The sequence below is a fragment of the Lissotriton helveticus genome, chromosome 3_1 (genome assembly GCF_964261635.1).
Source record: "Lissotriton helveticus chromosome 3_1, aLisHel1.1, whole genome shotgun sequence".
Classification (NCBI taxonomy): domain Eukaryota; kingdom Metazoa; phylum Chordata; class Amphibia; order Caudata; family Salamandridae; genus Lissotriton; species Lissotriton helveticus.
In genome coordinates, this window is record NC_136061.1 from 634,669,767 (window position 1) to 634,741,855 (window position 72,089).

Here is a 72,089-nt window from a genome sequence, read left to right on the forward strand (position 1 = left end):
CGCAAATTGAGAGAAAATTCCCATTCTTTCCTATGGGCCTCCTGGCCCATAGAAATGAATGGGAAAGTATTCCTTAATTGTGAATTCGCAATTTGCGAATTCGCAATTAAGGAATATCAAGAAATCGCTAAACAATTGCATTTTTCTTGATACATACCATTTTGCAATTCTGAAATAGCAATTTATTAAAAATCGCTATTACAGAATCGCGAAATGGTTCCTTGATACATATGGCCCTAGGTCTCATTTTTACGTTATGTTGGTAGAAGGAAATACATGGCAAACGCATTCATTGTGTCGGCAATTGACTCTTAGAGCCAAGCTAGACCACTGGCACAGCTCTGGCTTTGCTCGCCCTGTTAATTTGCTGCTCTAATTTCAGCTCAGGCTTAGTACATGAGGCTGTCAGTAACTTGATAAAAAGTTTTATTATACGTGAGGATGGAAACATTGAGCCCTGCCTACATGCATCACTTTGACAACTATCATGGCTTTTCACAGCAGAGAAAAAGATGAGTGTGTACTATGAAAATACATTTGAAATAAGTGATCATAGGACAAGGACTCCAGACAACTGAGTTGTGCAGGGAGAGCTACATGGCCCATCTGGGACATGTAGGGGCATAACTTTGGGGGGAAAGTTTTTGGCATTCTTCGCTTGGTCGTTGGGTCTGTGGACCCCAAGTCAGGTCTGCTATGTGCCTGTCGATTTTTCTCATCGTTCTCTTTTCACTAAAAGCTTTAAAGTTATTCATTGTTGGAGCAAACACTTAAATATATGTAGTGACGGGTATACCAAAAATAGAAACTTTGCACTCATAGAAGTACTCCTTGAATGGATTCAAGTTTGCTATTTTTTTTTTTTTAAATTAACAAACATTGGAAAGTTGCACCAGTCTCAGGTTTCTAGGCATACTACTGGCAATCAAATACCCTAATGTGAGGGATGAGATCTTACAAACAGTCGAACTAATGCAATCCCCCAGAGTAACATTCCGACCCACAGTTTTTAAGCACTGTGGGCCTGTAGACAAAGGCCCACCTAACGTTTCTGATGGAAACAGTCTATTCCGAACCTTGATCATCTCAGTTCTTCACCCTGCAACCCACTGTTTTTTTATTTGAGAAATTTGAGTGCCACAACCCCCGAATTTCACTGACTAAGCTATCCCCCTGGTCGTGTCTCTTTTGCCTGCCTAGTGCTAAAGCACAAGAAATAGCATTAAGGTAATCTCTTCTGTAAACTCTTCAGTGGAAACACATAACCATCAAGTTCCCTCCTTGACTTTAGCATTCACTTCTCCCGCTCGCCACTTTTTATTACTTTCCTCTACACTTTTACTTACCTCCCTCCTCTTCTCACTCTGTACACACACCGTGCTCCCTTCACTCTCTCTTTCTGACACAATCTCTTTTTCTCCTCCTCCTCTACACTTAATTTTCTTCCTCTCTTTCATCATGTACCTCTTCTTTCTTCCTCTGCTCCTCTTTCTCTTCTTCCTCTGTCCAACTTTCATCCTTCTCTTCTTCTCTACCTCCTTTCCTTCTTTAAGACCTTTCCTTTCCTCTCCTCTCACTTGTTGTCTCTCAATCCTCTCACCCTTTCCCCCTCATTGTGTGTCCTTCTCACCCCATATCCTTTCTCGTCTCATTTCCCCATCTCCTTTGAAATAATTCCTTTTTTCCTTTACCTTTTTCTCACGTTACCTCTCCCTCTGCTCTCTCCCACCAACTATACTTCAATGTCATCCCTGACCTAGTGGCTTTGAATCTCCTTCCTTCCTACCTTTGCCTCTCCCCATCTTTGTGCCTCTCTGTAGTATTGAAGAAAGGACGCTTCTAGCCAGGTAGTTTACCACGTAGATTTATTGAGGTGGTAAATTAGATACAGACAGGTAAAGTATGGAGTCTGAGTAGGAGCCCCACCAGGAGCAGCTTCCCAGCTGCTCAGCCCTTCATCCAACTGATTCACGCATGCACACATTCCAAACACTAACATTCCATCAGGCAGCCATTCCGGCAGAGCAGCAGGATACCACATATCTCCCCCCTTTATAAAGCAAAGGGAGAAAGTTTTAAAAGGCATAAAAAAGAAATGTAGTGAATAGTACACTGAAAGAAGGCGTGAAAATGAAATTTGGAAAGAGCATGCAGAGGAAGTAACGTGGATAGGAAGTGAGAGAAGAGACAAGTACAAGCTACTATTACACCATCTTCCTTTCCACAGAAACATAAAAGTAAATACAACCCCGATCAACATACTAAAGAGGAAACCAAGTACTAAGATCATGTATGCTGGCCAGGCAAACAGTCTAAGTATGAGCCCCACCAGGAGCTGCTTCCCTGCTGCTCAGCCCTTCATCCAACTGATTCACGCACGCACACATTCCAAACACTAACATTCCATCAGGCAGTCATTCTGGCTGAGCAGCAGGATACCACACTCTCTTTCACTCTTCCCTCCATCTTAACTATTCATCAATTTTCCATTGCCTCTCTCCTCCTTTCCCCTTTTGCTTCCTTTTTTCTTCGTCATAACCCTCCCTTGTCAAACCCTCTCCCGCCTCCATTTGTCCTCCATTCTTTCCTCCTGCCACTTTCCACCCTCTTCTTTTTTGCTGTCCTCCACTCTCCCTACTCCTGGTGAATCCGATTATTGCAGGTGAAAAAACACCACACTGAGGACTGGATTAGGTGACAAACACACCACAGCGACTATGATAAAGTTTTTCATGTGCAAAAAGCAGCCAGCAGATCAACCTACCCTAAACTGGAGTCTTGGGCGCTTTCAATCTTGCATAGAATGGTGTGCTCCAGGCATTTTGGGGGTGGGTAAAAAAGATGCCCGTGTTGCTGCCGTTGAACCTCGTATTTCTGCCTTGAGTATAGTTGTGCAGAGGTCCCATTTTGACTGCTGGTTTGCACACGGTGATTTGTGCTGGGGCCTAGCTGTAATTGTGCACAGCAGAGAGTGCTCGGTTGAGGGAGATTGTAATTGCTTCCTGCAAACGTGGGCTTTGTGAACTTGATATTTTGCATATCATTGTAAACGGTTGTATGGGCTACGGAGTAGGTCTACACTTTAACAACTGACATTCAACTTGTGCATATACATGTTAACCAGGGCATGAGTCCTATAAAAAGAAGTGAAGGGACTGACCAAGTAAGACAGTATGCAAATGACATCATGACCTCACAACGTAGCGCTATAACAGAAATAAAATAGTGCTATTTAAATTATTTGTGTAAATACTGGGACAGACCAACCCATCTGACAATCTTACAGTGTCTGCATTTATATACAGGGACAGAACAAAGGCAAAAGCATGCCTCTCTTAAGTACTTGTGAAGAGCAAGAAAGCTATGTGCCTTTGTTTTCCTCTGTGACATTGTGTGAGGTTCCAGGCTGCCTCCAATACAGATATTCAAACAAAAGGAGGCCGGATGGCCCCTTAACTTAGTCCCAGCTGAGGTGAAAAAAGGCTCCCCCGCTGCCTGCACCTTGCTGCTGGGAATGGAAGGCAGGCAACACGCAGGCGTTGCTGAACGTATCCTGGTGTCTTACTCTAGGACAAGTTCAACATATTTCTGTTGAGCCTTACTTCTTGGCAGGGGGGAAAGTGTCCACCCTGTGAACATAAAGAAAAGGGGGGGCCAATCGGCCCCCACACAGGCATGGCGGGGCCCGGCCCCTCCCATACCCCGGTTCCTTCGTGGTCGCTTGCCCCCGCCCTCGCCCCGGAAGTAGTTGTGCACTTCCGGGGCGAGGGGGCGGGGCCGCGACGGCAAAGGGGTTAAGAGCCTGAGGAGCGCGGGAAGCGGCCTCTTTGTGCCCGCGCTCCCAGGCTCGCTCCTCGCCCCACCGTGGGGCTGTGTAATTTTCTTTGTTTTTTCTTCCAGGTCACCTTTTCCAGTGTGGGAGCAGCTCTGGGAAGAGAATCGCGACTTTGTGGCGGAGTGGATCAGTCGGGCGTAGCGGAGGAGCCGACGAGTTCGTGGTGGGGCATTAAAAGCGTCAAGCGGCCGGAGATCGGATTTGTCGGAGGGACCCTGCGTGCTCAGCGAGGTCGGGGAGAGCGCATCGCCGGCAAGGACTCCTACGAGAGCGCTTCCGCATTGGAGAGTTAAGGTATTTTGCGGGGCGGGCGGGGGCTCGGCAGCGGCACGAAAAACGGGCCACAACGAGCGGGGAGAGGCGGCGGTGATCAGGGGAAAGTGAGTCTGGTACGCTGTCCGTCCTCGGGGTCGAAATTGTGGCTCCTCGTTTTGGGCCCAGTCGAGAGACGTTGAATTTCACGAAGAAGTCGGGAAATCAGCGATGGTCATTGTCATTGCGCAGCCTCTCTTAGCGCGGTAGGCAGCGCGTCAGTCTCATAATTTGAGGGTTCTGAGTTCGATCTTCAGAGAGGGCAGTTTACGTTTCCTCCTTTTTTAGAAAATGAACTTGGGACGGGCCCGGCTCTTGCTTTCGCTTTACTCGGCATGTTCTGCAAAGGTTAAGCAGGGACAGCTAGGGCAGAGAGCGGAGGGGAGACCAGAGAAAGTTTTCTTCGTGCACAATTGTTTTAGAACTAACAAGGTATTGGAGGGCAGTTAAGTAGGTGACTGTGTCTTCACGTAAGTCAACTGGTGCTATGTAAAGTGCTCTGATACCATTACAATGAATATATGATCGACGGGTGTGGCACAATCAGCGAATTTATTGTCTCAAATAATTTTATTGTTGTTTTAATTTTATAACGCATTGGGCTATGCGGCTGGGAGTGTTAGTTATACATTGAGGCATTTTATGATGTTATAACAGACTACAGTGGAGAGCGTTATTTCCTTATGAATTTCAACAGTGATTGGACAGTCAAGTAAATAAGTCATTTATAGCTGGGAAGAGTCCCCTGGCATTAATAAGTCATAATTGGAATTTAACGTATTTTTCTGTTTCAGGGGGATAAAGTCAAGGATCTCTGTCTTATGGAGCTCAGCGTGGGCGCCCTGCAACTGGGTCAGGTACGGAGCACGGTGTGCTCATAAGTAAAATTTTGTGCAGCCCTAAGGGAAGAGCATTATGTCGGCAAGACGGGAGCATGGGAATGCAAATGTGGGTTTAATGTTCCAAAAAATGATGCGCAGAATGTCTGCAATGGATAAACGGCTGGGCAAGGTGGACAAACTAGGTAAGACCATGGCGGAATTGGGAGCGAAAGTAGATGCTCAGGCCGGTCCATCTGGTAGACCTAAGTGGACAATAGTACCGCCCAAACCGAGGGGTGTGTTTGAGACTCCACGCAAGCGGGCAAGAACTAGGAGGGTGGGGGGTCGTTCACGGAGCCCAACTCCCAATGTACCTCCAGCTGCACCTATCCCGATACCTCAGCTGCCAGCGGCAGTGCCAGTAGTGCCGGCCATTCCAGTGGCGGCACCGGTAGTGCCAGTGGTCCCACCGTCCGCTCCGGTTCCGGTGGGTGTCCCGGTACCAATTACGGTCCCTAATCCTCTGCCCGCGTCGGGTTCAGTGCCGACAGAACTGGCAGCCCAGATAGCAGCTGTCTTGCCCTGGTTAGGGGGGGGGCGCTGCCAGCCAACACGAACCTCACGCCAGAACAGCAAACATTGGTCACCCAGATATTGTTGGCTAGTGGTCGGGGCAGCGCGCCACTTGCACCTGCTTCTCCCCATACAGGTCCAGCGAACGATGGAGGTGCAGCCAAGACCGTGGAAGCAACGTCTCTCAGCGGCACTGGTAAGGAAATTGCATTGCCACTGCTGGGCGAGGGCGCGATGCCCTCCAGGGGAGAGTGCTTAGCGCAACATGTGTCACAAAGTGTGAAAGAAATTATTTGGGCTGACAAATATGTTAATATTTTTTCTTTACTGATAGATAACAGGGAATGGGAATATGCAAAATCACAAAAAGATATGATGTTGCCTAGTGAATGGAGAACAAAATTGAACAAATTTAGGGTGGAAGAAACCATCATTAATTGGGTAAGGGCTTTTGCGGTGTACAGTGCAATCGTTGGTGAACGTTTTCCAGGAATGCAGTCAGTTATGAGCTGCTATCAGAGTAGAATCACAATGTACCATGAGAATCATGTGGGGGATGTGTGGAAAGAGTATGATATTGCCTTCAGAAAGTCTAGGGAGTTCGATAAGTCTTTAGCATGGGACAAAGTGGACTCTATTACCTGGCACTCGCAATTCGAAAAGGGTCAGGGCGCAAGCACAAGCACTGCCTGGAACAAAAGTTATTCTCCCAGGCCACAACAGCCATTCCAGCAGCCCTTTCGATCAGCGCAGGGGGGGGAAACAGGCCAAAAACCGAGAAGCAATGGAGGTACGAAAGGGGTGTGCTGGGATTTCAACAGACGGACATGCAACAGGGCACCGGGCACTTGTAAGTTCAGGCACGCGTGCAACCTATGCGGCCACCCTTCCCACCCAGAGGCGACATGCCGGAATAAAGGCAACGGGTCCGGTAATAGGGGAAGGAAGAAACCTGAATAGTAAAATCCATCCCATTATAGCACATTCACCCATTCTGTTGTCGGCTATGATCCCCTGGCTTAATAGGTATCCCAATCACACTTCTGCTAGACGGTTGCAAGAGGGTTTCACCCATGGTTTCCGAATTCCAGCTGGGGGTTATGTCGGGACACCACAGTGCAGAAATCAGCTGTCAGTTCTTTCCAATCCCACGCTGGTGGCGACCAAAATAGGAAAGGAGGTGCGTTTAGGTAGGGTAGCGGGACCTTTTCATGTCATTCCTACTCAGAATTTTGTATGCTCTCCTTTGGGGGTGGTACCAAAGAAGGAGAAGGGAGAGTATAGGCTCATCCACAACTTGTCTGCACCTAGGGGCCTATCCTTGAATGATGCTATTGATGAATCAGTTTGCAGCGTTAAATATGCGTCTTTTGATCAAGCAGCGGACATGCTGAGGGGCTTGGGCGCGGGAACACTGATGGCTAAATCAGATATCGAGTCAGCCTTTAGATTGCTCCCTGTTCACCCGGAGGACCAGCACCTCTTATGTTTCTCTTTTGAAGGGAAGTACTACATGGATAAGTGTATGCCCATGGGTTGTTCAATTTCATGTGCATATTTCGAACAGTTCAGCTCTTTCCTGGAATGGGCCCTAAGGCAATGTACGGGTCACCAGTGGGTCATGCACTACCTGGACGATTTTATTTTTCTGGGTCCGGCGGGTTCACGGGAGTGTGCGTCAGCATTGCAGGAATTTTGCGTGCTCATGCGCTCTTTCGGGGTCCCGCTGGCGCAGGGGAAGACAGTCGGGCCAGTAACATGCCTGGAATTTTTAGGCATTGAACTGGATTCAGTGGAGGGCTGTTTTAGACTACCAATGGAGAAGATACAAAGATTCAAGAATACCCTAGGACTATGCCTACAAGCTAAGAAAGTGACTTTACAAATGTTGCAGCAGACAGTGGGGCAGTTAAACTTTGCATTACGAGTAATACCCATGGCACTCCCTTTTTCACGCTCAATTGCACAGGCCATGAGGGGTCTTCGGGAGAAACATCACCGGACACGGCTATCTGCTGAGGTTCGCCAGGATATGCGGATATGGATCGCATTTCTGGAGGACTTCAATGGCAGCGTGCTGTGGGGTGCACCCACACTGTCCTCGGAGGACCTGGGTTTGTGGACCGATGCGGCAGGTAGTGTAGGGTTTGGTGCAATCCTTGGTAGGAAATGGGTGGCACAGAAGTGGCCCGCCTGGTGGGAGGAGAGCGGGCTGACGGTGAACATTGGCTTCCTCGAGCTCTTCCCAATCTGGGTGGCACTGAAAGTGTGGCCTGAGGAGTTGGCCAACCGATCTGTAGTCTTCTGGTCAGATAATATGACAGTGGTGGAATGCATCAACCAAAAAGCGGCAAGGTGTCCATTCATACTACGCCTGATCAAGGAGATTGTGCTGTGTTGCATGACATTGAATATATTTTTCAGGGCGAAACATGTCCCGGGGGTGTTAAACAATGCAGCTGATGCCCTTTCTCGCTTTAAGATGCAGGTTTTCAGGGATCACTTGCCGGAGGCGGAGGCAACCCCGGCCCATTTCCCGTCGAATCTCTGGCAGATTGGTGCCCCCAACTACATGACCTCGTGGCAGCCAGCCTAGCACCCAAGACAAGGACAGCTTACGAAGGGGCGTTCAGGTCTTACTGTCAATTTCTGGGACAGGGCTGGGAGAGTGGGTGGACCCTGGAAGCTAGTTTCAATAGGTACATGAGCACCTTACACAAAGAAGGGCGCACGGCGGCGACAGCCAGTAGGCACAAGGCGGCAATCTCCTTTTTCGCACGTGCAAAAGGGGTGAGGGATCCTACAAACAGCTTCCTAGCTCAGAAGGCATTGAAGGGATGGCGGCGCATGCAAGCACCGTCCACAGATTCTAGGAAACCTATAGGTTTGGAACGCTTGTCGACAGTTCTCCTCGCGCTGCCTGACACATGTAGCTCTGCGTCCGAGGTGGGCCTCTTAAAAGCGGCATTTTCTTTAGCCTTTTATGGTGCCTTCAGGGTAGGCGAACTGGTGGCGGCCAACAAATGTGATAGGGTAGGCGGCCTTCAGCTGCATGATGTCAACATAAGGAGTGACACAATGTGGATTATAATCAGGAAATCAAAAACTGATCAGGAAGCTAGGGGTCAAACTTTGGTGTTTCACCGGGCACGGAACAATCTCTGCTGCCCGGTGACACACATGGAGGAACTGATAAGACAGCGGCCGCAAGAGTGTAGGGGACCACTGCTGATGCATAGGGATGGGACACCGTTGACCAGATTTCAGTTCCAGAGGGTACTGGCCATGAGTATGGCCAGGGCTGGTTATAACCACAAAGAGTTTGGGACGCACTGCTTCCGGATAGGGGCAGCCACGGAGGCGACGGCCAGGGGTTTGAACACAGATAGTGTGCAAAGGATTGGGAGATGGTCCTCGAATGCATATAAACGTTATGTGCGGTTGCACATGTTGTGAGAGCCGTTGCGATTTGGAGTTTTCTAACACCTGCTGTTTTCTGGTTATTTACAGTTTCTACTACCCAAGGATCATCACATCAACTCATCGACATCAAGGAAGTACCAGGAGGACAAACAGAAGACAGTGGTAGTTTGGGTTGTGGGACATTCGTATGTCAAGCGTGCTAATCCTATTTTTCTTGCAGGATCGGGTAGACGGAGGGTGGAGAGCGGGGGGTGCACGGTCGCCTTCCATGGCAGGGGGGGGCTTCGCCTCAGTCAGTTTAGGGACTATATGTCGGACTTATTGAGAAGACATACTGCACCTCCTTCGGCGGTGATTCTTCATCTGGGGGGGAATGATCTAACATGTCTGGGTAGAAGGGTCCTCCTGGAAGAGATTATATCAGCAGCAGGGTGGCTAGCGAAGCGGTTACCGGGGAGCGTGTATGGTCACAGTTGATACCGAGAATGCAATGGAGAGGGGGGGACTCAGTCAGCGCGTTGAATAACTCGGTAAAGAGGGTCAACAACAAGCTGGACAAGTTGTTTAGAACTCCGGTCTTACAGACCATACCGCACGGTTGCATCTGGGGAGAGCACTTCTACCTGCGAGACGGGGTCCACTTAACAGAGGCGGGGAATGCCCTTTTTATAAGGAATATCTTGGCATGGGTTGAAGTCTTTGCAGGGAGAGTATGACCTGTCTACAGGATTGTTGTTGGGGGGGGCCAGATAGTCGGTCAACTACCTGGCCTGTGGCGGTAAGGTCATAATCGGTGAGCAGCATTTTAAGGTCCTTAGGGGGGGGCGGGTCCATTCACGAAAGGGGCCGCCCGTCGGGAGGGGCCATTGGTCTCTCTCAGAACTTCAGGGGCAGGATATGATATCCATTATTTAAAAGGGTGCGGGGAGGGAGTCTACGCTTTCCTCAGGCTGGTAGCCACCCCTCACAGACACTATGACGTCATCAAGGTGCGCGAGTGTCAGGGCCCTCCTGTTATGGTTAAATGGAGTTCAGGGAGCGCAGTGTCAGTCAGTGTGTTTAGGAGGGGGGTGGCCGGTAGTCCCAGACCATGAGAAAAGGGGGGGCCAATCGGCCCCCACGCAGGCATGGCGGGGCCCGGCCCCTCCTATACCCCGGTTCCTTCGTGGTCGCTTGCCCCCGCCCTCGCCCCGGAAGTAGTTGTGCACTTCCGGGGCGAGGGGGCGGGGCCGCGAAGGGGTTAAGAGCCTGAGGAGCGCAGGAAGCGGCCTCTTTGTGCCCGCGCTCCCAGGCTCGCTCCTCGCCCCACCGTGGGGCTGTGTAATTTTCCCCACCCTCCATCCCCTTTATTAGCGGAACTTGGGAACGGCCAATGGTAGGTATACTGTCTAGCGATGTGCAGGATTATAGGAATAATATGCTTGATTCATTAGGCCTTTTTTCTTTTCCCGTTTACTGGAGGAATGAACAGATGTAGAGGTTTTGTGCTTTGCTGTGGTTTGTAACTAATTTTCTCCTTAGGCCTTTTTTCCCGTTTACAGGAATATGTAGATATGTATATATTTGTGCTTTGCTGTGTATTAACTAATTTTCTCCTTAGGCCTTTTTTCCCTCTTAGTATAGCAATGTCGTATTTATTATGTGGGTCTGGCGGTAAGGTCGTAATCGGTGAGCAGCATTTTAAGGTCCTTAGGGGGGGCGGGCCCATTCACGAAAGGGGCCGCCCGTCGGGAGGGGCCATTGGTCTCTCTCAGAACTTCAGGGGCAGGATATGATATCCATTATTTAAAAGGGTGCGGGGGAGGGAGTCTACGCTTTCCTCAGGCTGGTAGCCACCCCTCACAGACACTATGACGTCATCAAGGTGCGCGAGTGTCAGGGCCCTCCTGTTATGGTTAAATGGAGTTCAGGGAGCGCACCTGGGTGAAACGTGCCCTGGGTTGCGCATGCGCATCTCGAACATGAGAGCGCAGCTGTAAAAGGATCTGACACCGGTTAGCGACCTTGCCGTACGACTTAATTATTAGAATGCAATTTTTAATTTTCAGGATGTTAGATTCGGTTAGGAAACACGCTGTACTAGATATTTGTTAAGGTTAGCCCATCATACCATGTCAAAATGGATGTCAATCTAATGTTCTGAAATGTGCATTTAATAATTGTCTAAATGTTTATTTTATTAAAATTTTAATTTTGTTTTTATATTTTAATAAATACGGCCAGGGGGGGCCCTGACCCCCTGACTTCCAAAGACCCCATGTGTTGACTGAGTGAATTAGGTAATCCAGTCAGTGTGTTTAGGAGGGGGGTGGCCGGTAGTCCCAGACCATGTGGGTAAACGCCGTGTACCTGCGTATACCCGCGACTCATGCCCTGATGTTAACACAGGTGGCCCTGAGTGCAGGCACGTTTACCTCGGGTGCAAGAACAAGGACACGCAGAGCGCTGAGTCGCAGACCACCCTTGGCAGACCACTGGTAGAGGCTCGGCTCACAGCTGGGAGGCCTCGGAAGAGACGAGCAGTCTGTAGCATCTCCTTCCGCAGTCTGGTAACTCTTCGCTGCTCAGATCCTGGGGAACACTTTTTCAGGCTTGTACTGGGAGAAGAGTAGTGCCGGTGCTGTGACTGTGAACTCCATATCTACAAAGAGTGGGACAGCCAGTTGCAGGGCTGAGGGAGGTTTGATTGTTCACCGCAGAGTTAATCATGCTGTTTCCCAAAGCCCGCCCCTCTCCTCCAATTGACTCCTGCTGTGCACCACAAACAAGTGTGAAACGAGGCAGAGCGGAGCCGGGCAATGTTGTGTCGATATAATGTAGGACACCGTGTCCAGCTTCAGTTGATCAGCTGTACCAGCTCTTTCAAGTGCCATGAGTTTTGTGACAATCTCTGGAATAGTAGTGATGAGGAAACAACACCAAAACAAGCATTTGCAATGCAATAGGTCTCGCATTTACGCGACTTTGAGCTATTTGCATTGTAAATGACAATGCCTTTTATTTATGTTTTGGTTTTTAAAACATAAATAAAAGTAATTGTCATTTACAATGCTAATAGCTTAAACTCACACAAATAAAAGACCTATTCCATTGCAAATGCTTGTGTTATTAAAGCTGCATTTCTTTTTCAAACTTAGACAATGGCCTGATGGAGTAAAACCAAACGCTGCTCTTGGGTGCTGTGGACCTGTAATGTGTATATTAATGGGATGCAGTCATGGCTGGCATAAATCGCGGGTGGGGTGGGTTTGCGAAGGGAGTGGGGGGTAAATCAATCAAATATAAAAATTAAAACTTATCTCCGGTCCCAGACTCCTGCGTTGTGTCTCCTGCTCTCTGCTCACAGGAAGCAAAAGAAGGCAGCCTCCCTCTCTTTCTTTTAATTTAAAGTCTCCTGGGAACATAAACTATGAAACATTTATATTTGGAAACATTACATACATGTGCGATTTTAGATGGCAATATGCAAATTAAGAAACACCAAGGTAAATACCAGCAAAAAAACATTCTATAAGTTTCGGGAGATACAATTCTGCTGTGATTTCATGTAAATAAAATTAAAAAACACATGTTCCGTCCCGCCAGTGGTGCGGGCGGCCCCATTGTGAAAAAGTGCGGCCGCTATAGTTAAAGCGGACCGCACTGTAATGAATATGAATACATTACTAAAAGCGTGCGCCACACTGCAATGTTGTGGAACATCGTTAAAAACCAGCCGAAGCAGCGTATGTAATGCCTCCAGTAAAATAAACTAATTAAAGAAACTAGTGCTGACAGATTAAATAACATGTTCCGTGTAACAACAGAAGTAAAAGGGCAAGTCACCATGCGGAGGTTACAAATGTAGATAAGGTGGTACTAAGGAGGGACTAACAAGCCTATTTACGAATCAGAAGCCAGCATTTACGAAGGGTAATGACACAAGCCAAATAAAAATATGGGTGGAGAGTGGGCGTAGCTTCAAATGCATACTCCAATACAGCATGTCTCGCATAGCAGCGCGTGCGCGCTGACTCTAGGCTCAACCTCAAAATGGGTCAGTCAGACTAACACAAGATGCGTAGGATCTGGAAGAGTTGATAGCATTTTCAGTAATTAGAAGACGTTAAAGTGCAGTGGTGGCATTATGCCTTCTACCTATTGATTATTATTGGATAGCGTCAAGTACGCAGCCTAAGACTTCAGTTGATTATTTACAACAAGGGGTGGTGATGGACAGAGTCTCTGAATTAAGCAGAGTACTCTCACCCAGTCAAGAGATCAGGGCTAGATCCAACACCGTTTTTTAGCTCATTGCACCATCCCAGTTTCAGAACCTGGCTGTATGCAAATTAGTCTGTCCCTGGCCCAGTGCATCATGGGAACAGGGCAGACCAGACTACAAAAGCCAATTCTTACACTGGGAAGGAAACAAGCTTCCGGGGACCGGTTTCTGGCATTTCAGCCGTCTTCGGCCCGGCTTGCTTGAATCCTGATGGTGCAATGAGCAAGGGACTCACATCTGAGTATACCCTTCCACGCTTAGGGTGGACAAAATTATTTACAACAAGGGGTGGCTGAACCTGGCTGACCTGGGGACCGGTTTCTGCCCTGTTCCCATGATGCACTGGGCCAGGGACAGACTAATTTGCATACAGCCAGGTTCTGAAACTGGGATGGTGCAATGAGCTAAAAAACGGTGTTGGATCTAGCCCAGATCTCTTGACTGGGTGAGAGTATTCTGCTTAATTCAGAGACTCTGTCCCTCACCACCCCTTGTTGTAAATATTTTTGTCCACCCCAAGCGTGGAAGGGTTTACTCAGACATGAGTCCCTTGCTCATTGCACCATCAGGATTCAAGCAAGCCGGGCCGAAGACGGCTGTAAGGCCAGAAACCGGTCCCCGGAAGCTTGTTTCCTTCCCAGTGTAAGAATTGGCTTTTGTAGTCTGGTCTGCCCTGTTCCCATGATGCACTGGGCCAGGGACAGACTAATGTGCATACAGCCAGGTTCTGAAACTGGGATGGTGCAATGAGCTAAAAAATTGTGTTGGATCTAGCCCAGATCTCTTGACTGGGTGAGAGTATTCTGCTTAATTCAGAGACTCTGTCCCTCACCACCCCTTGTTGTAAATATTTTTGTCCACCCCAAGCGTGGAAGGGTATACTCAGACATGAGTCCCTTGCTCATTGCACCATCAGGATTCAAGCAAGCCGGGCCGAAGACGGCTGTAATGCCAGAAACCGGTCCCCGGAAGCTTGTTTCCTTCCCAGTGTAAGAATTGGCTTTTGTAGTCTGGTCTGCCCTGTTCCCATGATGCACTGGGCCAGGGACAGACTAATTTGCATACAGCCAGGTTCTGAAACTGGGATGGTGCAATGAGCTAAAAAACGGTGTTGGATCTAGCCCAGATCTCTTGACTGGGTGAGAGTATTCTGCTTAATTCAGAGACTCTGTCCCTCACCACCCCTTGTTGTAAATATTTTTGTCCACCCCAAGCGTGGAAGGGTATACTCAGACATGAGTCCCTTGCTTATTGCACCATCAGGATTCAAGCAAGCCGGGCCGAAGACGGCTGTAATGCCAGAAACCGGTCCCCGGAAGCTTGTTTCCTTCCCAGTGTAAGAATTGGCTTTTGTAGTCTGGTCTGCCCTGTTCCCATGATGCACTGGGCCAGGGACAGACTAATTTGCATACAGCCAGGTTCTGAAACTGGGATGGTGCAATGAGCTAAAAAACGGTGTTGGATCTAGCCCAGATCTCTTGACTGGGTGAGAGTATTCTGCTTAATTCAGAGACTCTGTCCCTCACCACCCCTTGTTGTAAATATTTTTGTCCACCCCAAGCGTGGAAGGGTATACTCAGACATGAGTCCCTTGCTCATTGCACCATCAGGATTCAAGCAAGCCGGGCCGAAGACGGCTGTAATGCCAGAAACCGGTCCCCGGAAGCTTGTTTCCTTCCCAGTGTAAGAATTGGCTTTTGTAGTCTGGTCTGCCCTGTTCCCATGATGCACTGGGTCAGGGACAGACTAATTTGCATACAGCCAGGTTCTGAAACTGGGATGGTGCAATGAGCTAAAAAACGGTGTTGGATCTAGCCCAGATCTCTTGACTGGGTGAGAGTATTCTGCTCAATTCAGAGACTCTGTCCCTCACCACCCCTTGTTGTAAATATTTTTGTCCACCCCAAGCGTGGAAGGGTATACTCAGACATGAGTCCCTTGCTCATTGCACCATCAGGATTCAAGCAAGCCGGGCCGAAGACGGCTGTAATGCCAGAAACCGGTCCCCGGAAGCTTGTTTCCTTCCCAGTGTAAGAATTGGCTTTTGTAGTCTGGTCTGCCCTGTTCCCATGATGCACTGGGCAAGGGACAGACTCATTTGCATACAGCCAGGTTCTGAAACTGGGATGGTGCAATGAGCTAAAAAACGGTGTTGGATCTAGCCCAGATCTCTTGACTGGGTGAGAGTATTCTGCTTAATTCAGAGACTCTGTCCCTCACCACCCCTTGTTGTAAATATTTTTGTCCACCCTAAGCGTGGAAGGGTATACTCAGACATGAGTCCCTTGCTCATTGCACCATCAGGATTAAAGCAAGCCGGGCCGAAGACGGCTGTAATGCCAGAAACCGGTCCCCGGAAGCTTGTTTCCTTCCCAGTGTAAGAATTGGCTTTTGTAGTCTGGTCTGCCCTGTTCCCATGATGCACTGGGCCAGGGACAGACTAATTTGCATACAGCCAGGTTCTGAAACTGGGATGGTGCAATGAGCTAAAAAACGGTGTTGGATCTAGCCCAGATCTCTTGACTGGGTGAGAGTATTCTGCTTAATTCAGAGACTCTGTCCCTCACCACCCCTTGTTGTAAATATTTTTGTCCACCCTAAACGTGGAAGGGTATACTCAGACATGAGTCCCTTGCTCATTGCACCATCAAGATTCAAGCAAGCCGGGCCGAAGACGGCTGTAATGCCAGAAACTGGTCCCCGGAAGCTTGTTTCCTTCCCAGTGTAAGAATTGGCTTTTGTAGTCTGGTCTGCCCTGTTCCCATGATGCACTGGGCCAGGGACAGACTAATTTGCATACAGCCAGGTTCTGAAACTGGGATGGTGCAATGAGCTAAAAAACGGTGTTGGATCTAGCCCAGATCTCTTGACTGGGTGAGAGTATTCTGCTTAATTCAGAGACTCTGTCCCTCACCACCCCTTGTTGTAAATAAGACTTCAGTTGAGGCAGGTTTTCTACTTCAGGGCTGCAGGTTCAGGTAGTGGAGAAGTGTGGCTCACTGGTTAGAGGCGGCAGACCCGTAAGCGGAGAACGGCCCGGGACCAGGGTTCGATTCCCGACGCGGCAGGGTCGTTGACCAGGGTCAGCGGACTCGATAATTCTCGCCTCGGTGCCTACTCTAGTCAGAAACCACACTCGGCAACTCTGGGCATCAGCTTGCCTCATCTTCACAACGGCCCCCCCAGACCGCCGGGGATGCTTGGTCGCACCTTAGAGATACCCATCAGGGACCATCTCTCAGGGTGAGCCAGGACGGGTTCCCCAGCGGTCGAAGCGTGGAGATACTCCTCCGGGAGTCGATTACTAGCGCTATATAAACCAGTTGGATGACTCATATTTGCATTGTGTGTGGGTACGTACCATTTGCCTAAACTAACTCAACAGGTAGGTACCTTGATAAGTGAGTTCTATAATGTATTTATTAAGGAGACAGAGTCCAATCAGGTGGGATGAGCTGTTGAATGTACAAAAGTTTGCAGACAGTAACATCAACAGATCAAACCTATGACACACCAAAAGGAACCCCGGCCTGGCTTCCAGACCTTGGCGTGCCCTTTAGGGCTGGTCTTGTGAACTGTCAATCCCTTTCGAGACACACCAATGACATCTGGCTGACTCTGATGGAATCATCTTGGGACGCCATGTTCCTAACGGAAACCTGGTTAAACGCAGATACCATGGCATCTATCACCTTAGCCATTCCATCTGGCTTTAAAATGTGCTTCGCAAACAGGGATGGAGAAAAAAGGGGGGGCGGAGTAGCTATCATCTTCAAAGATTCTTATGATCTGACTACCTCGTTCTTCCTCGACCTCCCAGGTATTGAAGGGCTCGATTTTTGTTTTCAGATAACTGCAAGGGTAGCATTAGCAGGTCTGCTTATCTACAGACCTCCGGACTGTGCAGAAAACACCACCCTTGAGCTCTGCAACTACATTGTGCAAAAATCATTAGCCCATACCAATTTCATGGCACTCGGAGATTTCAATTTTCATGTTGATGACCCCAATAGCCTCCAAGCTATCCAATTTAGCTCACTTTTAGCAACGGCTAACTTAGCTCAACTTATCTCAGGCCCCACACACAGGGCAGGCCATACCCTAGATCTAATTTTCTCTAATTTTCAGGCTTCAGTAGAAACTCCCCAACCCCTGCTCTGGTCGGACCACTACCTGATTTCTTTCAAAATAAATATGAGCAACTCAGGCCAAGCAAAAGGGAAACGACCCACCATAAAGAGGAAGTGGAAAAACCTTACAACTGAAACCCTGGGTCCCATTTTAGATTCAAACCCGCCTGCACTCACCACTGATCCAAATAGGGATGCTATGGCACTGCATCACTGGATTGCTACGGCGGTAGTGGCTGTTGCACCGGCAAAACTTTCACTATCACGTAGACAGTCGCCTTCGGCCCGTGGTTTTCTGAAACACTTAAAGCAGAAAAAGCAGGTGCAAGAGATTAGAACGTAAATGGAGACAAAGGCCCAGATGTAGGTAAAATATATTTACCGATTTTTAATTACCGAATTTTACCGATTCGGTAATTAAAAATCGGTAAATCTAAGGGGTGGATATAGGTATTCCAGATGTGCAGGAATACCGATTCTGAAGAATTCGGTATTTACCGATTTGGTAAATACCAAATCGGTAATGCCCATTCATTCCTATGGGCTTTGAAGCCCATAGGAATGAATGGGCATTACCGATTCGGTATTTACCGAATCGGTAAATACCGATTTGCACAAGGGTGCAGGGGGTGTCACTTTGACACCCTCTGGCACCCCCAAAACAGGCTCGGGTGCCATGTGGCAGGCATACATGCCCTAAGGGCAGGTCTGCCTGTCACATGGCATAGGTGTGCATGCACACATGTGCATGCACACCGGAATCGGTATTTTACCATCAAATTGGATTTGATGGTAAAATACTGATTCTGTAAGGCCTCTGGGACTCTGAAGAGTCCCACCTACATCTCGGTGCCACAGAGTCGGTAAATTTACCGATTTTTTATTTTACCGAATCGGTAAAATTACCGAATCGGTAATTTTACCGATTCGTTAAAATAATGCCCCCTACATACCTGTCACCCATATACCGGTCGGTAACGGCCGAAAATACCGATTTTCGGCCGTTACCGACCGACCTACATCTGGCCCTAAATTATTGTGATGTGGATAAGGCCTGCTACAGAAAGGCCTTGAATATGCTACACAAATCCATAAAAAAGGCTAGAAGATAATTTATTGCATCCAGCATTCAGAAAGCGGACCACTCGGGGAAAGAAGTCTTTAAGGTAGTCCAATCCCTCTTTAAGCCAAGAGCTATTGAGACGGAGGTGTCTTCAACTCCGGCTATGTGCGATGATATTTCCAACTTCTTTGACAATAAAATTCAAAAGGTATATGACACCTTCTCTGCCCCGACTGGGACAGAGAGGTCAGATTCCACTCTAGCCAGTGTACCTGCTCCATCGTTCTCATCTTTTTATCAAATCTCACATCAGGAGGCGCTGGCAGAGATTGGAAAATGTAAATCAGGGGCCCCTGACGATCCATGCCCCCCAAAACTCTGGAAGATGATTGCACATTCCTTAGTTAACACACTCACCCTTGTCTGAAACTCATCCCTCACGACCGGAATTTTTCCCGACTGTTGGAAGCATGCTACGCTGCTCCCCTTGAAAAAAAAATCCTCCGGAGCTCCGGGGGATCTTAGCAATCTTAGACCAATCTCATTACTGCCTGCGCCAGGGAAAATGCTAGAGAAACTGATCCAACGCCAACTGAATAAGTTCATTGAAGGAAACAATGTACTACACGAAACTCAGTCAGGCTTTAGGTCGGGTTTCAGCACCGAGACGGCCCTCATAGAGGTAGCGGAGTCGATCAGATGGTCATTACATTCAGGAGCATCAGCAATGCTGGTGCTCCTGGATCTATCTGCGGCCTTCAACACGGTCGATCATGCTAGGCTGATTGAGAGTCTAGAGTGTATCGGCCTGGGTGGGAAGGCGCTGGCCTGGCTCCAATCCTACCTGAGCACTCGGTCCCAGAAAGTCGCCCTTCGCCCTTTTTCATCCTCACCAAAACCTATACGTTGTGGTGTCCCCCAGGGATCAGCCCTGAGCCCTTTACTTTTTAATGTGTACCTAGCCCCTCTCTTCACCTTAATCGCCAACTGGGGCATCGACGATACTCAGTTGGTGCTCCCCTACCAAGATCTGACGAAGGAGGCCTTTAGTAATTTTAAGGGATGTCTCCGAGATGTTGCCATCTGGATGAACACGAACAAACTAAAATTAAATGCAGGGAAAACGGAGGTGATCTTTTTCGGGAAAAGCCCCGCGTCCTCACCAGATCTTTGGTGGCCCACCGAAATGGGGCCTCCTCCCTCTTCTAGTACAAGTGCAAAAAATCTAGGGGTGAGGTGGGACGATGACCTCTCCTTTTCCGCCCACATTCAACAAGTAACAGCTGGCTGCCTTAATAAATTGCAAAATCTACGTAAATTCCTGGACTTACTGCCCGAAGACTGCCGCAAACTCATAATTCATGCCGCAGTGACATCGAGGCTGGATTACGCCAATGGCCTGTACTTGGGCTTGCCAAAGTTTTCTATCCAGCGATTGCAAGTGGTGCAAAATGCGGCGGCAAGGCTGATCAAACATATACCATTCAAACAACATATCTCGCCTCATCTCCGGGAGCTGCACTGGCTTCCAGTGAAAAGCAGAATTGAGTTTAAGGCTCTGACACTTGCCTACCGTGCTTTGCAGGGCAATTGCCCACACTATCTTAAACTAAGACTTGACTGCTACAAACAGGCACGCTCCCTGCGATCAAATGCGCAAAATTCGCTCCTGGTCCCACGCGTCTCAAGAGCTCGGCTTGGAGGGAGGACGTTCTCAGCCGCAACAGCCAGATTGTTGAATGCCCTACCACCCGAACTGCGCAACGTAAGCTCAGAAGTGTGTTTCAGGAAACAGCTAAAAACCTGGCTTTTTAATCACTAAACTTTTTTTGTTGCACTTGTTTCATGATCCCCCCTCTCCCCACTTGCTCACTAAAGCGCCGGGACACCTCAGTGGAGGTAGCTGCTGCGCTATATAAACTTAAGTATTATTATTATTATTATTATTATTACATTGTTTTTATCTACAGTGAAGATATCGACATGTCAGAAATATGTCCCTTAAGCAGTATTACCCCAAATTTGTTTGCCTTTTTTGCCAGCCCTATATTTTTGGGCTATAGAACTCTGTGCACTTTACCTCTGCTAACCAGATGTAAAGTGTTTATAATCCTCCGTTCAATATAGTAAAATTGGTGGATTCCTGATTGGAATATTTAACTTACCTATAAATCCCCAATATATGGTACCAACGTGTATAAAGGGTCTGTAAGTTAAATGTCACTAGTGCACTGCAGCACCCATTTTGCCATCCACTACAGTGATAATGCAAACGTTACTGTAGGTCTGCCACCAGTACCATGCATGTGCAGGTTTGAACTGCAAATTTGACATGTCAATATAACTCCTTTTGACAAGCATAAACCTTACTTTTAAATACGTATATGTCATCCCTAAGTAGGCCGTATTGACCATAGATAAGGGTGCATGATATTTGAAAGCAGGGCTTGTACATCTTTAATGTTAAACATTCCAGGGAGCAATCAACTATAGCAGAAACATATTCACAATAAAAAAATTCTAGAAGTACATGTCATAAAATACAATAACTTATTAACACATGCAAATTCTTTTGTGATGCATATAGACTGATTCAAATACAACAATTAAAGCACCAAGCAAGGTTTTGACCTAAAAAATTTTATAACATCAACCAATGTGATGGCATCTGTATGTGTGGATACCTAAAATAGCCTTCAAGTTTCTTAATTTCAGCCAAGTCAGTTTCAATAATAACTGGAAGTGTTGAGATTGGCAGCCAACATGTGTTTTATGGACGACCTCACTTCTTCAGGGTTGAATATGTTTAACAATAATCAAATTGTTGCCATGTTAAAAGTTTATTACATAATATTATAGAATATATTTAGAAGAATGCTATCAACTGCTAACAATAGTTTACAATTCATTACGAGATTCTATGCAGAGAATGATAGGATTTTTAGCATACTAAAAAGACACTGAAACGTTCTGCCCACTGATAGTGATTTAGCTAGGATTTTACATTCTAGGCCACATATTACCTTTAGAAAATCCAAATCTTTTAGAAATCTCCTAGGTCCCAATGATACTATCAGACATGTAGCGAGTAGATAAAATAAAGTGGATACCATAGATGCCGAAAGGCTGCTTTACTTGTCATGGATGTATTTGTTGCAACAATATTAATGACAGGACCACAATTTTTCAGATTTGTGAAGGCACTAGACATTTTGAAATCAGAAGTTTCATCAACTGTAATACATCCTATTTTGTCTATCCTATTGTTTGCCTTTGTGGCAAGCAATTTATTGGGTCTACAAAAAGACAACTCAAGATAAGGTGGAAAACCAAATTAGAGTAATAAAACAAAATTGTGATATGAAATAACTTCTAGCGCTCATGCTAGTTCTATAGTTGATTCCTCTCTGGATTCTTTATATTTTCTTTAAACTGTGACCAGTGGTATTTTTCTTGTCTTTACAGTGAAAAAGCATTAAAAACTATTTTCACTGTAACAGAGTTGGTTGTTCCGTAGGTAAACATTAGGATACAATATTAAGTTTAACAAATGTTATCTCCATCTAGGAAACAGCTACAAATTACATTTTCTGACTTTATGAAGCTTAATGTTAAGCATGTTCTTACAGTGAAGACACCCTAAACTCTATTTTTCTTTAGCAAACTTGGCTTTTATATAGGAAAGCACCAGAATACAATGTTACATTGTTATTTCCACCTAGGAAATAACACAAAACTAAATTTTTGGGACTTTTGAAATATTTATTATAAGCCCAAGTTGGATTTGTAATAAATATTTTGAAAATATAGCTTTTTAAATGTTACCTTTGCCCTGCCTGAGGTTCCTAGAAGGTAAATCTACATTTTGCTCTCCTACTTCTGCCAGCCAGAAATTAGCATTTCAGTAAGCATGAATGAGGTATGAACTTACTGAGCTTACTCCCAGGTCAGGGACAAAAGGATTTGGGTGTGGGGAGATGTTGCTGTTCCCTTGAGGGGACGGCCCATGATCTGGGCCCCAGACTTGATTAACTTCAAAGAGGCCTACCCTGCCACAAGCAGAAGTAGTTAACACCTAGGCATGTACCCCTCCTTTGTCCACTCAGCCAGACCAGCCTCCTTCTAAGTGGGCTTCTTGCTCTCTTGACATCACAGTGTCAGACCTGTTTGACAGGTATGCTGGGGTTTTTCATATGGCATTTGGGGCACCCTTCAAAGGAGGAAAATAGAATGACAAATCAATTTTAGTGTATTGACTGCCTGGTTGCTGAAAGCTCAGCTTTGTTCCACCAAACTTCTGTCTCTGAATTTGTTGCGGGCACAGGGACTGCCTAAAACAGTATTTTAGTGCTAGGTGTGGGAGGACACTAGGATTACCACAGTGTTCTCCACACACACATGGCAAACCTCAGAGCCAAAGTTTAGTGTGGCAAATCTGTTGGCCTCTACCAGCCATCCTGTGACTTTCTAACTGTCACCCCTGAAGTTCTGGGGTGCATCAGAAGTGTAATCCTGTGATGGATTAGGACTGAAAGCAATAAAGCCAGAAGGTAAAATCTGTTACCAGAATAAACCTGGTTAGTGTATCGTTCGTTGTCCGTGTTAAATTGTGCAGAGTTCCTGTTCTACCACAGCTATTGACTATTATTGGTACTTTGTGCTTCTTGTCACAATTTATTTGTTTATTAAATTTATTAAAAATGTAACATAGATCAGTAACAAAACATAATTGCGTCCATATGTCATATGCAGTCCATACCAATCATTACAAAATATATTTGTATAAAACAGATTACCAACAGTTAGCTATAGAAGAGTAAAACCCATGTCATGCAGCTTCTTTATCCCTATCACTCTGTTGACTTTCCAAAACATCCTCCTCTCCACTGCCCAGCTAGGAAACAATACAGACCAACCATACAATTCCTCAGACACCCCTTTAACCCTTCTGAACTAGTTTCAGGTGAATTTCTTAGGAAGTTGCCAATTCCTGGACATCTTTTTCCCAGGCACCAATATGGACGGTTGCGGTTGGGTACAGTGGATGGCGATGCCTCATTTTGCTAACACCAGCACCAATAAGGCACATTTATACTGCAGCTTAGAGTTCTAGGCTTCGGAATTGCATTTAGAAGTCAGTGTTGCACGTTTTTCTCTATCTGTTGCCTCACTGTGCATTGCACCCCGCCAACCACCCCTTGCCAATAGTCAGTCAGTCGATCAAAACTATATGTCATATGTAGAAAAGCTGTGTTAGACATTGCATCCTTGGTGGGCTTTCCCCTTTCTTTTTGCCTCTACCTCCTATATTTTTAACTGTATACTGAACTTCTATGTTGCTGGTTTTTTAGCTCTGGGTACCTTACCACTGCCGATCGGTGCTAAAGTGTAGGTGCTCTGGGTGTAAATTTTGTGATTATGTTTGGTTATCCATGATTGTCATAATTGATTCACTGGTAACTCCCTAATACAGTGTACTTTGTGTTTCCAGGGCCTGTAAATCAAATGCTACTAGTGGGCCTGCAGCACTGAATGGGCCACTCACACAAGTAGCCCTGCAAACATGCCTCAGGCCTGCCATTGCAATGTCTGAAAGGGTCGTTTCTAACTGCCATGTCATCCTGGCAAGTGCACTCACATGTCAGGCCGAAACTTTCCCTTTTATTACATGTAAGGCATCCCTAAGGTAGGTTCAAGGTAGTCCCATGGGAAGGATGAGGCGTATGTTTCCCATAGGTAATCACTGGAGCTGCCTTGTAACATCTCACAAGTGTAACTTTCAGTTAGGAAGATATAGAGATTTGAATTTTGGGATCCCTGAACTCAGAATTGAAAAACACATCTTCCAGTTAAGGCGGTTTTTAAATTGTGTGTTTGAAATTACCACTTCTAAAAAGTGGGAATTTTCCTGCTTTACCATCCTGTGCCTCTGCCTGCCTGTGGAATCCACATCGGGTTTAGACTGACAGTTGGGCTGTTTGTGCATTCACTCTAGACATTCACACTATGGGAGCTGAGGTGTGCACTGCATATCTTGAATGCCCAGCACCAGGCTGATGGACCTTCCTGAGCTACAGTGGTCAGAGAGGAGTTGTCACTGACACATGAATAGGGCTGTGCCTGTCCTCTCACAATGCTGTCTCCACCCCCCTGTAGTGTGTCTGGAGCAAGGTCAAGGCAAAATTTGTACACTACGAAGACCACAGAAATACAGAGGGAGAGAAAAGAAAATAGCAAATCTCTCTATTGGGACCTAATAGTGTCCTCTTTACATGCCCAGAATACACAGTTAATCTGGAAACAACCAAGAAAACAAAAACAAGAGAAGATGCACAAGGAGAGGAAAAAGATACCCATCAGCCCACTCATAAGTGGAATCTCGTCATCTGGGTATATGTTGGTAAATGGTGTCCTCTAGGGTCTGCCTTGGAAACAATCCATAGGACTGCTTAGTGATGGACCCAGAACATTTCACCAACAGATGACAGTATATGAGCGGGAGGGGTTGAGGTTGCAGTGCTCAAAGAAAAAGAAGAAGAAAAGGAAAATAATCCAAGTGATTCTAAAAAGTACCCCTGTACCCCAAAAACCCAAAACTGACCCTGAACCCTAAAAATACCCCTTTACCCAAAAACTGAAAACTTACCCTGAACCCTAAAAATACCCCTTTACCCCAAAAAACTGAAAACTGACCCTGAACCCTAAAAATACCCCTTTACCCAAAAACTGAAAACTGACCCTGAACCCTAAAAATACCCCTTTACCCAAAAACTGAAAACTGACCCTGAACCCTAAAAATACCCCTTTACCCAAAAACTGAAAACTGACCCTGAACCCTAAAAATACCCCTGTACCCCAAAAACCCAAAACTGACCCTGAACCCTAAAAATACCCCTTTACCCAAAAACTGAAAACTTACCCTGAACCCTAAAAATACCCCTTTACCCCAAAAAACTGAAAACTGACCCTGAACCCTAAAAATACCCCTTTACCCAAAAACTGAAAACTGACCCTGAACCCTAAAAATACCCCTTTACCCAAAAACTGAAAACTGACCCTGAACCCTAAAAATACCCCTTTACCCAAAAACTGAAAACTGACCATGAACCCTAAAAATACCCCTTTACCACAAAAACTGAAAACTGACCCTGAACCCTAAAAATACCCCTTTACCCAAAAACTGAAAACTGACCCTGAACCCTAAAAATACCCCTTTACCCAAAAACTGAAAACTGACCCTGAACCCTAAAAATACCCCTTTACCCAAAAACCCAAACATATAACATTTTAAAAATAATTATATACTTACCAATACTTACGTTGTAATGGTACGCGTTGTAAAGGTATCTGCGTTGTAAAAACATGCTTTGTAAATGTATGCGTTGTAAAAGTTTTTGCGTTGTAAAAGTTTCGTTGTAATGGTAGTGCATAGTAAAAGTTGCGTTGTAAACGTTGCATACCCACTCCAGTGGGTGCAACAGTAGGGAAAGTGTTGGATAGCGTAGGGGTTAAAATTACTATTCCAACTTCAGAGAGTGCAATAGTAGGGAAAGTAAATACTTCACAAATAGATATAAATAACATAAATAGTAATACCAATTACAAATAATTAAAATATTTTACAAGTGTATAAAATATATTAAATATTTATTCATAAATACAAAATAAAATTATTTAATTATAAAAATTGTCTACTCATACTAATTAATTACCTATTAACAATAAATTAATTTACAATTTAAAAATTAATCAATTAATTTTAATTAAAAATTATATTTTAATTTATTCCCTATTAATAATTAATTAACAATTAATTCAAAATAAATACCAATAAATTAAATGACATATTTAATCAATCAGAATTAAATTACTTCCCACCCTATTCCCCTATAAACCAACAACCCGCTACAGAAAATAAATTAATGAAATTAATATATTTATCAAGTAATCAATTAAAATTATTTACCAATTATATTTTAATTAATTACCAATTATTATTTAAGTAACAATTAATTCTAAATAATTAACAATGAATTAATTAACATATTTAATTAATTATAATTAAATTACTTCCCACCCTATTCCCCTATAAACCCACCACCCACTACAGAAAATAATTTAATAAAATTAACATATTTATAAATTAATCAATTTTAATTAATTACCAATTATATTTTAATTAATAATCAATTATTAATTAATTACAAATTATTTCTAAATAAATATCAGTAAATAAATAAACTTAATTCCCACCCTATTCCCCTATAAACCCACAGCCCGCTTCAGAAAATAAATTACCAAAATTAAAATATTTATCAATTAATAAATTATAATTAATAACCAATTATATTTTAATTAATTACCAATTAATAATTATTTAACAATTAATTCTAAATAAATATCAAAACATAAATTAACATATTTAATTAATTATAATTAAATTACTTCCCACCCTATTCCCCTATAAACCCACAACCCGCTACAGAATAATATTACACAAAAAATTAAAAATATTATTAATTTACCTTAAATTCGATATTTTTGTTGTCTATATTATGTCTATTCGATATTATGTCCATTCTATATTTTTGATTCGATATTATGTCCATTCTATTCGATATACATTTTTTCTAGTCGATATTTTTGTTGTCTATATTATGTCTAGTCGATATTTTGTCCATTTTATATTTTTTACTCGATATTCTGTCCAGTCGAAATAAAAAACTCGATATTATGACTGCCCACCGCTAAAAACACCACATCCATTGGAATGTTGTTTATTTTCAACGTAGTTTCCATTTTTGTAGCAGCAGTTTCATATGCATTTTTGTGCCATTGGAATGTTGTTCATTTTCCGTGTTCTTTCTGTTTTAACTATAGTACACCAACACTTTTTGGCGTCATTCAAAACGTTCTTTGCAAAGAATCCCCAATATATGGCCCAGGTATAAGGGGATTGATAAGTGCAAGCAAAATATATGTGAAACAATAAAATGGATTGCCCCTTTTCTAGAGAGAATTCTAAAGGTAAGGGAAAAGGAAGCAGTCCTTGAAATTAACTCCACAATTTGGAATGAAGCTTCTGATCATACTCTTAAAATAGTGTGGAGTGCAAATTGCAGAAACCTGCAGCCTTATACACAATGGCTGATCTATAATATCCTTGCATGTTTTCATAAATGTAAACAAGAGATCACAAATTCATGCCCCCTGATGTCAAGGCTAAGTAGACTGGATCCACATTGTATGTACTTTCCCAATTCCAGTCTATTAGCAGCAGGTTCATATATACATAGGACAAACTGTCTAGGTTTCAATCTAACACCTGATGCAGTCTCAGTATTCGTAGACTTTTCCACTCACTTAGAGATTCCACCTACAGGAGGGCAGTCATGGTGGTTTATAAGTACGCTAATTACTAGGGGGCCGATTCACAGAACTAATCTGAGACAAAATCCTAAACTTACTACTTTTGGTATTCACAGAAGGCATTTAGTAGTAGTAACGTTAGGATGTTGTCTTAAGTTAGGATTTTGTCTTAAATAAACCTTAAGTTTGTGTTAAGTTTTGGTCTTAAGACAAAATCCTAACTTGAGACAAAATCCTAACTTAAGATAAAATCCTAACTTTACTACTACTAAATGCCTTCTGTGAATACCAAAAGTAGTTATTTTTAGGATTTTGTCTCAGATTAGTTCTGTGACTCGGCCTCTGGACCGGTGATTATGGGCCCACGGAAACCTCAACATCCTTCTGAATTTCAGCTATGGTTAGAAACAGATTTTGTCCTGTAAAAACTGATTTGGGGGTGATATTGATGCTATACACCTTGGAAAAATTAAGACATTTGTAAGTGTAAAATTATGTTTTATTCACACGTTTTGCAAGGAAACAAGATTTTCACACATGGAGTATTTTAAATTGTGTAGTTCAAATGTATTAAGAAAGCTTACATACATGACAAGCAATGGAACTACTATTTGTAGTAATACAGCAAAACATAAGACTATGCCAGAACATTTAGTCAACTATGTGAATACAACTATAGTCTCAATGCACAAGTATCTTCTCATGAAAGAAATCATAGCATTAGTCAGCAAACATAGCCAAGCTCTAACTCTAGAAATGTCCATTTAGTTAATTCTTAACTTTTTCATGCCTCTTTTACTATTTTGACATTCCAAAACAAGCCTTTCAAAGCACTTCCCTCTGACTCTTCCCCCTCCACCTTCCTTTTACTCATCGCAAGCCTAATAAGCCGGAAATGCACTCTCTGCAAAGGTTTCCAACTAACTTTGCACACACCATGTGATACAGGCTCATCCGAAATGAGACTGTGTGACGAGAGACAGTATAATTTGACACGTGGTAGTGCTGTATGAGTTGGCAGGTCTACTACTGCAACATCATTAACCCCCCTTTAGTCACTTGTTCTGCCTTAGCTCTTACACTATTATTACTTCCCCAGGTAGACCCTCGCCGCGTCCCACAGGCGTGGGTTACTCATTCAGTATGCTTATTTGCAGTACCTCAGGTGAGGCGAGAAAGATGGGGTCTCTAAAAATAATTTGGCTAAAAAGGTTAACTATGAATCCTTTACAAAAGGTGTGCCATGTGTGCTTATGAGTGTGGCCAAAAAAAGGTGACTTTGAATCCTGTGCTGCCTCTATCTGAGTTTTGTGTTAGCGGATCTCGATTCATCACACAACAACAAACCAATACACCTAAAACTAGGCAGGCTATTAGCTTTACCAATGCTTGTAGCTACGATTTGTATTGTTATTCAATATCACAAAAGTCAGTAACAATTCCCATGCTTCCCTCCACATCTCTGTCCTCTGCAATCAGCGCTACTCATACCAATGTCGAATATGAGAGGACTTTACATCACACATACAGGAAATATTCCATAAGAAACAAAGGACTACAAGGTGTGGGTCACATGTCATCCATGCTGGTAGACATTACATTTTAAGAGTGCTTGATCAAGAGAATTTGCAACTCCCAATTTAAAATATAACTCAGTGGTTGGGGTTGGCTTTACTAACAAGAATTTATTTCCACCCAAACACAATCCTTTTTAGCAACAGTAGAATAATGAAAGACAAGGAAAACTATACGTTTTAAACCCATGTCTTGCATTCCTGGTTTTTTGTTTGGATTTGTGTTAGTGCACTCTTTTGAGGTTTTTATACATCATTTTAAAATATCTTATCCATATTTTTATAATCCTTATAATGCAGTTTTTCTTTTTCTAAGTGTTGTATAAACATGTTTACTCTTACTCAGTTTCATTGTCCTCAATGTATTGAACCAAGAAATATGGGATTCTAAGCTAACCATGCAAAGATATGTGAGCTCATTAGCAGGTTAATGTAATCCACCAGTGTTAATTATTTCTATCAATGCATGTGCACTCAAGGCAATGGGAACCTTGGTAATGGCTCACATGGCCTGCTCATGTAAGAAAGCCAGGACCAGCTGCAATTTCTGTTTTAAGAATGTAGAAGGGACCACGGGCAAGATGTAGGTGGCCCAATACCGGTCGGTAACGGCCAAAATTACCGAATTTCGGCCGTTACCGACTGGTATTGGCATTTGGATGTAGGGGCCCTAAATTGCAAATTTGGTGATTTACCGATTTGGTATTTTAAGGAATCGGTAAATGACCGATTCCTTAAAATACCGAATTGGTAAATTACCGAATTTGCAATGTAGGGAGCACTCAAATGAGTGCTTTTCTCTTTTCTGGGATTCGTTATTTACCACCAACTACAAGTTGGTGGTAAATAACGAAAAGAAAAAAAAAGCAATTTTATTCAAATTGCTTCAGTGCCATGTTGGTGACATACATGCCCTCTGCAACATGTGCACCCATACACAATTGAGGGGTGCAACAGGGTGTCAAAGTGACACCCTGCCACCTTTCAATGTATTCCCCCTTTTACCAAATCGGTATTTACCGATTCGGTAATTTACATTCATTCCATTGGGCCTCCAGGCCCATAGGAATGAATGGCAATTACCGAATCGGTAAATACCGATTCGGTAATTACCGAATCATAACGATTCGGTAATTATTACCGAATTATTAGCTACATACCATTTACCTATTCTTAAATACCGAATCGGTATGATTCGGTATTTAAGAATAGGTAAATTGAGATCACCTACATCTGGCCCTAAATGTGTTATTTATGTTTTATGCATCCCCGATGTGAAGATATTTTAAGACATTTTGAGATCTGCAAGGAGTTAAAAAGACTCCTCTACTCTACGCAGCAGAAAGTCTGTGGTATCCATTAATATTGAACTTTGGAATTTTGTATCATAGATGAAAAACACATTTGATATGGATTGTTTCCTGATGCTCAAGCGAACGGCCAAAACAGATGGTGAGACCAAAGCTGCAACAATTAGGAAGTATGATGCCTCCTACTTGGACTTTGGGTTCACCTGCGTTACCGTAACTGGTGTAAGTAGATCACAGTGTCTGGTTTGTGGCATGACCTTGGCTAAGGAAAGCCTGAAACCAAACAAATGAAAGTGGCACTTTGAAACTAAACACAGGTCTCTGGTAGGAAAGAACAGATATTGTTTGGGCAGAAAGCTGGAAGGCATCACCCACCAAAAAGACACTGTGTAAAATGTGGTCTCCATGCCAGCAAATGCCTTGAGGGCATCTTACCAAGTGGCATACTACATTGCCAAAAACAAAAAACATTTTATAGATGGAGAAAAAGAGATTCTTCCAGCAGTTCTCAACATAACCAGGACAATGCTTGGTGAAAAAGCAGCAGAGAAGTTTCAAATGGAGCCCCTCTCAGACACAACAGTTTGCCGCCGCATCTCTGACATGTCAGAGGATATCAACAGATAACTCATAGCACGCTTGAAATTGAGTGTGTTTGCTTTGCAATTGGATGAAGCAACTGACTTATCTAAGGAATCTCATTTAATTGCTTTTGCACGACACTGACACAAAACTTTAATATTGAAAGATTTTTTATTCTGTCAACCAATTCAAGAACATGCAAAAGCATCAGCCCTATATGATATTCTCAAAGACTTTCTGTTGGGATCTGTACGAATGGTGCTCCTTAAATGTGTGGGGCTAGGGCAGGCCTGAAAATCCAAATGTTAAAAGTTGCTCCTCGCATTCTTTGGACACTGGGTAGCCCTTGCAGTCCAAAACTTGGATAGAGACATTGGGGATGTGTTGAATTCTGCTATGAAAATAGTTATTTAATAATGGGTCACCCCACTAGAGCCTGTCTGTTTGCAATTGTATGTGCCGAAATAGGAGCTGAACATGATGGCTTGCTGTTCCATACAGGAGTCCGGGGGTTATCCAGAGGGAAGGTGTTGACTCATTTTTTAATTGAGAAATGAAGTACGACAATTCCTTCTGGATTTAGGCCCACACAAAGCAGAACAGCAGTGTAATTCCCATTAGCTTGTACTTTTAGCATACCCTGAAGACATCTTTGATCAATTAAATTCCTTGAATGTGTCTTTGCAAGGAGCTGAAAGTCCATCTTTCACCATGTATAAAAAATCTGCTTTCAAGAAGAAGCTAGAGTTGTGGAGAAGACTACTAATTCAAGGGAGCCTGCTTGAGCATTCCCATGTTTAGCAGAAGCTCTTGAGGACACAGGATGTGAACTTCAACGTGCTACTGAGGCCATAAGAAATCTCTTGACTTCTCTCAGGGACAGTTTAGAAAAGTACTTTCCTGAGGACAAGGATCATGTCAATAGTCTTTCAACCTTTTTTTGTAGATTCAGGTCCTTATCTCCCAGTGAACCTTTAGGAAAATCTAATTGACCTTCAGAGTGACTGCTTTCTCCAAATGCAATTCAGCAAAATCTCATTTGGGGAACTCTGGCTGAAAATGTCTGAAGAACATTCAGGCTAGTCGAAAATTGCAGTCAAGACACTTCTGCCTTTTAACTCATCATATTTACGTAAGATCGGGTTCTCAGCACGGGCAGTATTAAAGACGAAGTACCGTTCAAGACGAAGTGGAGAACAACCCAAGGATGGCAGTAGCTAGGAAATATCCACAGATTTACCTTCTCTCTGGAGAAAAGCAGGCACATCCATCACACTAGTTCAGAAAGGTGTTATCATCCAATTGAATCAAATTATGTTTTGTTTGTCTGTGAAAAATAAAGTACAGTACTATTTGGCGTTTTTGGGCAATTCATTTCAGAGATTTCGTATTTAAGCTGCGTAGTAAGCCTCTGAGACAGAACCAAAGTCACCCACAAACCTTTGGTTTTCTAAATACTATTTAATACTATCTCCCGACCATAAAATGATTTGCTGTGGGAATTGGGGGCACTTTTGGTTGTCGATTATGATGAGTCCCAACTTCTAGACATCTTTGTCAGAAGGGGATCCTTACGCCTAAAATATCTTAACAGAGGGGTCTCGGCATCAAAATGTTTGAAGTCCTCTGCCATAGAGGAACCAGATGGGACTGAATGTGTGTGGTATACTCAATAAGCAATGGTGTGTGATCAGGTAAGAATCTATATTGATACTCAGCAGCTACCACCATGCCGGCCATAGCTCTACTCAGCAGTACTCGGTCCAGTCTGCTATAGGTGTTGTGTGGCAGTGTACACAGTCCAATCTATCCATGACCTCTATTAAGGCTTGTTTCATAGTTGGCTTACTGTGTGTCACACAGGGTACCTACCAATGCCCCATTAAAATATATTATTAAAGTCACCGCCTCATACAAGGGGATCCTAAACATATGGTGATACCAACTCCAATAGGGATACATCCGTTACAATGCAGTCATTACAACAACATAGATTAGGCATTTATAGTAAGCTGAGCTAACTATGACTCATGCTCGTGCAATGCACTGCTTATGACCTCACATATTACATCACTCATGACATGGTCAGTGACATCACTAATGATATCACTCATGACATCTCAAACAACATCACTGATTACATCATCCTCAGAACCACTCACACACCCACTCACACTCCCATTCAACCTCTCATATATACACTCACACACATACAACCACTCACATACCCATTCAGAGTCCCATACCACTACTCACAACAACATGCCTCAACACAGGGCCCGGGCATATCAGTCCCCTGCTCCCAAAGGCCCAGCTTCCTGCAGGCCCCTGCCTTGCCTCCTGCAGGGTGAGCGAGACTCGGGCCGGGAGTGTCTGCCTTGCACCTCTGCTGCAGCGCATTCCAGCATGGGTGGGGTGAGAGGTGGCGAGGAGGTGACACAGAATGAAGGAAACAGGAGAGAGGGATGTAAACCCAGCCCATAGGATCCCCTGTGAGAGGGAGCTCCTCTTACACCAGCCTTTATGAATGTGCTGTGGTTTCCCAGGCAGCCCTGAAACACTTGATTGAATCTTCCAACCTGACTAATTGCACTGCGCCATACTCCATGGGCGTGGTTCTATGAGGTAGACGTGTGCAGGCATACTCTGCTACGTGGTGTGGGTGAAGTTTTTGTTGAACTCAGAGAGCAAAGCAGCAAAACTGTGCAAAATCTGCACTCAGAACAGATTTTACCGCACACCCCAGGCTAGAAGGGTGGGGGGGGGCAGGTTTTGTTAATGGGGCCGGTTCTGTAGCAGTGCTGCAGTTTTAAAAGCACTGAAAAGTTCCTTGTATATTCAGAAGTTTTTTGTCAACAATAAATGTGTCACATTAACTCTGATGATTTATTAATATACCTGCTGGAGAGAGCGGAGAGTTTTCTCTATTGCCAGTTTTCACTTATCTAATATAGTGCAGAGGGTTGATGTGCCTGTTGCAAAGAATGTGTGGCACATGACTTCAGAGTCGTACTCATGCCTGCTGTGCGGCATGGGTGTCACTGGTCTCTAGAGTGGGTGACCGACTTCAACACAAGTTCAGTAACAGACTCCCAATCCCTACAGGGCTGTGAGGCACTTACTTGCTTCCCTTAATGTGGATAACATATTAATTGACATTGTTTTATATTAAATATTGCATCTGTGTAGCCACAGCATGCGCACGCTGGTCAGTGCTGGTGGTTTGGCCAACCAGACATTTTCAGTTTTGAATACCACCAAGGCCAGAATGCCCGTACCAGGCATTGGGTGATGGATGGGCATTTCCTCAGGAGGCTGCAAGGGTCAGGGAAGGTTTTGTTAGTGGGGAACAGTTTTGTAGCAGTGCAGCAGTTTTAAAAGCACTGCAAAGTTCCTTGAATATTCAGCAGTTTTCAGGAAACAATAACAGTGTCAAGTTAACTCTGGTGATTTATTAATATATCTGCTGGAGATAGATGGTTGGTAGCAGAGTGAGGATGGTTATCTTCTTGAGGAAGGTAATCTAGAGAGGTTAGTTTACCCCAAGGCCCGAGACGTCGAGAGACGAGCAGCGGAAGAATCGTGTGCCGAAAGGTGCAGACGGTGCGAGAAAAGCAGCAGTATCGGAGAGTGAGTATAAAAAGGGTCATGCGTGAACAGATTGCGGTGTTTTGTGTTGTATTTGTATTGTAATGTCTTGCGGAGTTGAATGCCTGTAGTGTGAAAGAGAGAAGGTTGTGAGCGCGCGCAACCTGGTAAACTGGTAACCTGGTAAACGGGTGAACTGGTGAAATCTTAAGTTCAGGCCAGAGCTTAAGTGGTTTTGGGTGTATCGAACATCCAGGGTAGTTGTCGACCATAGTACGGAGGTCACGAGGTACCATTGACCGCCGTGGATCCAAGATAGGGGGAGTGTAAGAGTGAGTGTATGAGTAACGGACGCTGGTCGAAAGTTACTGCGTGTGAGTAACCTATCGGAGAAGGCGATTGTCTGGAAGTAATCGGAAAGACATTTCGCCAAGTTAAGGTGACAACTACAGAAAGACTGTGGGCGTACAGTCAAAGAAAGGTGATCGCTTGGACGGAAGTAATCATTTTTCAGAGTATGAATGGGATGCGTGCATGACCGAGGAGACGAGCTGAGAAAGGAGGGGAACTGCTGCGAAGGGGGACGGGTGACGTCGGCTAGAGCCGCGCTGTGATTGAGCGGTTGGTGTGACGTTAGCTAGAGCCGCGCTCTGGTTGGGCGGCTAGAGTGACGTCGGAGGAAAGCCGCGTACGGATAGGCCAGTTAGTGAGAACGGCGCCGAGATTGGTGGAATATCATCGGGAAGTAAACAAACGCGGAGAAAAGAGAAATCATGAAGTGTTTTAAGTGTTTGAAAGGGATTTTTAAACGTAAACGAAGTGAACATTATTACGGGGAAGAGGCTCCCCCAGAGGGTACGCCAGCTCATTATATGGCAACGAATGTGGGGCTGCATACGATATTGTGGATTGGGGCTTGGAATAAGCTTACGGAAGGAAATGAGGAAATGCAGTTCCCGAAGTACGGGACGTTTAAGTTAGAGGTGTTACATCGGCTAAAAGCAACCATGTCCTCATTGAAACCCTCACCTAGACCAACACAGTTTGAGGCTCTTAATGCATGGATTAAGGCTGCACACGACCGAAATTTGAACAGGCGTCAACAAAGGCTGACGCGATCGGTAAGGGCAGTGCGAGATTCCAAATGGGATGAGGAGGAAAAGCGTTGGAGGGTACAGACTATTGAGGTGGAGAAAATGTATCCGATGAGGGAGGTGTCAGGAGGAGGAAACCTCATGGAAGAAGACGAGGAAAGCGAGTCGGAGGACAATCTGATAAACAGATTGTTAATGGATAGACCACCTCCGAGAGTGGGATTGATAGAAGATAGAGGGCTCGCAATGGAAGATGGGAATGAGATAGAGGGGTATACACCACTCCCTATATCGGAATGGACACCTAGCAAAGGCGGAGAAACACCTCCAAACAACACTGTACAGAGTGTAGTGGGAAGGTTTGTGGTGCAGAAAACGCCAACCACAGAAAGGGTTGAGTCTGTGGGATTGCCAGACGCTCTTCAAGTGCCTGTTACCATAGGACCCATAGTTTCGATCTATAATTCTGAGAGAGATAGAGGGGAACAACAAAGGCAATTGGATAGGGAAAGGATTGAGATGGAAAGGAGGAATAATGTGACGAATGCATGGAAACAATTACCAGGTTCGGTAACGTGGAACACCCCATTAGACACAACTGTCGGTCCCAATTCAGAACAGGGAGGTCCGAGAGGACCAATGGATCTAAGGGGACCGCGGCCAAGATCTTTTTCAGAGTTAAGAGCTGATTTGAGGGAATGGGACGGGTCCATAGTATCTCCGAGTAACAGGACAAGAACGGAACCAGAGTGGGAAAGCAGGGGTAACGGGACAGTATCTCATTGTGGGGCCAGCGAGAGTAGTCAGAGCCGGGAAGGCCAAAGTCAAGAGAATAGAGGGGATGCATGTCCTACAAATCAGAGAGAACAGCCGGAACAAAATACTAGGATTGTAGAATGTGAGGAAATGTCCCGTCTCTGGGGGAACGGAGGAGATGAGGCGGTACGGGCTTTTCAGAATAGGTTTAGGTGCCTTCATCATACACTTGGGGAAGACGTTCAACATTGGAGAAAGGAGAACAGCGATGGGTCCCGCCACGCCTCGAATACTCAGGAAGCACAGGGAAGTAGGGAAGAAAGAGGGAGTAATAGAACCTCTTACCCTCTATCCCGTGAAACTAGCCAGGATGGAGAGAGAGAGGCTGGGAGGCATGAAGGAGTGTTTCACCACCCACCCCGAGAAGACGGAAAGGCATGGGATCTAGAGAGATGGGAACAGGGGAGGACTCCTTATAATTCACCCATACCTAAACGTAGATCTCGGAGCTGGGATGGGAGAGATGCGAATGGAGGAGCTAAATTGAGTGTCTTGAAAGCTGAAATAAAGGCAAAAAGGCTTGATGTTACCAGTTTAAAATCAGATGTTGATGAGATAATAGATGGAACATTGCCTTTGGAAAGGATAGAATTGTATGAACAGGATGAGTTATTGTTCATGGCAAAGGATATTACTAGGAAAGCTAGAGCGTTTCATGAAAAACTGACTGATTTGGCAGACAAGTATGCTGTGGATTTGTCTAGGACAAGGGCATTGCAGAGCAACCACAGATTACAGTACGCAGACCAAGATCTAGATGAGAAGAGAACTACTGGATTAAAAACACACATAAGAGAGTTGGTAACAGGGATAAGAGTGTGGAGAGAACTGGATAAATGGGAAGAAAGGTGGTCGAAAAAGGGCACAGTTAGGCGAAGTACAAATGTGATGACCCCTGAGGGAAGGGTAATGCAGATGGAGGCATTCCCTTTGCGAGAAATATCAAATGGAAATTATGTACATGTGCCCTGGAGTAGAGGAGACTTAGCCGCATTTACCAACTCATTTCCGAAGTTGCGGGACAACCCAGTCGAGTGGTATAAGCAGGTAGAGAGGTTTGTTAAAATCTCGAAAGTATTGTGGATAGATTTGAACACGTTGTTTGACATCGTGGTCCCATCTGATTTGTGGACCCCGTGCAAGACTAGTGTCGAATGGCCAAATGCTGAACCATTGAGGGATGCTCGAACAAATGGACCATCTGAGATAGTCATGCGAAAGTATGAGAGGGTAATAGCATGGCTGAAAGATAAGGTACCACCACAGGATATAGATTGGGTAAAAATAGACCGAACAAGGCAGGAACCCAAGGAGACAGTTCACGAGTTTTATGAAAGATTGTTGAAAACATTCAAGCAATACAGTGGACTAGATGTAATGGATCCCAAAGACATAGGGCAGTTCGTGTCAAAGTTTGTCTTGGGGTTGAGACCTGATATTTGTTTGATGATACAGCAACATTTAATCTGTTGGCAGAACAAACCACTAGATGAGATTTTACGATATGCGAGGTACTGCAGTGACGAGATAGATTCTAAAGCCAAGAATCTAAAGGAGAAATTGATGGTGGTGCAAATGCAGTCCGCTGGGAAGGGTGGCCAGCAGAAGCAAGGGATGGGACGAAAACCAAATGGTCAGAACAAAGATAATGAAGAAGGGCAGAGACCTAGGATAGACTTTGCCACTTTAAAGAAAACGACAAAGTGTCATCTGTGTCACCAGGTGGGGCATTGGCGACGCGAGTGTCCCTTTAACCCTGAAAACGGAGAGCTAGAAGTAGAAGAGCAGGTCCAAGAAGACCCAGTGCAAAAAGTGACAGTCCCAAGCAGTAAGGTGGCCAAAGGGGGGACTTCGGCTCCACGGGCCCAATTCCCACAGCCACCAAAGATAACAGCTGGAGGAAAGGTCTTTAAACAAATGCCTCTGTTTATCGAGGAAGAAAAATGTTATTACATTGATCCATTGACAGGACAACGGGTGAGCAGTGAAGAAGACTGTACCCTCGGGGCAGTTCTAGAAGTGGATCAGAGAGGGCCATTTGTTGAGGCAGAAGTGGCAGGGTGTCCCACTACGTTCTTAGTGGACACTGGGGCTACTCGTTCGACTCTGAGATCAGCGGTAGTTCCAGACTTGCCAATGTCAGGGGAAACAATTCAAGTGGTAGGAGTCGCAAATAAAAGAATGACTAGTCCCTTGACAGAACCAGTGTCTGTGAAAATTGGAAACCACATGAACGAACATCAGTTTGTGGTTTGTGACTCGAGTCCGGTATGTCTGTTAGGTAGGGATTTGTTATGCAAATTGAATTGCACCATATACTGCACCCCACAAGGAGTGGAGGTAAAGACTACCGACGATGATGCTACCTTTAAGGTGGCCAATTCAAAATTCTGTGTAGAACTATATCCTACTCTGACTGTAGAAGATCTTCCACAAGACTTAAGAGATGCAGTGGCGTCAGAGGTGTGGGATTTCACAGGAGAAGATATAGGATTGATTAAAGGGGTAGAACCGGTAAAAATTCTGGTAAAACCAAATGTTGAGTTTCCAAGAACGCCTCAATACAAATTGTCCCAGGAAACGATTGCGGGAATAAAGCCTGTGATCGAGTCAATGATACAGCAGGGAATACTGAAGGAAATCGTGGGCAGTCCTTGTAACTCCCCGATTATGGGTTTGCAGAAACCTAGCGGGAAGTTTAGGATAGTTCAGGATTTACGAAAGATTAACAACATAGTCGTTTCATGTTGTCCCGTGGTACCGAATCCATCAGTAATATTGTTTCAAATACCATGTCAAGCAGAATGGTTCACAGTGATAGATCTTTGTCAGGCTTTCTTTTCAATCCCATTGGATGAAGAGAGCAGGTACCTTTTTGCGTTTAAAATGGAAGATCGCGTTTTAACATGGTGTCGAATTCCACAAGGATTCACAGACAGTCCATCCATCTTTAATCAGTTGTTGAAAAAGAATCTTGAGAATCTAGTACTGCCGCAGAACTCGGTTCTGGTACAGTACATAGATGACCTACTTGTTGCGTCAGAAACAGAGGAAGCTTGTAAAGTAGATTCAATTGCCTTACTGAATCATTTAGCTGAAAATGGACATAAGGTATCTCCGAGCAAGTTACAGTATTGTCTGACAGAAGTACAGTATCTAGGGCACAGGTTAGAAAAAGGGAAACGTAAGGTGTCCCCAGAGAGGATTGAGGCGATAATGAAAATGAATGCGCCTACAACACAGAGAGAAGTTAGAATGTTCTTAGGAATGGTGGGTTACTGCCGACAGTGGATAGTTAACTTTTCACTGAAAGCAAAGCCCTTACAGAAACTGACGCACAAGGAGGTGAGTGATCCGGTACCATGGGATGAAGAATGTCTGGTGGCGTTTTTACAGCTGAGAGACGATTTATGTCGTGCTCCGGCTCTGGGAATGCCAGATTATGAAAAGTCGTTTTCACTCTATTGCTGTGAGAGAGAGGGATGTGCTTTGTCAGTCTTGGCACAGACCCACGGTAATGCCCGTAGACCAGTTGCATATTTTTCGGCTACATTAGATCCAGTAGCCGCAGCGTTGCCCGGATGTCTCAAATCCGTTGCTGCAACGGGTGTCAGCATTGAAAGGAGCGAAAGTATTGTAATGGGACATCCAGTAGTGGTGTATGTACCGCATTCAGTTGAATTGTTAATGACCAGGACGAAGACGCAGCATCTGACCAATAGTAGGCTCACGCGTTATGAGCAAGTTATACTTGCCGCAGAAAACGTGACTCTCAGGAGATGCTCTGTCTTGAATCCTGCTACTTTGATGCCATTACCTACTGTAATAGAAGGCGAAGGATGTGAAGACCACGATTGCCTTGATGTGACTGAACTATGCACGAAACCCAGACCAGATATTGTGGATGAGCCATTGTCTGACCCCGATGAAATTTATTTTGTTGATGGCTCATGTTTAAGAGACGATACTGGTCGGTTGAGAGCAGCTTATGCTGTTTGTACCATTACTGGAGTTGTGGAAGCCGCTTGCCTGGAAGGAGTACATTCCGCACAGGTAGCAGAGATTATTGCCCTAACTCGTGCCTGCATAGCAGGAAATGGAAAGAGAGTCACCATCTACACGGACAGCCAATATGGTTTCGGTGTGGTTCATGATTTCGGGCAGTTGTGGTCTCAGAGGGGTTACATGACCTCCTCTGGTTCGCCCATTCGAAATGGAGAATTTGTGCGATTGCTGATAGAAGCATTACAAGGTCCTGTTGACATTGCAGTGGTGAAGTGTGTAGCTCATACTAAGAATACAGATTTTGTGTCACAAGGTAATAGATATGCTGATGAAGTCGCACGCTATTGTGCGGAACAAAGTTATTCTTTCTCAAAGGTGGAAATAGAAGGTGCAGAAGAAAAGACTGAATTAAGTATGATGTTAGAAACTGTAGACACTTGGGAGGATTTAAGGATAATGCAGGAGAACGCACCTGAAACAGAGAAAAAGGCATGGGAAATAGCAGGCTGTGTGCGAAGTGAAATGGATTTTTGGGTTTCAGCAGATGGGAGAGCTGTGTTACCTGAAGAATTAGCTAATCCCATGGCGAGAGAAATACATGGTCCAGTACATCTAGGAAGGGATGCTATGATGAGAGTTTTTAGGCAGACTTGGTATTGCCCGAAATTCAGAATAGCAGCAGAATCAGTATGTAAGCGATGTGTTACCTGCCAACAACTGAACGTAGGCAAACGAACACCAGTCACACTGAGTCACATTGGGAGGTCGGGGGGGCCTTTCAATAGAATGCAACTAGATTTCATCGAAATGCCAAGAGTCAATCGCCTTCGGTATGTGTTGGTGATTGTATGCGTATTTTCCAGATGGGTTGAAGCGTACCCTACACGTAGGTGCGATACACTCACAGTGGCTAAATTGTTGCTCAGGGAGTTGATACCGCGCTTCGGGGTGCCTGCCTCTTTGGAATCGGACAGAGGAAAACATTTTAACAGCGAAATAGTGAAGATGTTGTGCTCCACACTGAATACCGATCAAAAGCTGCATTGTAGTTATCGACCAGAAGCTTCAGGAATTGTGGAACAAGTGAATGGCACTTTGAAGAATAGATTGGCTAAAGTAGTGGCATCCACATCTTTGAGTTGGCCAGATGCTCTTCCATTGGTGCTCATGAGCATGCGCAGCACACCTGATAGGAGGACAGGTCTCTCTCCCCACGAGATCCTGATGGGGAGGGCCATGAGACTTCCTACAGTTCCAACTACTGCTCTATTGAATATTACAGATGATCTGATCTTGGATTATTGTAAAGGACTGTCTGACGCCATCCATTCTGTGTCCCTTCAGGTGCATGCGGCTGAAGTTCCAGCAGCGAGGAACCTGTGTCATGACCTGAACCCAGGGGACTGGGTCTTGGTTAAAAAGCACGTCCGGAAGAACTGCCTAGATGTTCGCTGGCGTGGGCCCTTTCAGGTAATCCTGATCACGAACACCGCGGTGAAGTGCGGGGGGCTGCCAAATTGGATCCATGCATCCCATACTAGAAGAGTTCCAGCACCTCTAGAAGGAACAGCTCCCATCCCAGACGAAAGCCCGGAAGTGGAAGAAGAGTCGCAAGAAGGGATTGAGGCAGCTGAGGAGGTGTCGGAAGAAGTTGGGAACGCATCGGATTCAGAAGAAGAGCGAAGGCAGGACGGCAGTGAGACAGAAGACGCAACTGAAGGAGAGAGCAGAAGTGAATACGACTCAGACTCAGATCCGTATCGGAGCGACCAAGAACCAAGTGGGAGGACAAGGAATAGGAGAATAAGGCTTGGAGCTGCCACTTGGCCAACAAGGAGAAGAAGGCTAAGTTTGAGGTTGGCCCAGGAAGAAACGCTTACTCCTATATCCGAAGACTCAGATCCAGAAGAAGATATCCAGGATCAAGCCGAGGAGGGTCTTAGAAGATCAAGTAGGGTGCGAGTGCCTAGCAGAAGATACTCTACTCCCGACTGGACCTACCTTGTTGCAGATGTCTGGGAGACACAGAACAGGGAGGATCAGGGAAGTGGAACTGATCAGAACTGACCCGATCATCACAGTGCAAATAAAGTTTCTACTGCCGGGAGCGGAGACCGAAAGGTTGCTGACACTCAACATCGTTCATCCTGCTCTCCTGAGTGGAATAAGAAAATTGCTTTTAGAGACAGTTGAGTTTCCAGTTTGCTGTTCACGATATCCAATATTGGAGGGAACTCTTCTTCGTTTGGAAATGCTTGAACGAGTAGTAGAATTGCTAGGAGTGCTTATTGTTGTGGATTAAAACCATACTACGAATGTCTTCAGAGGGGTGCAGATCTGGAAAAGTGAAGAAAGTGATCTTGATTAGAACGGACCCCTTTGTAATTGTGGATATAGAACTGATAGTACCAGGATTGGAAATTGAAAAAACGCTAACTCTCAATTTCGTCCGTCCACTTGTCTTGAGCGAAATAAGGAGAATAATCCTAGAAAAGGTTGACTTTCCATGGTGTGGTACGAACTGTCCAGAACCTGAGGGAATGATACTTCGGATGGACGTTTATGAAGAAGTAGTGTCACTCCTTGAGTCATACATAACTTCAGACGAAAATAAGACTTTTGAAAGGAAATTGTAAATTGTTGCAAGATAACCTAGCGCCGAGTGGAAGAAGAAAATTGGTAGGGGTTTCCTTTTAGCGGATGGAGAAGGGCTAGGGTTGTCTATTTTTACTGGACTTTGAACTGTTTTGCGGAAACAAATTGTCAAGCTTCCCAGTGTTCCAAGAAAGACATTGCAAGAGAGAAAGACTTTGTTTGAAAAGAAGAGGAAGTGAAGGCTGGAAGATAGTCGAAAACTACACTGTTTGAGAACATGGAGGCTGGCAACCCGAACCGCAGGGCAAAATGTATAGCTGTTACATTTTTTGGAGTAGTGGTTTCTCTTATAATTTTAGTGGTAACTGTTTCATTCCTAGCGGGACACGAAGGGGATGGAACCACAGTTAAGGAGGATAAGGGAGTGTCAACACCGAGAACTACCATTATTAAGGAGAAGGGAAACATCAATGAGAAAGACAAAGCGTTGTTAGATGCAGAAGTAAAAAGGTTACACATGGATGAGTCACAGGGGAATTACAAGTCAAATGCTTATGCTAAGTTGCTTTATGAATATGTTGATGCCATGGAAGTAAAGGACTGTTATGTCTGTATGCAATTACCAATTTCGGTGGAGGAGGGTATCAAATACCATCATCTCCCGTTGACATATGGAATAACGTGCAGTTTATTGTTAAGTATGTTTTATGGACGAGACGGATTTGAGTATTACTTCTCGAATTTCGACTCGACATTGCCAGAGGTTCCGAATTTCAAGCATTTGAACAAATGGGACTACTACAAAAGCGAAGACAGGTTACACAAATGGTTTATTCCATGGAGAACGTTAGATACTTCACATGCTCGAATAAACAATCTGACTTGTCAAATATCAGAAGTTGAGAGAAAGTTTATAGCACAGGTAGATACTAGATACAGGAAGCAGAAGGTATTGAAGGCATCAGGACAAGGAGAAACAGATTGGACCAAGGAAGAAAGGGCACAACAACGAAAAGGAAGTATTGGTCCAATTGCTTTGGATAAGGAGAAACGGGGGAAACTGTGCATTCACAGGAGTTACTCCTACTATGAAAACGTTTATGTAGGACAAGTCAATTGCGAACATGCTTTTCAATTGGAGTACTACTCTAAGAACTTCATGAAAGGGATGCAAGCAATACCAAATGTATATTTTGTATGTGGAAGATATGCCTATGTGAAGTTACCAGATAATTGGTACGGATCATGCTATCTGGCTGTTGTCTTCCCTAAAATATACCATGTTGAGAATTTAGACACGCCTAAGAAAGAAATATCAACTAGATGGAAGCGAGGGCTGGGTGCAGCAGAAGTAGTCGGAGATGTAATAGGTGCTGCATTCCCTTTCTTAGGATTGATAATGAATGACATTAAGATCAGGAGGTTAGCTACAGTCGTAGATAGACTGTCTGCCAGTACTGCAAGATCCTTGATGCTGATAGAAGGGGAGATGCAATCGATTAGGGCAATGGTTCTTCAGAACCGACTTGCTTTAGATGTTCTGTTAGCAAAAGAGGGAGGAGTCTGTAGGGCCTTGAAGGTACAGGAATGTTGTACTTACATTTCAGACAATTCAAAGCCTCTAGAGAAGTATATACAAAACATCACTGCCATACACTACGAAATTGAGGACCTGGCAAAGGTAAATGTGTGGGAAAAAGTAGGCCATGGAATGGGTAAAGTTGGAAGTTGGTTTGCCAACTTAGGAAAGGGTATCGTTTGGTACATATTGAAACCCATCATCATAGTAGTGATTTGTGTAATCACTTTGTGGGGATTGGTGCGTTCGTATCAATGGTATAGAGCAAATAGGTTACAGAGAGCTATGAAGAAACAGGAAGAAGAGTTGACAGCGATGCAGGACACTCAATATAAGAGTCTGAAAGCATTAGAGAGTATGAAAAGAAGTGGTACTGTCCTGACTTCACTTTAAAAAGGTTCTACATTTTTAGTGTCATGGTGATGATGACCCCTGAAGGTCATCAAAGGGGGGACTGAGAGAGCACAAGTTTGAAAAAATGTATAAGTACGCCATATTTACAAGCACGTAGTTAGTTAACATGTACTTTGCACCAGAGTGTTTATATTTAGAAGTGAAATACACCGAGTGTCTTATATTCAGTAGTGAAATGCATAGAATGTTTAAGTAGAGTAACAATAATCATAACTGTGTGAGACTAATGTAGAAATGTTTGGGATAAATATGAAAACCTCACGTTCTCATGTTAAAGGAATAATGTAAGAGTTGAATGTAACTCTAAAACCCAGTATTTTGTGTAGGCCTCATGGCAATTCACAAGCAAATCTAAACGTGCTGCTAAAATAATGTGAGACAAGGTTGACATGGTTCTTTCAAAATGTACTATTGAACTTAGGGTTAAAAGTATATGCTTTATAGATGTGTTATTTTAGAAACGTATGTTAGTTAAGAATGTTTGCTGTTTAAATCAAGTTAACGTTTTAAGAGTGCAGGAACCTGCTGCATGTAAATCAAGTAGGCCAGAGCAGATAATGTCATGTAGTTTAAATCGTCATGTGCTCGTTAGAGGAGAGGTCGTGAGGTGTCCAGTATGGAGCTCTGAGAGTGTTTTATGGCCTAAGATATGGTGAAGTCTGGAATTTGAGGCCCACTGCAGGACGAGCTGTATGCAGGTGCGAGGGTCCTAATCAGCTCGAATGAAAGGGACTTTGTTCAGTGGCGCCTTGCGCAGGCCTGTAGGAGTTTCCAGGAATTTCAGGGGGTATCAGCGCACTGAAGAAGAAGCCTGGGAACCAAGGTCAACTTTAACGAGGGTCTTCAAGAGTACCATCATGGAGTTTGCCGCGGAAAGATGTACCACGTGAGGGGCGTCCCAAGGGGCGTTTCTATTGGAAATGTGATTTGGTATTAGGGAAAGTGACCCGGGAGGAGAGCAGAGCAGATGATTTTGGGAGCCTAAGGAAGCGGATGGGTAGGCAGATAGGTTGATCAGGAGAGACCCATTATCAGAGAAGAGACAAAGAGAAGTGCGTGATCTTCTTAGGAAATCACCACGGCTGACACCTAGAGGGTTAAGATCTTGCTAAGTAGGGATGTCATTTAGTGTAGTGTAGGGACAGACTAACCTTAATTTTCTTTTCTGTAATGACTTTGAGGTTGCAACTTGTATTCATTTTGGCAACGCTCATGTTATTAGAGCTTGTACTTATTATTTTGTTCTTCAGACTCAGACTATTCAAGAAATTCATGTTCATAGTGATACCGATATACCTTTTGAATCTCATTTTGAGAAGTTTGTATCTTCAGTTATCTTTGACTTTATATTAAATCTTTAAAACTTAATTTTGGTCAGTGGTCATTTGGAGTGGTGTAAGTTCTTAAATTGATTGTTTATTGTGAGATTACCTTTTACTCAAGACAGGTACCAACGATTCAGTCGACAGGAAATGGGATTTGGTAAGATAATTAGTAACCAGTAATCCCGCGTTAGCAGGTGTTTTGTCTAATTGACAGTTTTCACGTATCTAAGAAAGAACAGAGGGTTAATATGCTTGCTGCAAAGAACGTGTACCATGCTTATCAAAGAACAATATTTTATGTGGATTGCTCAGTGGGTTACTGCTTTTGTCACAGAAATTCAGTTGTTAATGTGCAGTTCATAAGTTACATTTGTAACCTAGCACAGTGAGCTATGAACTGCCATCTAACAGCTGCATGTAAACTACTTGGTACAGGTTAGAAAGTTACATGTTTTTCCCAGTCTTTCTATCCTGATGTTGCTAGGAAAGGTTTGTTATTGTGGAAATAGATTTGTATAATTAGCCCTAACCACTGTGCTATGTTCTTAATTCTAAGTTTGTCCTCCTTCAGACCAAGCACTCTTAAAAAGTGCCTACCACTATGGATAGCATGTGAATCATACACCTTGTAGTCAATCAATCAATCAACTTTATTCACATTTGATAAATGCGTAAAAGTACAGCCTTGAAAAAAATAGCACAGTGCAAAATATACAAATATGTTAGTTCAAGCAAGTTGATGTCTTATTAAAATACTGCTGTACCAAAACCTATATACAAATAAAGAGCCAAGAAGCGTGCATTAAATTAAATGTTGCAACCCCTTACAACAGTACATTATCAGTGGTTAAAATGGTAAAAGCTAATTATTAAGACAGACTGAGTAAAACAACACCCCTCGAAGACAAGCTCTTCCTAGTCTGTAAAACTGAATATAAAAAGTTCACTGTTATAAAACAAAGCAAAGGGGGTTTCCAGTGTATTAATTACTGCAAGGGCTGAGGAATATGACGATAGGCTCAGTTTTCTTAACATTGGGAGTATATAATCTTTCCTCTCCACTTTATAAAATAAACAAAATAATAAAATGTTAGACATAGATTGTGGGCATCGGTCATCACAGGAACATATGGACAAATGGTTTATCGAGTGTACTTGAGCTGGATATTCTACTCTTAGAGGGAAGGAATTCAGTCTCATTCAAGTCAATAAATAGCAATGCATATTGTTGGAGACAAAGGAGAGATAGAAATCATGTCCTCTAGCCAATCTAGGCAGGATCTTGTAAGTTAAAACCGTAGTTATATTCGATTCGTGGCCGTCTATCAAGTTTGCACTCTGCTCTTAGCTTAGATTTAGAGAAAGACAAGCAGTTAGAGGGTGAATCGTACAGGAATGCTCGGCCCAAATTTGAGAAGGACTGCTTAACATATGCTAGCCATGAGAAACTGGTAGCTCAGTCAAGATTAATGATATACTTTAACACTGCTTTTATTTATTATAACCAAATCCCTTTTCCAGATTCTTAACCATAAAAGGAGCAGAGCCAGTTTAATGGAATCAGTTATGAAAGGGAGATTGAGTTATTTGTCGGTAATCAATTTCGAACAAGCAGGTGGGACTGACAACTTGAAAGCTAATTTCCATTAAGCTGCTAGGCTTGTTTTCATCATGTTTGTTTTATTTTCCACCATAGCATTCCAATTTAGTTTAGAATAAAACGTAATTCCTAGGTACATAAAGCTCTCTCCACATTCTAGGGTGCCCCCATCTAATTGAAGGGATATTGGCTATTTCCTTCCTGTACCAGCCACTATAACATAGGTTTTTGATTTATTAACAAACAATCCCAATACTCCCATGTAATCTGTATTTATACCAATAGAACGATGTAAGGCCAATGGTGTTCTGGCCATCAGGACCAAATCATCTGCATACAGCAGAGAGGGCAGGCGTTCCATAAAGGCAATGTAACACTTACCCTTTTTAGCATACACATATTTATCTGCAATCAATGCTAAATTTAACCCACGATCTACTGTACCTCTCCCCTTTCTAAATCAGTATTGGATCTCAGCTAAACCTATATTTTGGAATGCCCAGGCCTCTAATTTATTTAAAAGCAATCTCCCCATTAGCTTGGTGGTAATATCCAGTAGGGAGATTGGACAGTAATTTGCTGGGTTCGATGGGTCTCCCTTCTTGCAAATAGGAAAATCAACTAATATTCCCAGGACACCGGGGGACTCACTTTGGCAACCGCGTTAAAAACTTGGGCCAGGAGAGGGGCCCTCAAGGGTTTATGTGCAAGACAAAATATCCAGTGGGACCCCATCCGGACCCCCTGCCTTTAAGCCAGGTGATTGGGAGAGTGCAAGCTCAATTTCCTCTAGGGAGAGTTCCATTCCCAGTTGAACCAGAAGAAGTCCTCAATATATATTTTGTTTCTATCCCTCCGTACATGAAATATGTTTTGAAAGTGAGTCAACCAGGTGGATTCATCTAGATGGAGATCGAGAGAAGGGGTATTTGCCACCTTTCAGAAGGCCTTACTATCTTTGCTCCACAAAGCCTCACGCAAATTCTCTGAGCTGTTTCTTTCTCACCTCCCTTGCTGACTTATAGTCAGCTTGTGGCTTTCTTATCAGATCTTTGTTACTACGGTGCTGTTTAAGAGCACTTTGAAGTTGTTTAGAGGCCTTCAAGCAGTTTTCCTCAAACCATCTAGTCAACAGAGAATTGTGTGTTGCTGATAGTGAGAGATTAGATCTAATAGTTGTTAGAAGTTTACTGAACTCTGTTACAACTTGGGAGCTATTAGTTTCTGGACTTTGGATTCACCTGCGTTTAGAGATCTAAGCAGGATTTAATCTCAGGTAACACTTTCTATACAACATTAGGAAGGAGGGAGGTAGAATCAATTTTTTCCCATTTTAGTGTAAAACCATTTTTTCTAGTAAGAATAGGTTTTGGAGCAAAGAGAAGGCTTGATTTAACAGGAAGAGGCCAGACGAAGGAAAAGAGGAGAAAAACATGATCATTAAATTCTGTCATCTGGGCCAATCGGGGCTTAATGCTCTCTTAAAATTTGCATGTATGATGATAAAATCAATTGTCGAGTTAGTCCCAGATCTTTGAAAAGTTGGGAGAGGTTGTCCTGTAGAGGGTTGACAAGGAATAATTATACCTAGGTCCCAAGTCCCAAGTTAATAAAAAACTGCTAAAAACATATCCATAATTATGATGTTTAAAATGGACTAGCAGCGAATCATTAGAGTCAGTTACCCCACAGATACGTTGGTCTGATTTGGTACAGCAGTGCACATTAAATTCACCAGCCCAATAATAAAAATTGATCGTAGGTGGTGAAGCAACCGGGCTTCCAGTATTCCCCCAACTCATCTGTCACTGGTGTAGGTTTTAGCAAATTATTGTTATACAAGTTAATCAATAATAAATCAGTTTTACCTAGCCCTTGCTGACTTGGGTAAAGGAGCTATAGTAAGAATTAATCGGGATGATGATATCTTGTGGGTCTAGAATAGAAGTCTGTCACCTCTCGAAAAGCAACAAGGAAGGGTCTATTTAATTTTCGTGATCCAAATCAATCTAAAATGGCAGATAATTCGGGAGATTAGTGAGTCAATCACAGACCTCCATGTCTTCCAACGATGAATACCTATTTGAGAGGGGAACAGTGTTAATGGCCAACTGACCTAACTGTGACAGGATCTCATTGCAGGGTGATCCTGGTCATGTGTGATGGAATTACATACTACAAGAGGCCTGTAGAAGAGGTCCAGAGGGACATTATAAATTTCGGATTGCGATGAAGGGGCAGCCAGTAAGCTCCCCAGTAGTTCTCTCACTAACCATTGGATGTTAAAACTGAGAATGACACAGTCATTTTTGACTCATTTTACATCTGACCCAATCCAGGGAGATCTTCTTGCTATAATCAAGTGATTTTGGATAAGATGGCCGCTATTAGAGGAGTGTGACACCCAGTACCGAGCTTTAGCGAAAAGCTGCAATGTAGACTCACTTTGTTTGGGTCGGAATAAAGAAACATTAACTAGTATTAGAATAAAAGGGGATGCTGTTTGGGGAAAATTCATAAACTGTTGGTTCTGTCTTCTAGGGGAAAGAGAAGTGGGAGGTTTTGCATTAGCCTCTACCCTGGTAGAATGCAGGATTTACCCCCTTACAATATTATATTGAGTAGTTGCCTGTGATAAGCTGCTTTTGTAGGCAATATCTGTAGAATCTGTACTGGGGTATTGTCTGCTTAACAATATGGAGGGAACCAGCAATTATAGGAGATGGTTGATGTTGCACAAATCCGGACAGCTTATTTTTACAGCTGTGACACAGGGTATGAAAATCAGAATTACAAGTCTTGCAAGCAGTAGGAGGTTTAACCAGGGTTTGAGGTAAGAGATAATAACTAGCAGTCATACAGTCAGAAACTGTTGCAGTAAGAGACTGTTGCAGTGTCTTGTCTAATTTGTTAGACAACAACCCCTCAAGTGTGCAATCTATGATTTCTAAACGTGCTTAAATTGGCTGCAAGAGCTGTTTAAAGTTATCTAAAAGATCAAGACCGTTAGAGGTTGATGTAGTCGCAGCCTGTTGCGAGTCAATACTACAGGGGTGTTGTTGGAGTAGCAGCCTTTCTGGTTTTCTTTGTGGGACAATTAGGAGGACGTTTCATAGGACCTCTTTTCCTTTTACCATTTATGAAGGATAAACTCTGTAAGAGCAGTGTCCCAATAATGGTAGAGGCTAGCTTTGAGAGTTCAGGAAGCAGTGGCATGTCCATAGATAGTTCAGGTAGCTCATCCCCGTAGCGCCCCTTTGTCCCCCCCGGTGATGGAGATTTATCAATAGTGGTTCTCCATCCCTCCTCCGTCCCCAGCGTAAGTCTCTTTTTTGTGAGGGCAATCTCCTTTTCCAGAGCTGTTGTTGCCTTAGCCAAAAAAGTGCCCAAAGGTGTCACAGTTACCTCCTCAGTAGAAAGTGTATTTTTCTTGCCCAAGTTTAAACCAGAAGTTTGGGTCAGAGATGTTAGAGGGGGGCAGCCCCGCCTCCTACTGGCTCCGACGGGTGTAGCCAGGCCCGCCCTTGGCCCGGGCACGTCCCGTGCTGCGGGACTGTGGTGTTCTGTAAAAGAACCTCCGACCGTGCAGGTAGTGTGATGGGAGACCAGGGAGTCTGAGAAAATGAGTCCTTCCCCTTGCCCGGTCTCTGCTGCACACCAAACAGGATCTACATCTTCCCCCACAGCCACAGGACTGCGGTGTTGTTTAAAAGAGCCTCCGAGTGCGCAGGAAGCGTGATAGGAGACCGGGAAGTCTGGGGAAATGAGTCCTTCCCCTGACCCGGTCTCCGAGGCACAAAAAAAGGATCGTGTCTTCTCCCACCTTGTAGTGTCCTTTGCCTTATGTAACATTTTCTATACACTGATTTACACATGTGTGATTCATTGTCTCTGTATGTGATGGATTTTGAAAATGTGGAAAGTTTTGCTTTATAAGCTTTATGAGCAGTGATTAATGGAATCATTTTTAAATGCTTAAAATGACTTCTACATTTGTAAAGCAAGCATTCATGCCTTTGGACATTCTGGCTGTTAGATAAGATGGTTGTTGCTGGTAAGGTATGCTAATGCATATAAAGCATATTATTGATCAAAATAAGTAATGTACCAGTGATGTGCATATTTTCCGTAGAAGAAATTAAAAATAGTAAACCTGGAAAGGTTCAATGGTGCCACAGCTTTAGACGTATATGTATACAATGTCATGGAAAGGAAAGCTGCTGGAGGAAGTTGACCTGCACTGCTATCTACATTCCAAGACGGTGATTTAATTACATGGCACTCTTAGTAACTGAAACATTTAATAAAGTAAATTTGTTTTAGAAATTATCGGCTCATTGACCTTCCCATTTTATAACTTGTTTGATATTGATAACGGTTGATTTCAACTTGACTAGCGTATTTTGCACTGTTAAACACTATTTGATAGGTTCTTAATCAATGCTTTATTATCTTAATTGTATATCTGAAGATACTACCTGAAACGACGTATGTATTTGCATTTTCAATAGCATTTGAAGTATGTCTGTTTCCAGTGTACTTCTTTTGTACCTTTGTGTGATGTTGGTAACCCAAAGTTAGATGCATCACTTCCTGTGATAGCATCAAGCTAAAGGTCAAGCAATTTCGATTCCTTTGATTTCATAGGGTCCAAAGGTCATGTGATGTCACTTACTGTGATGTCATCAGGTCAAACGCCTTGAAATGTGTCTTCCTCTAACCTCATAGAGTGGGTCAAAGGGCAAGTGATGTCACCTACTGTGATGTCAACAGGTCAAAGTTCGTGTGATGTCACTTCCTGCAACATGAGGCAGGGGGGGGGGGTCACATGGCATGTGATGTCACTTCCGTTACCCCAGACATGTTGGTGAATTGACATCCATGGGTTTGTTACTTGCACCTCGCCCTCAAATCTTTGTCACTTATTCATCCCCACCCTCTTTGCAAAGCATGTTGTTTTATCCTCCATGTTCAGTGCGCTCCTCTTCTACTGTCTCTCGCTTTGTTCCATTCTGGCGAAAAAACACCTCGCAACTTCCCTGGCAAATGCCCCTCACCAGCTGAGTTTAATCTAATTATTTGCCAATTTTAATAATGCAAAAAACGGCATTCTCTCAGACATTGTCATGCTGTGCGCGCTGCTCAGTGAAGCGCTCAAAAAATGAATGAAAACTAAAATTAAATGAAATCCCAGAACAATGTCTTGCTGAGCAAATGATAAACACAAGAGTGCTGGCAGGAAAGCTCTACTGATCACCCTCTGAAGTAGAGTGCAGACAGTGCCAACTGAATAAGCAGAGACATAAAAAGCTGAGTCCGGGAACTGACACAGCATGGTTGTGCGCCTCTCGCAAGGTGCAAAGCATTGGGTCGTATTACTTACCATCATAAATGTCTGCGACCGCGAGCGCGAAAGCACAAAGTGCAGCGCGAGGGTTTGCTAATCCCTTAGTAAATTACCCCCAGTGCCTTGGTCCTACATGATACTGTAATTTTCAAGTGTCGGCCATCTCCAGGTGTCTGAGCTCTTGGTTGCAACCTGTGATGCATTAGCCTCGCACACGCCATAATTAAGCTCTACCACTCCCTATGAGTCAAATAAATAATGTTACAAAATAATTAAAGCTGAAATGTTGCAATCAAAGAAAGATCGATGCTGAATATTTCAAGATCATAGTTTAAGGTCAAATTAATGAATTAACAGAATACATCGAACTAATAACTGGGGGCTTTCTCTGTGCATGCACAGCGGATATTGAAAACGGATGTTAAAGGGATGGTTTTTGATACATAGATAGATAGATTTCCTTTTCGGGGGACTCCTGTTGTGCAATTATGGGTTCCTCTATGAGACTCTGCTCTCATGGAGTTCATTTAAAGTTATCTTGGTTTCATTTCATGACTGTTTTTCAGAATCATGTTGGGGTTTAAAAAATGTACCCACTGGCTCCTGGTGCACATTACCTTAGGGTACGATTGTCAGCTCCCATACCACTTGTCTTAATAGCAAATGTAAAAGTATTTGACTGCTGAAGCAGGTAAACAGGGCCTCGGAGTGGCACATCTTACCTGGTTTTTTTGCAAACACGATTAGGAGGGATGGATGGCTCTACATACCATTCGAGCTTTTACCCAAGTACAACTATTTGAAATTCATTATGTTATAATGAACAAGTAAACGAGCTAATGGTTGTAAACAAGAGATCTCATGTCTGCCCACAGCCCCCCTAAAAAAAAAAACTGGCCTACATTCAAGTGAAAAAGTTTGGGACCTGCTGGGAATGCAGGATTTTTGTGCTGCCTCTCGGGTATCTATGACCCACACTACTATAGCAAATGTCTATTTTTTAATTCATCTTCTGTAAAAAAAAAAGATGATATTCATAATTCCTATAGCTTATTAGATCGTTCATAGTTCTGCCAGCATCACTGGGTAATACAAAAGAAAGTAGAACATACCTGACTAAATATCAACCATGGAGACAATATTGGACATGGTGGAAAAGCTCCCACTTCTAAGCATGACAGCACTATACAACTAAAGAGGTATTAGTTAGCCCCAGTAAATAGAGATAGTGATGAGTTTCAGATTGCCTCTTTGAGTGGTTTTGTGCAATATGGAGAGTGTACAAAATCTAGGAGTGAGGTTACGCACAGAGAGCATGCCTCCTTGGATTACCATTAACCAAAATGCTAGGGGTAGCAGAACTGACACCGCAAAAACCTTGACCTTCATCACATCGCAGGAAGTGACACATTTTGACCTTTGACGGTGACTTTTCACAGTAAGGGATTTCACATGACCTTATCCCTCACAATAATTGACATTGTTGAAGAGCCAAAACAAGTGAATGATTAATATGAGAGCACAACACAGACAAATGTCTATTTTGAATTCTGTACCATCTCTGGGAGTACAAACTGGGAGGGCTCCCAGAGGATTACACCCAGGGTTTTGAAGTATAATTGGTTGGACCTGGAGTGACAGGTAAAAGTTAATAACATTTAACGCCAAGTCACAGTGTGCAGTTAATTAGTACTTAATTTCCTGTTTGAGTGTATTCATTTCAGTGCATGTGTGATTTGTTTGCCTGCTGCACTAGCACCCTACAAATTTTGGTGATACCCTTGTAGTGAGTCCTAATGCACTACTGCTCCATGCTATGCTGGTTCACTACTCTTCTGGCAGCCATGGGGGTGTGTACAAGGGAGTGGGAGCAGAGGTGTAGCTACGCGCCATGAGCAAGGCTCGATCCAGGGCACTGGCAGCTCCTGGTGTGAAGCACATCTATTGGTGTCACCCGCCTGCGTCTGTTCATTGCCTACAGAGAACAGGGACCCGCAAAGAGCAGCAGTCTCCCATCGCATTACCCCATACTCTCCATGATTGTCCTACTCACTGCTTCAACAAAGTGCATCACCAGCCAGCATGTGAATACAGTGATGGGATCAACCACTAGGGGCACAACAGAATGCATTCTTTGCCCCAAGAACAGCAAGTACTAAAGGGAGAAGAAGTCCTTTCTGTGGAGTAAGAAAAAGAAAGAAAAAACAAAGGAAGCCGCAGCCATGCCCATCTCCAAGGAACAGCCAAAGCAGCACCAATGATAACAGCTATAAGAGGTGATAGCGCCTGTAGTGCTTGTCACGCTGCCCTTTATGAGCCCGGAAAGCACTGCTGCCATGGTCATCATGCCAGCGACTGAGCCTTCAGGCTGCAATCTGGACAAGCCCGTAAATAGAAACTTTGGATGGAAAGACTGAATGATGTACATCACCATCACAGTGGTGAATGGAAGAGACCTCTACTGCTGCAGCTCTCTGGGGCCAACATCTATAAACTGTCTCGCAGCCTCCCGGAGGCTGTGATGAGCCCCAATGTACCCTAATATAGGCCTAGGTAGTTACGCAATCTTTTCCTACATCTGTCCTACCATTGTTCTACATACCGGGCCTGGCATTGACCTTTTACCTAGTTAGGTGCTACATGACTGTTGTGTGGCTTTCTCCTAAAACTAGCCTCATTTTATGCATGATGATTCTCAATATCACAACAGGATTATCATCCTCTGCATAATAACTCTGTATAAGGGTCACCTCTATCGTCATCCTTGGCCGACATGCCCATATTACACTTCTAGTTAGAACCCCTGAGGGTACCATTCGGGTACATAATCACTACATCTTCGCTGGGCAAACCAGAGGAGAAAAACACTTCCATGCTGATACTCTGACGTGAGACGCTGAGGTTCCTGCATGCAGACACTCCAACACGCAGTGGTCTGTCATCCCTCGTGGGGTGTCCATCTTGAGACCAAGACGGGGTCCTTCGCTCTCCCACATCCGGCACTGGGGTTGGCTTCATCATAAGGGGATTCTTGGCTTTACACCTACATATGTGCTAGGCACACTTAGGTACATCTAGTTATGGTTGGCATCGTAGGAGTACACATTATTACTGTCATCTATATGCCTGCATATATTCATTGTTTTAGCACTATGGTAGAATTCTACCTTTTCTTTACTCTGCTTGTGTTCATAACCATATATATTTGTTTCTATCTCATGGTTGTTGCAGCACGCGTAGTTTACAGTAGAATGGCTTGGGTTAAATAAATGTTTATTGAAAACGTCCCCAGCATTTATCCTGTGTATCTCTCTGAGACAAAGTGAGCATGAGTGACTGAGCATGATCCCTGGGGTCAGGTTTGTTGTCATGTTTGATGGTTGCCAGAAACTATTCGCTCCTTGGTAAAGAGGGGCTCATAGTGGCACTGTGAGCTAACTGGTCTACAGACTAACATATCATTTGAGGGTGTCTGGAATCAGTCTGGACACCAATCTCCTAGTTTATGTTGTCTAAGCACGCAGATCCTACATAGATTTGTAGGAACTACACGACATGTCACCCAACTTTAGTTTGGTTCTTATTTAAAGGTCAAATCTGAGTAGTTTAGTCGTGCTTTCTCAGAGACTCCTGCTCACATATATCCAGAGACGTCTGGAGTGGGAAGCAAAAAATCCACCCGGCTGAGTAGTTATATCCTATATATTGGCTGTAGGTTTATTCAAGCTTGAAGGATTATAGTTCTCTACATTGTGTATAAAACTGTATCTTATTCTCCTTAAAACTATTTTTAACAATGTCCGTCAAAGATAAAGCAGGGGCAGTGTTACATGCAAATATAGCAGGAGAGGCAGGGCAGGAAGGTGCTATAAACATTTCAGAAAATGTAAGAAATGCACTTACTTTGAAATAAGCAGATTTTAGAGTCCCAGCATTAGGTGGGACTGCTACTTTTGTGGTTGAGGCACATGAATCGTACCGGACAGAGGTGTTCTATTCGTGGATTAAATTCCCACCTGCAGATGCACGCACACATACATTTCAATCTTACACTCCAGATGGAATACCAGAAGAATACAATGTATTCGGGGACATTGTGGTCACGTTAACATACCAGGAGCATTTAAACTGGATTAAAGGTGCCCTCCCACACACCACAGACAAAGTAAGACTCGATCCACTCAGCAGAGACAGAGCAACTTGGCCAGTTCTGTTTGCTTACACACCGTATCCAGAAGTTGACTCATTGCCAATAGCAGACTTATATCCATTTCATAAAGAAATAATACAACTTTACATAAATCTGACACATTTTGTTATGAGAACACTGTATTCTGGATAGTGCAGAACATAGCACAGTTGGAGGCAGCGTTTCCATACACAGGCCCACAAGAAAACAACAGAATACTGACAATTTGCTTGCCCATGGGGATAGCTCCAACGATAGAGGATTGTACCACTTGGGGTACAGTCTTCGCTTCCATCTACACCAGGACTCATGGCACCCATTCAATAGCATTGATACCAGAAGTATTAAGACAAATACAGAATGAGTATGGAGCAGAACTTGTTCTGAACTCAGCGATGAAATTAATAGGCAATTTTTCCCAGGTATCTACAATTATGTTAGCGAACATAAAAGTGGAGGCCGCAGCAGTGGGTATACACCAATATCTGAGGGACTGCAGTCATGCACAACAGGAGTGGGATTTACCAGAAATTATTGAAGATACATACACCGAATTAGGTAGAGATAATTTGGGAACCAGAGCTATAAAACCACAAATAATGGATAATCCTGAAAAGGATAATAGTAAGCAAACACCAGATCCTTCTAAAAAGAAATGGGACAATAAACAACAACAAAATAAGCAACATGCATCACAATCACGGGGTGGCTCTCCCCAACAGGAACCCTCTGATAGGAGGTATAACCTTGGGAACCATGATAACACTAAAAACCCAGGAAGGTCTCGGGATACTGATACACATTCCTCTTGTTCCTTTTAGGGTTTACCAAGAAACTCAGGGAGGGAAGGACGGTCAGATCACAGATCAGAAGAGTGAGCCAAGCCAAGAGACATACATCGCACTACAGACTATAATATAAAAAAAAAGATAACCCAAAATCTAAACCTCAATTTAAAAAGAAGAAAGTAGCAGGCCTTAAAATAAGAAATGCCCAGGCTGCTGAGGACTCCAGTTCGGAACGGGGAACGGGCTCTGACAATGCTAGACAGTGCAGCAGAAGTAACAATAGCTCATCGGAACCTGATGGATTTTCTGGTGACAGCGGTGTTGAATGAATACATCATGATGGAGACACATGATACTAGGGTAAGTACCCCACATCAATTATATGAAATAACACTCCATATGGAGGGGACACACCCAGGAAAGTTAAAGGTCTCTTTTGGGAGAACATGTCTTATGGATACGACATTCTTTTAGTAGAAAAAGATTGGCCGCCTGAGTTTGTTATGGACTGCCCAAAGGGAGAAAGAATAATTTTACCAGCCTTCTCCGACATCGTTCGAGAATCACTAAAACATTCATACATGCAGGAGTGGGCGGTAGCATTAGCTCCTGCATTATAAGGCAATCATGTAGGGTAGGATGCTGAGTTACCGCACCATGAAATCCCCCCCAAAAATACTCTATCTCCACAAAGACAATACCCAATAAAACATGACGTAAAAAAGCAAGTAATGGAGATTTTAGATCAACTTGAATACCAGGGTGTAATAGAGAATTGCCCTTCTCTCATGAATAATCCTTTGTTTCCGGTAATGAATCCAGACAATTCCTTTTGCCTAGTTTTAGACTACAGGCATTTGAACACTTGCACAAAGACATTTGCAGTACAGAATGCACACAGTGCCACATTAATGAATACCATTGTGCGGAAAAATACAAAACAACATTAGATATCTCAAATGGATTCTTCTGCCAAAATATAGCCCCTGAGAGCAGATATTTGACAGCATTCTCAACCCTAGCCTCTCAACGTCAATTTTGTAGACTGCCCCAAATATATAAGAATAGCCCGGGGTTGTTCTCAGCAAGAGTATCAGAGTTACTTCAAAATTTTGATAAGGAGGCATTGTCCTATATAGATGATATTTATCTGACGGACGATGAACTATTGGATCATTTGGTTTGGGTCAACAACACAATTTTGGGGTTTGCCTCATAGGGCCTCAAATTTAACTTTAAGAAATACAAAATTGCCCATCCCTATGTTCTATTTTTGGGATATGAGCTCTCAAGTGAAGGGAAAAGCATTGCAGCAAACTTTTTAGAAAAGTGTGCTCTGCTCCACTCTCCAAAATCTTTGAAAAATCTGCAATCTATTTTAGGATTCCTAAATTTTGAAAGAGCATACATGTTGGATTATGCACAAAGAGTGAAAGCTTTCTATGACTTAACTAGACTTGCCCGCAGGTAGGTCCCCCCCCCAGCCACCGCACGGTCCACCCGTGACGCTGACCCAGCTGTCACCTGCCCCCGCCGCTGCCTGGTGCCGCGTAAGCCCCCTCAGGTGATTGCCGCATCGCATCTGTGTTGCTCCGTTTTATTTTGTTTCTATACGCTTGTGACTCTTGCTCCCCTTGCGCCTTGTGCCCCCTTTGCCTTCTGTGACCCCCTGCCTCTGTGACCCCCGTCCCCCGCATTTCTATTTTGTTTGTGACTCCTTTGCCTTCTGTAACTCCTTGCCTCTGTGACCCCTCGTCCCCCGCATTTCTATTTCGTTTTGTGACTCCTTTGCCTTCTGTAACCCCTTGCCTCTGTGACCCCTCGCTGCCCGCATTGTCCCCCGCTCTCCCCGATCCCCTCTGTGCCTTCTCCCCGCCGTTGCGTCCCTGCGGCCCCGCCCCCCTGCCATCCCCATTCGCCGCCCCACTCCCACCTACCAGCTGCTCCTCCCTCCCTCAGCCCCTTATATGGAGGCCGCACAGCGGCCGGGCAGCGGACGCGCCAAAGGCAAGCCCGTCTGTGCCCGTCCGCGCCTGGACTGTGCCCAGCGCCAGAACCCCTGGCCCCCGCGGGAGCCAGGGCACCTGACTAAAATATGACTCCGACTCCCTCAACCCACTCAACACCGGACGACCGCCCGCCTGCTTCCGAGCCACCCCGAAACGCATCCACGGACCCTTCACCTGCCAAGCCTGCAAATTCCCCTGCCTCCGATCCTGCCTCCCGCCAGCCAGACCTAGCAACAACGACAACCACCTCAAGTGCATTCTCCTCAACACCCGCTCCGTCCACAAGCACGCCGTCGAACTCTGGGACCTCCTCGACTCAACAACACCAGACGTCGCCTTCCTCACTGAGACCTGGATGAACACGTCCTCGGCCCCAGACATCGCCATAGCCATCCTGGACGGCTACAAGATCACCCGGAAGGACCGCACAAACCAAACCAGAGGAGGAATGGCTATCATCTACAAGAACACTATCAACGTCACCACCAAAGACACACTCTCCATCGCCGAACACCTACACTTACATATACACACCGACCCCAAGACCACCCTGAGGGGAACGCTCATCTACAGACCTCCGGGCCCGCGCACACACTTCAGCGAAACCATCGCCGACTTCATCAGCCCGCACGCCCTAGCCTCACCAGAATACATCCTCCTAGGGGACCTGAACTTCCACCTTGAGAAAAACAATGACAACAACACCACCACCCTGCTCGACAACCTGGCCAACCTCGTACTCAAGCAACTGGTCGCCACACCCACCCACCTCGCCGGCCACACGCTCGACCCCATCTTCTCCGCCAGCAACCACGTCTCCTTCAGCCGCTCCACAGAACTACACTGGACCGACCACAGATGCATCCACTTCACCTTCAAAAAGAATACATCCCACCACCGCACACAACAAATCCCCCGCAGATGCTGGAGCAAAATCACCACTGACCAGCTCCTCTCATCACTAAGCCAGAACCCGCCAGCTGACACCGCTGACCCCAACAACGCAGCCCACAACCTCGCACAATGGATCACCAACTGTGCCGACGACCTCGCCCCACTGAAGAACCCCCCAGGCAAGACCGGCAACAGGAAAACATCATGGTTCACAGACACCCTCAAAGAATCAAAAAAATCCTGCCGGACCCTCGAAAAAACCTGGCGCCACAATCGGACCTCAGAAAACATGACAGCCCTCAAAAACGCCACACGCAAACACCACCAGCTGATCCGCACCACCAAAAGGACATCGTTCAAAGAGCGACTGGACAAGAACACCCACAACAGCAAGAAACTCTTCAGCATCGTCAAAGAACTCTCCATCCCCAGCGCCAGCAACAACGACATCACACCGTCACAAGACCTCTGCAACTCCCTCGCCACATTCTTCCACCATAAGATCGCTGATATACACAACAACTTCGGACCCCAAATTCCGCCTCCAATTACAGAACCAACGACCCCTACCACCCCCCTCAACGCATGGACACCCATCAGGACTGAAGACACCACCCACGTCATAAACACCAGCCACTCCAGATCCCCCTCTGACCCAGGCCCCCACTACATCTTCAACAAAGCCAACAGCATCATCGCACCCCACCTCCAGAACGTCATAAACAGCTCCTTCACGTCAGCCACCTTCCCGGAGAGCTGGAAGCACGCAGAGATCAACTCCCTACTGAAAAAACCGACGGCGGATCCCAGAGACCTCAAGAACTTCCGCCCCATCTCACTTCTCCCCTTCCCGGCCAAAGTCATCGAGAAGACCGTCAATAAACAGCTGACTGCGTTCCTAGAGATAAACAACTCGCTAGACCCGTCCCAGTCCGGATTTCGAGTAAACCACAGCACCGAAACCGCTCTCATCGCAGCCACCGGTGACATTAGGACCATGATGGACAACGGAGAAACTACCGCCCTCATTCTCCTAGACCTCTCGGCAGCCTTTGATACCATCTGCCACCGCACCCTAATAACCCGCCTCTACAACACTGGGATCCAAGGTAAGGCCCTGGACTGGATTACATCATTCCTCTCCGACAGAACCCAGAGAGTCCGCCTCCCTCCCTTCCGCTACGAGGCCACCAAGACCATTTGCGGCGTACCCCAGGGCTCCTCACTCAGCCCAACCCTCTTCAATATCTACATGATCCCCCTCACCGCCATCGCACGCAAACACAACATCAACATTATCTCCTACTCCGACGACACCCAACTGATACTCTCCCTCACCAAGGACCTAGCCACCGCCAAAACCAACCTCCAGGAAGGAAAGACGTCGCAGAATGGATGATGCTCAGTCGCCTTAAACTGAATTCAGACTAGACGGAGGTCCTCATCCTCGGACAATCCCTCTCCGCCTGGGATGACTCCTGGTGGCCACAGCGCTGGGCTCCGCGCCCACTCCCACAGACCACGCACATAACCTAGGATTCATCCTGGACTCCTCCCTCTCGATGACCAGGCAAGTCAACGCCGGATCCTCATCCTGGTTCAACACCCTGGGCATGCTCCGAAAAATCTTCAGGTGGATCCCCATAGAAACCAGAAAGACCGTCACCCAGGCCCTCATCACCAGCCGACTAGACTACGGAAACGCCGTCTACGCAGGAACCACAGCAAAACTCCAGAAGCGACTTCAGCGCATACAAAATGCCTCAGCCCGACTCATCCTCGACATCCCCCGCCACAGCCACATATCCGCCCACCTGAGAAACCTGCACTGGCTCCCCATCAACAAGAGGATCACGTTCAGGCTCCTCACCCACGCACACAAAGCGCTCCACGACAGAGGACCCAAATACCTCAACGACCGCCTCTCGTTCTACACCCCCACCCACCAGCTCCGCTCAGCCAGCCTCGCCCTCGCCACCGTACCACGGATCCACAGAATCACCGCGGGAGGAAGTTCGTTCTCCTACCTGGCCGCAAAGACATGGAACTCACTCCCCGCACACCTTCGACTGACCCAGGACCACCTCACCTTAAGGAAGCACCTCAAGACCTGGCTATTCGAGCAATGACAGCACCCCTCCCTTTAGCGCCTTGAGGCCCTCATGGGTGAGTAGCGCGCTCTATAAATGTACTGATTGATTGATTGATTGAATTTTCAGTTCAACATTGGACACAGGAACACACAGAGATACTTTGCTCCATACAAACTGACATGATAGCTTCTAAACACACACACGTGTAAACACTACGAATTTTATGATCAGTGTAATAGCGGGCCAACCAGGGTACACTTACGTCACCTTCAAAGAAGGCAAAACTGTACCCATTGCATACAAATCTCATTTGTACACAAACGATGAGATGCGCTTTGCATCCACTGAGAAGATTTTAACAGCAGTACAGACTGCTGTAGTGAGAGAAAGAGCACTGGCTCAGGGTAAACAAATATTTTTCATGACTACAGTACCAACCTAAGAGGCTGGTACAAAAGCAAGCGTTCCTAATGCTAAATCACTGCATCCACTATGGATACAATGGGCTAATTCTCTCACTGCAACAGATCTAGACTATACATTTGATTCTAGATTGAAAACACAAGCATTTCTGCAGTACAAACAAGAATATCCTCTCCCGAATGAAATAATGCCTCTACGTCAGTATGAATATAAAATTTACACTGATGGTTCAGCTCAGCCAGCCATAGGAAGTGAACAGCAATACAGCACAGCATGTGCGATTGTAAAGGGTCGTATGCGGGACGGTAAGTTCTGTCCTAGCAATATGCAGATACAGTCTTTAGGAGATTGGATTGGCTCAGCTAGCAGAACTAAAAGCCCTGGTACTGGCACTAAACAATACGGACCGAAAATTCCCCAAACTTATTGTGTTTGATTCCTTTTGCTGTGTCCAGTCATACAATGAATCTCTTCACTGCTGGGGCCAGAATGGATTTAAAGAATCAAAAGGTTGCACAATAAAGCAAAAATTGCTCTGGGAACAAGTGGTGGAGCTGAAAAAGGGTTTGACGTGGGCTCACGTGATTCATACGCTGAGTCACCAACATGTTGGTGTGCACGTTGAAGGGAATTTATTGGCTGATGAAGCCACCAAGCCGACAGTGAGTACTGCTATTGTAGCTGAAATCACTCAGTCTCGCACGAGAATAGACGGATAGATAATGGTAGCTGTCAACGCTTCACACAAAAACAGCACAGCCTTGCCAGAAGGTTTTCCACTCAAGTACTCCTACAAGTTAGATGCACAAAATATTCTGTATGCTCAAATTCCAGGAGTGGGGGATAGAGTAATACCAAACATGGATTGCTGATTAGATTTAGTGCTAGCTGCACAGGAAGGTCTGGGCTCAGCCCACACAGGTATCACTGCAACAGTTTCATTGTTGAAACAACGCTATTGGTGGCCAGGTCTTACCAAGCAGACCAAAGGCTTTGTCCTTAAATGTGACATCTGTCAGCAGATGAAGGGTTCCACTGTAGCACGTCCACCACAAACTCAGACAGACCATTCACATGTCTCTTTTTGGACCACTGCGGCCCCTTACAATCTGAAGGGGCTTTCAAGTACATCTTGGTGGCAGTAGATACATGCTCTAGATTCCTGTGGGTTTGGCTCCAGTGCTAAGCTTACGCTCGAACTGTTATAAAGGATTTGCAAGGCTTCATAGGGACATACGCAATCTCCACATTATATTCTGACCATGGCCAGCGTTTAACTCTTGGTTTATAAGGGAGCCATTGGAAGTTTGGGCTTGACATTGCAGTACTCCTCTTTATATCATCCCAAGGGAAATTTGATTGTGGACAGGAAAAACACGGACTTAAAGCAATTCTTAACAGTGAGGGTACTGACTCGGGTGACAGTTGGGTCAATCTCCTATATGAGGTCCAGGGGGCACTTAATAACATGCCAAGAAGCTCCTTGGGAGGCCGTACTCCATACGAGGTCCTGTTTGGGAAGAGAATGTGGGTACCCAACCTCAATGGTGGCAGCACAGTGACGGATGAAAAGGCATTTGACATCAATGATCATTCGGCGGTTTTACAGAAACTCAATGAATTCCGGGTACTACAAAGCAACGCCTGAGTAAGATGCACCACCACCTGCCTCGGTCCCAAAGATTGGGGATCTGGTCAGAGAAAAGATTGTGGACAAAAAAGAATTTGGGACATCATACATTGGCCTGTACCTTTCCTGGCTGTCGAAGGAACAAGAAAAGTACTGCTTTCGCCTCTTGCTGGCAAAAAAGAAAAGAGATTCATCTCTATTGATCAGCTCAAACCACACTATGTGGCCAATACTGAATAGCAGGCCGCGTGGGCTCCTAGGTAACTGCCAATCTCCTCTCTCTACCATACAGGAGGTTCAAATGGAAAGATTAACAATGTTTGAAGATTCTACTCTACGAAGTAACGGAGTTGCCAACAATGGAATGGAACTCGTACCAGTCGAAATTGAACAACAACAAAAAGCAAATGAAACACAGATCTCAATTCGGTCTTATACCAACATCTATGTGAATATGTCTAAAAATCAAACAACTACAAGTTCTACAAAATATCCTGAGTGTCCCAATATAGATCGAACAGCATCTGGGAACTTCATCAATTTTGATATCTTCTCTCTGGATCCGCGTGAATCTGAGTCACCACCAGCTTCTCTTTCCCAAAAATACAAAGTATACAACATCTACCTTTGGCTGAAAAATACTTACTTTGTTTCTCCCTGGCTACAGGTCTGGATTTCAATTGGTTTACTGTTCCTAGTCCTCTAGATTGGGGTAGTAACTGTATTTTTCCTCCTTCTGAATGGACATTATCTCTCAGAATGCTCTGCAGTAAAACATGTGAACTTGGTTCTGAAACCTCATATGTCACCTAATCATGAAAGAAGAGACCTGTCTTTAATGAACATTACAGCAGTTCTGGTTCCTGAAGGAATAGATTGGGACAGGGTTTCCTATGATGTATTTGATCCCACTGAACTTTTGAAAATACCTTATGTATTTACAATTTCTTAAATGATATCATCACCTCCAGTACATTCTCTGATGAATGGGACTTTGAAAATGTGAATAACATGCTGTCTGATTTAGAACAATGTGCTGCTTTTTCCAAAAATGAATTGTATGATGAAACACAGATTTTGACACCACGTATTATAACCAACACTAATGTCATAATTTCTTGCACAAGATAAGTATCCCATGTAATGTTTTTGCTTTCCATCAATGTGAACATTGCCCAACCCCACCGAAAGGTAGTTGACAAATGTTTGCACAATAGTTTGCTTTTTTTTCTATGTTTAACACTTCAGACCCGAACTCATAATATTATAAGGGGAAAACATGCCTTACAACGCAGTCATTACATCGCACTGCCTTTATAACTCAGCTGTTACAACACACCTGCCTTTACATCGCATGTCACTACAACACATGTTATTACAATGCATAACATTACAACTCATGCCATTAAAATGCATTACAAGGTAAGTAATGGAGATCTTTTAGTTTTAGGGTGGTATGGGTTTTAGGGTAGATGGTATTAGTCATTTTTACCCCTACACTATCCAACACTTTCCCTACTGTTGCACTCACTAGATTTGGAATAGTAATTTTTACCCCTACACTATCCAATACTTACCCTTCTGGCGCACTTACTGGAGTGGAATAGTAATTTTTACCCCTACACTATCCAACACTTACCCTACTGTTCCCCTAAAAGTATTATGCATTGTAATGGTATGCTTTGTAATGGAATGCTTTGTAATGGTAGTTTTAAAACATGCTCTGTAATGGCATGCATTCAATCAATCAATCAGGGGTTTATAAAACGCACTACTCACCGATGAGGGTCTCAAGGCTGGGGAAGGGGGAGGTGCAGCTCCGGATCAGTCGAAAAACCAGGTCTTGAGGTCCTTCCTGAAAATCATGCGATGGATTGTAAAATCATGCAATGTAATGGTAGTTGCGATGTAAAAAACGCATTGTAAAAGCGTGCGTTGTAAATGTTTGCTTTATAACGTCATATATTCATTATAAGGTTGCACCTACAACTGCAAAGAAAAATATGCTAACAAACACAAAACAGATATACTTTGCTTTCTTTATTTTCCAGCTGTCTTTACAGGGTTCCTATTTTTGGGAACTAAAGATTGGCATGTTCAGGGAACTGAGGCATTGCCTCATACCCCAACAAATTGTCATCCTGAACGATACTGTATAACAAACTTCCTGTCTTGGATTAGCCAAAATGAAGGACTTGAATACACCTCAGATTCCCTCACATACACACTTTGAGGGTTGGCAGAATTATACATCACATGGTGAGAATACACTGAATGACATTATACATGAGGGATCATACAATTCTTCAGACCCAAATTGAAAGGGATGGTTAGTGTGGCCTATTAACAGAAATGGGTGTCAATCAAGATTTAAGGGTATCACCCAAGGGTTTAGTATACATAGGCCGGACCAAAGCTATGTACAACGAGAATATCCGGGGGGTGGTGACATCTTACAGTGTTGGGAAGTTATGCCTAGAGTGGCTAAGTACCTCAACACTGTCCCAGGTGAAATAACACTTATCCTTGCAATCAGATGACATGGATTTAAGGGATTTTTTGCAAGGTCTCCAGAAACCACATCGTAAACGCTTCTTATAGTTTGGAAAGGAGACCGGGACGGAAAAGCGGCGGACGGTCTTTCCGTCTGCCGCGGACCCCCCAGCCATAATAATATGGCAGGGGGTCATTCCGGCACAGATGGCGGGCGGATCGCCCCGCCAAGCCGGCGGTGGCTACCGCTGGCCTGGCGGGGGCGATCCGCCCACCATCCTAATGGGGGCCTAAATTACTATGGTGTACTATCCTGCACTTTCTTTGACTTTAGTTGTAATTGGTGTTAGAATAGTAAATTATGACATTTGAAATATTTTTCATTTTATTACAATATTGAAAAAAAAATACACATTGCTGTGTTTTTTTTATATTTTATTAGGATATTATAACATATATTTGGACATGTATAACATTGATATACATATGTATTTGACATTTTTTTAATATTTAACTATTTATTTGGTATACATGTATAAGGGTATAGTAAAATACTATAATTTTTACATAAATATACTGTGTTTTTTTGTATTGTTTAATATATTTTTTTTTTTTTTTTTTCAGAACAAAATTGTTTAATATTTTTAAATGAAAACATTTCTATATTTTTTACCAACTTTTATTACATTTTTATATCATGATTTATAAAAGTCAAGTAGTTGTAAAATATATACATTGTACATTATTTCATAATATGTTTTATTATATAGCATATTGAATTTTATTATATTTAAATACAATTAAGTATGTTACTTAATTAACTACTTTTTTGTATATTTTGAAAAGTGTATATATATTTTTTACATGGGTATAATATTAGGAAATAAAGAATTAATGTAATAAACATATTTTTTAATATACATCAATTATTATGGTATACATTTTTTTACATAGAATAATTCAATTAATATGTTTATTTTAAACTTTTAGGGGGTCATTAGTATGGCGGGCGGACATACCCCCGGGAAATGGGACCGCCGCTGAGGGTTCGGCGGTCCCGCACTCCCAATTATGATGTGCCAGCCACACTGGCGGGCGCATGGCGCCTTTGTGACATTGCGGCGGGCGGTGCTGAAGCACCGCCCGCCGCAATGCCACAAAGGCAGGTTGTGCCTTTCAATGCACAACGTGACAGGCACTGCGTGGTGCCTGCCACGTTGTACATTGAAATGCATGGGGTACCATAGGTACCCATGGTCTGATAGCTTAGGGCTAAGAGAAAGGATCCGTAGTGGCACGTGCTGTATTTTGTATGTGTTGTTGCACAGAAGCAGAGGAAAAGAAACCCATTAGCCCACCCAATGGCGGAGCATCATCATCTGGGATTTTGTGAAGCAACTGGTATCTGTTTGGGTATCTCACTAGTTGTTATCGTGAGATAACCCAGTATAGATCCACCAGTGATGTGACAAGCCAAAGATAAAGATTCAGAGATACAGTGGTGCTGAGGATAATGTGCAGTTTTGAGAAGTGTGAAAAAAAGATAGAAATGTGAAGCTAAAGTTAAAATTAACTACTATGATGCCAAAGAACAACTTTATTATGCGGTCATCATAATGTCAAAGTTAAAAATAGTGTTGGATAGTATGAAAAAATGTTAACTATCTTGTGATGGTTTAGGAGGTCGACATGTTTCAGCCAGCTACGGTCGGCAGATAGACCAGTGGCTTTCTTCAGGACCAAATTCAAAACACTACTGCAACATAATGTGAAAAATTATATATAGTGTAACACAAAGATACGTCCTACCATGTATTAAGTTCCAAAGTGTAGGAGTGAAGTCTCTGTGGTTGGATTATTTTCCTATAAAATAAACATAAATATAAATACAAACACAGACAGACATTATATAAGGACGCCACTGTGGAGACAGGAAAATAGCCACCAAACTTTATACTGTAAACAATGTTTTTATCAGCCGTCTGATTTCGTATCCAAAAGGTATACCAATTAACTCACCCAGAAAGATCTTGGGATCAGGCCTCACCTCTCCTGGCACTCGCTCAGGCAATGAGGCCCGCTCTATGAAAATGTGAGAAAGATAACAACGGACCAAATATTATCCCAGCATTCTTATCACATTTCTCAACCAACCTTGGTACTATTCTATTTGCAAAATAAGGAAGGGCTGTCTCTAGCAGACCATCACGTATTTAAAAATGACTGTATGGAGATGTCCCTTATCTATCATTATGCTTCTGATTTGTCTTGTTGATATTAATACGGCACCAGTTGGAATTGGGACCTATATTATGTAAACAGCGCTCTGTCGCAGTAACAGATTACAGATTACAGCTAGTCATAGCCTTCAAAAGAGGGTTAATGGACGTCCTCTCTGGATAAGCTCAGAAGAATAGATATTTCTAGGTTATATTGTGTAAGTGCCAGGTGCATGCCTCTATGTAAAAAGGCATAAATTGGTAGTATGACCTAGCTCTATTGTATATAAATAATGTTTCCACCGCAAGAGTTTAAGCCCCAGAGGAAGCGGTGGTCAGTGTGCCTTCTTATCTGGAGGTCTTCCAGTGTCTAAAAAGCTCAAGGGCGTCTCTGCATTGTTAAAAGATCCCTCGATGCGTCGTCTGAGTATCCTGGCCACCGTACCTGTCCGTCGGTACCCCAAGCTTCGTCCTGAGCTGAGGGAGAGGTACCGAATGGAACAGGATGGCCGTCCCGCAAAAGAAGACTTGCATACCACAGAGGAAACTATTTGCAGAACCGGAAATTCATAGTATTTCCGGTTCGCTCGGAATATAGCCATGTGTGCGTGTCTTTAACTCGCACCCTAAGGAGGCTCGTCCGCATTAAGTTAATTGGGGCTCATTGGTTGCACGAGACTCGCTCCCTCGGCCAATCAGAAACAATTTGTAGTGTTTCCGGTTCGCTCGGTTAGTCAGTCGTTAACCCAATGTGTGTGTGTCTGTATATCGGACCTTGGAGAAAGCAGGTCCGCATAAACTTCCTAGTCACATGTGACTAACTAGACTACCCAATCAAATGAGCCCTAGTTGCGCAGGCATGCTTGATTGAAAAATGGAGCGATGAACCTCGTTAATCTCATCATCGTTCCTGACATAGCTATTTAGCGCATTATGATGTATCTACATCTATGTCTCAGAGCTGGAAGAACGCTGGTTCCGGTTATTTAGTCTCGTGTCTCTTTCATGATTAGCCAACCGGGGACTGTGTTTATGTCATTACGGCATAGTGTGAGGGAACCTACATAGTAGGGTTTATTGTTTATATTCCAAATATATGTACTCTTATGCATGTACTAGAGTCCTTAATCACCAAACTCCAGATGGTAATAAACGTATGGCAATGATCTGGAAAGGAAAAGGAAAATAGGGAACAGGCCCCAATTATGAGGTAGACAAAACAAATAAAGATTGCCTGAGGTGGATCTAATCCTCATAGATCCATTATCAAATGTTGTCATGTTTCTATGAGAAATGTTGGTAGATACAACATAGTCAGGGTCAGACAATGTGATCAGCATCCTGAGTTGTAATCCAAGAGATGTGATCAATATCGTGCATTGTAGTCAGAAAGGTGGGGAGGTCTCAAAGGAGAATTTAATTAATCACCACCCATGGGATGTCATCGTTTAAGCCTTCAGTGTCGCTCTTGAGTTTAAACACCCATCTCTGTTCCCTGATGAATAAATAGCGTGTGACATCGCTAATGTGCTGAGGAATGAACGGTTGTTCAAGGACTACCCACTTCATCTCTTCGGCTTTGTGTTTCTTAGTCAACAAATGGCTGGTGAGACGCGTTGCTTGTTTATTGCATCTTATGGTGCTCTTGTGTTCATTGATTCTTAACTTGACTTTCCTGGTCGTCATGCCCACATATTTTAATGAACAAGGGCATGTGACCATATAGATCACT